The sequence below is a fragment of the Macaca nemestrina genome, chromosome 4 (assembly GCF_043159975.1).
Source record: "Macaca nemestrina isolate mMacNem1 chromosome 4, mMacNem.hap1, whole genome shotgun sequence".
NCBI lineage: Eukaryota > Metazoa > Chordata > Mammalia > Primates > Cercopithecidae > Macaca > Macaca nemestrina.
Window position 1 is genome coordinate 63,248,600 of NC_092128.1, and position 72,089 is coordinate 63,320,688.

At 36.0% G+C, this 72,089-nt stretch overlaps 1 pseudogene; it reads left to right on the top strand.

Moving 5' to 3' along the window:
* Positions 1 to 19,484: 19,484 nt before the first annotated feature.
* On the top strand, positions 19,485 to 20,597 carry LOC139362619 (uncharacterized; annotated as a pseudogene).
* The last annotated feature ends 51,492 nt before the right edge of the window (positions 20,598 to 72,089 follow it).

Consider the following 72,089-nt stretch of genomic DNA (forward strand, 5'->3'; position numbering starts at 1 on the left):
TTCATACACTATTACACAACCATGTGCAGTGTACTGAATACTCCCCCTGACATCCTTCCTTATTACAAATTCACATCAATACTTTAAAAGGCAAGTCTAAGTTTTAATCCATCTTAGCATCTATTGCAATTCATCTCATGCCTGCATTTCCCTAGCAATTATTTCCTGTACCAATTATTTGGTTCAAGAGAGGGACTTGCAGTGATGCCTACTATAGGCTCTTCGGAGACAAATTGCTTGGGACAAAAGCTGAGTCTTATTTTGCTAAGTGTTACCTTAAGCAAATGACATAGATCTTGGTTTCTTGGGAAGAGTAGGTAAGATAAATATTCAGCTCAATGCCTAGAACGTTAAAAAGTGTTTAGTAAGCAGCATTTTCTCCTACATTTTATTGCCTATTTTTCTTTCCCTTTTAAATTATGTTGTTTCTATATTTATCCAAGAATTCCAAGAAAATTATTTTTAAAAGCCAATAGTGTTAAAAGATTTATGATAACAACCAGAATAAAATTAGTTATTTCCTGCCCTCTTTCCAACTCACCTACTTCATTCCTCTCCCAAGATGCATTGTGATCTATGGCACGTATTTGAAAAATGTGGCCAATACAACAGTGAAATATTTGTCCATAAAACAATGCAGGAATCTCTCATTAATACAAACTGAATCACAAAATATAGTCAATATATAACAATGTATAATATTTGTAGTGAAATAAAACCAAAATAGAATACAATAAAATCAATAGGTGAAGTTAAACATTTTAAATAACTCTTACCATAGTATCAAAGATACTGTGTAAAGTTCCTACTAACAAAAACAGTTTCTTTCTCACTTTCCTAAAAAAAAAAAAAAAATCGCGTTAGAGTTTAAAAATTTGATTGGAATTTTTATTAAGGCGCTCCGGAGCTAACAAAGCCCATCAGAGTTGTCCCAAGTTGGGCTACGTTTATGAGTTTTTCCTACCCCCATATATGGGCTGATTAATACACCCTATATCAATCAGTCATTGGATATAGGCAGCTGTGGAAGGAACATAACCTTGGGTAAAGTGGTCTGCTGCTGCTGAGGCAATGCTGAAGGACCTGGTAGCTGTACTCACTTCCCTGACAGCACTCTGCAGTTCTGATAGGTCCCTCTTTGAAAAGAGGTATAAGCAATACTTCTCTTTGTCTATTGGAGTAACTTATGTAAACTTTAAAAAACATTATATCGGTTCAAGAAACACTTTCAGACAATGAGAAATACCTTGGCAAGACCAATTGAACATTTAAGAAGAAATTATTGACAGATAAGTTAATGGATTTTATTTTATGAAAATATACTTGTTATTTTTGAGGTCATTATTTGGGATGAAGATCTTAAAACGAATGACTGTGTTCCACATTATGGCTAGAAATAAATACACCATGGAAGCCTAGTGATTTGGATTTTTTAACAAATATAAGAAATTTGTACGATTAAAAAATGAGATTGAGTGTCTTGACTTCAATGAATTTTAATTCTAATTTTTGTTAAATGGTCACTCAAGATTTATAGTTCAACAGTTCTTTCACAAGGGCACCAAAGGTTATTGTGGAGTTCTGTTTCTGCTATTTTCCAAAGGATATTGGAAGGCTTATAGCTATAATCAACTGTATTTTTTTTTTTTTGGTTCAATGAATTGGAGACCCATTAATCATATGACTTTAGAATCAGAATTGAGAATTAAGGAACATGAAATGAAGTTTCCAAAATGGTGGTTCACAAGCAAAAGCTCTCTGCTGACAAATTTTGTTTTTCCCACTTGTATTCATACACATTATAAATTACTTGCTATTAGGTTGAATTAGTTGCTCTTCTCTTCTCCACTCTGGAGAAAAATTATATTTTTTCCAACCAAGACATTAGTATTGGCCATATGACTATTTTGTCATGTGAAATGTTATTGACATATTTTAACTTTAACAACCACTGGATACTTTGCCACATTCTCTTTTCTCTCTGCTGCAACTCAATTAGCCTGGAGTGACTATGACGTGGAGCACACAAGCAGCAGAGCTGCAGGTAACCTGTGATGGCCATGTAGGATGGACAAGAAATACAGTTTGTTGCTGTAAGCCATTACAATTTTCAAATTGTTTGTTACTACAGCATTAACTCATCTATTCATATAGATTTGCCAACATTTAAAACATGATAACTATAGCTTCTGGTCTAATTAGAACATATGATTATCTCACTACTGGATAGTGGTTACTTCTTCAAGTAAGCAGTGTATTCTCCAGTTTGCCAAGGTGCCCACACAGCTTTTAGCTACATATCTGTACCCTATAGAAAAGCATATTTGCAGCTCTGACCTAAGACTTCCCTTGTCATTCAAACTATTCTATATAAATGTGAATTTAATATCTATGTGTGCATACAAACACACGTATACACATATACTTACCGTCATCACAATATTACTTGAAACTCTAGAAAATTTCTATTAACATTAGAAATAAAATAATCGTGTTTATTACCATTACTACTTAACATTTTATTGGAAATATTAGCCAATTCACAAGAGGAATAAAAGGATTTTGAGCCACAATTATTAAGGTTTACAGGAATGCAACTGTCTGCAAATAAATTCCAAAATATTTACTTATATAACTATTAAAACTGGTATGAGATAACTAATGTCTTACAGAAAGAAATATACCAAAACCCATAGTTTTCTAATCTATTCACATAAATAGTAATACAATATAATAAAAAATAAATTTACAAGAGGAACTATTATGGAGCTCCTTGAATAAAAATTAAAAGACATTCTCATCAACTAGTTTACATGTTTAATACAACTTTAACCTAAATTCAAATATTATTTTAGAAAATATGATAAAATTATTCTAAAATTCTGCTGACATACTACTGAGACAATAAAAATGCATAACAGCCAGGAAAATTGTAGAGAAATAAAAAATAATGCCATTATAATATATCAAGAAGTTAAAATAACCAAAGTAAGTGTAGTAATATCTTAAAAGACAGAGAAAGTGCAACAAAAAAGGCAGAATCCTGAAAGTGACAGAATTTAGTATGTGGTACAGATGGGAATTTTTAGAAAATAGGTGAAATTAGTAAATGTAGTATGATTTTATAAATCTGTAGTTACCTGAGGAAGAAACCATAAAGATTAGACTCAAATACATAAAGTAAGAAAAATATAAGATTATCAAAATTCTATGACAAAAACATCATAAACACAGTTAAAAGAAAAATAGTAATCTGAAAAAAATGTTTACATAAAAAGTGTTCATATTTTCAAAGTAAAGAAAGTTCTTATAAATCTATTTTAAAATGGACACTCCAAAAGAAAAAGAGACAACATGAATAATTGCAGTAGTCAAGAATCTTTCTGCGTTGACATCAAAAAAACCCAACACAAATTAGCTTGAATAGAAAGGGGGCACCTTTGTTCATTTAACTGGAAAATCTATGTATTGCTGGATTCAACTGTTTAAGCAATGATATTGGAACTTTTTCTCCATCCGTTAGTTCTGTTTTCCTATACATTGGCTTCATTTTCAGACAAGGTCATTTGCTATGGTGGCAAGGAGACTTCTGGCAGTATCAGGGGTACATCCCCCCACCTTTTTTAAAAGCTATTCCAAAAGTAAAAGGACTTTCCATCAGCAAAATATAAAATAAGCTCTAATTTGCTCGGATTGGGCCATGTACCAATCGTGGACTAATTACAGAAGTAAAAGATGAGTTCTCTGGACACAAGGAGGGGAGAAACACACATTGGGGCCTATCAGGGGACAGAGGGCAAGGAGGGGCGAGAGCATTAGGACAAATACTAATGCATGCAGGGCTTAAAAACTAGATGACAGGTTGATAGGTACAGCAAACCACCATGGCACATGTATACCTATGTGACAAACCTGCACATTCTGAACATGTATTCTGGAACTTAAAAAAAAAAAAAAAAAAAAAGATGAGTTCTCTGATTGATCAGGCATTGGTATCATGAATCCTTGTATGTGACATCAGTTCACCCAAGCTATGTGGCCTGAATGAACCAGGAAGTCTGACTTACCAAAGAAAATAGCCAAAGGATTATAAAATATGCTTACTGTAAAGACACATGCACATGTATGTTTATTGAGGCACTATTCACAATAGCAAAGACATGGAACCAACCCAAATGTTCATCAATGATAGACTGGGTTAAGAAAATGTGGCACATATACACCATGGAATACTATACAGCCATAAAAAAGGATGAGTTCATGTCCTTTGTAGGGACATGGATGAAGCTGGAAACCATCATTCTAAGCAAACTATCACAAGGACAGAAAACTAAACACCGCATGTTCTCACTCATAGGTGGGAATTGAGCAATGAGAACACTAGGACACACGGCAAGGAACATCACACACTGGGGCCTGCTGGGGATTGGGGGCTGGGGAAAGGATAGCATTAGGAGAAATACCTAATGTAAATGACAAGTTGATGGGTGCAGCAAACCACCATGGCACATGTATATCTACGTAACAAACCTGCATGTTGTGCACATTTTGCAAATGTACCCTAGAATTTAAATTATTTTGAAAAAATATTATCTAGTTCATTCTCCTAGCCAATGGAGAGCAATGGAATATTTCTTATTCTGTGCATCTGTCTACAGTGCCTCTTTCTAATTATTACAGAGTTCTACATTATTTTTAGTAAATTTACTTTCTATTAATGTTTTCTCTCTTGTCAAAGCTTTGCTGTCTGCAACATCATAGCTTAAGTATCCTTCACTCTGCAGAACCTTAAAATATTGAATAAAACAGTTATTTCTCAAAAGAAAAATAAAAGTTCTGTTCCCAGAAAAGTGAAGGCTAGGTCAGATGACAAAGGACCAGTCCAAGTATGAAAATAGACCAAAATGATAATTTAGTTGAATTTTTTTTCATTTTGATCTGTAATAGAAACAGAGAAAAACTCTATTGAAACATCTGTATTAAAAATAATGAAGAAAGCTCCTTAATGCCCCCGTAGTTCCTTGCTGAGGCATACTTGAAGTTTTGTACACAGATGCTCCTAGGCTTGTGATGAGATTATGACACAACAAACCCACACTACGTGAAAGATACAGTAAGTCAAAAATGCATGTACTACACCTATCTACTGAACATCATAGGTAGCCTAACCTACCTTAAACACTCATACTATGCTACAGTTGGGTAAAATCATCTGACAACACAGTACTCTCCAAAGTATACAGAGTACTCTCCAAATCACTTGGCTGACTGGCCCAGCATCACCAGAAAGCATCCTACTGCTTTCTGCTGACAGCTATTGCCTTCACATCATGGTAAAGTTTGAAAATCATTAAGTAGTACCATTGTAAGTCAGCAACCATTCGTACAATGCTTCATGTGTTGCGATCTGCCAGTCAGAAGGAGTGAATTTCAGGTCCATTGCCAAAAGTATACTATTAGCCTGGTGAAGGAAACACATGAGCATCTGAATTCTACCTGCTAGTGTATAAGGGAATTCTTGCTGCCTTACAATCGCATGCTCCGTGTTCTATTTCTTATTGTGTCCCTAGACTATTCTAAAGATGCACTGGAGCTGGGCATTAAATGCATGTTATTTAATGTATAGCAAGAGAGAGAAGTAACAAAAGAAGAAAAGAACTGTAAATAGATGAAAGATGGTAACATGAAACAGTTGGCCCGGCGCGGTGGCTCAAGCCTGTAATCCCAGCACTTTGGGAGGCCGAGACGGGCGGATCACGAGGTCAGGAGATCGAGACCATCCTGGCTAACACGGTGAAACCCCGTCTCTACTAAAAAAATACAAAAAACTAGCCGGGCGAGGTGGCGGGTGCCTGTAGTCCCAGCTACTCGGGAGGCTGAGGCAGGAGAATGGTCTAAATCCGGGAGGCGGAGCTTGCAGTGAGCTGAGATCCGGCCACTGCACCCCAGCCTGGGCGACAGAGCAAGACTCTGTCTCAAAAAAAAAAAAAAAAAAAAAAAAGAAACAGTAATAAAATAACCGTGAATTAATGAAATTCTGAAGTATTTTTCACTTATCAGGTTGCAATGGTTTTAAAATTTATGCTGTTCTAATTGGGTGAGAGTATAGAGAAATAGTCTCCCATGTACTGTTCAAGATATTTTAAACTGGTGATATTTTTACAAGGCAATTGGCAATGAATTTATCAAAGTTTTAAAAGTAGTTTTTCCTCAAAATATTAATATTTATTTCACTAAAATATTACTGTTTACTCTTGGAAAATGTATATTTATAGAAATATATGTATATGAATGTGTAAATGTTTTAAACGTTGAATGTTTCAGTGGTTATTAATTGATGGGAAAAATTAAAAATGTATATATTAAAAATATTTGGTTAATCTACTTTACATTTCCATGACAGAAATGCTACTGTTTTCTTAAGTTTGAATCTGAGTATTGTAAATTTTGATTGTAGATATTTAGAGTTCATTTAGGAGAAAGAGTGCTAACCTCTAATTTTACTTAGAGTTTTCCAAAAATATTTTCTAAAAGGGATTAGATTTATTTTACTCATAAAATGCATATGTCATTAGTCAATTACCCTCAACATACTTTGAGAATGGCTACATTGTCAAAATTTTAAAGATGTACACTAAAAGGAGTGCATTGTTAGTAGACGTCATATTTTGAAAAAAAAGAGCATCTGGGTAATATAAGATGTCCTCGTTTATAAATTTATGAGGTGATATTGGAAATATAATTCATGTTCTGAACCCTAAAATGCTAGAATCACATAGATTTTAATGAAACACATGTATTATGTAGTATAGTCCATGTATATTATTTGGTACCCACATAGTAAACTTCATATCACTGCTTTTTTCTCACTATATTGAAAAAGACAAATGTAAATTACATTAATAGCTATTATGGAAATACTAACTCACAAACCCATAACATTATATAAACACTATACTAACAGTTCATTTTGCATAAAAATTTGACAATTAAATGCACACGATAGCTTAACTTCAGGATAATCAATGAACTGAGACAAATCAGAAACTGAAAAATTAACAGATGCACATAAAATATTCTTTTAGCAGATATTTAAAACTAAAAGTTGCAAATTTGAGATGAACTTTTCAGTAAAATTAAAGTAAAATCTGTATTGGTTTCTATCAAGTGAAGTTTTCCCATTAATTTTTCCAAAACAGAGTGAGCCTGAGAATCTTATGACTCCACATTACATTTGTTTTTTCTTTTTTTTTTTCCTGAAACCTAAAAAAAAAAAAAAAAAAAAAAAAAAAAAAAATTCCCTTTTGTTTCTAGGAGGCTGGGCATCTCCATATCAATTTTAGTCTAAATTACTTAAGAAATAATCATTTTTTTCCAGTCCAGGTTTTGGAGACCAGATTTTCATTAATCTGGAATAAATGGAGTTTCGGGAATTTTCCTCACTGCACAATTACTGAAATTTTGATCTTCAGATTTAGTTATGATTGTAGGATATGCTGTTATTCCCTGAACAGTCAGGAGGAAATTGTTGGACTGGGTTATTTTTCTAGATGCTGCTTGTAAGTATTAGTCTGTTTCACCTGGTTAATGATCCCGGCATTAACATAACATGTTTCCAAATACCACTGCCCATGCAGAGCAAACGTGCTTTCCCACCTATTGCTCTTTTGATCAAAAGCCTACATTGCATTCATTGTTCATCATTCTCTCACATAGTTATGTCTTATTTTGCAGGGTCAGTTGAAGTTCTTTCATTATGGGCCAAATTGTTTCTTTAAAAAAATTTTTGAAGCCATTGGAATTATCATGTAATCCAGTTTTGAATGAAAAACTGAAATAACGTCTAAGTTCCAATTTCTAATTCAGGTCCACATGAGATGTATACTTTAAAAATTATCCTCATTTTTAAAGGTATTATACAAAGTAGGTACAGTGAAATCCTTGATTGACAAGGCTGTCATGTAGAACAGTGATTTTTAACCACTATTATTGCTTCTATGCTCCTTCCAGGTATAATAGATAATCCTCCTTCTCAGTGTTTCCATTTCTTCTAGGGAAGGGCATCTTGGAAACTCCAGGATTCCTAGGAAACTGGAGTAGGGTGTATCTGGTCATCTAATAATGGTGATATTTATGAAATACTTCTTATTCCCTGGCACTTTGTTAAGCACTTTATATAAACACTGTCTTTTAATAAATACAATGCACAAAACAATCTCCTAATGTGAGCATTAATATGAAATCAATTTTTCTAGGAAACTCAGTCTTAGCAAAATTAATTCACCCATGTTGAAAATTAGTGCCTGGTTGGGTCATAATTCATACTCACAACTGTCTGTCTCCAGAGCCACTGCTCTTATCCACTATATTTCTTCTGTTTGACAGTAACAATATTCTGTGTTCTTGTTGATACATACAGTGCTATGGAAGAATAGAACAGGGAGCCATCTTTTTTTCTAAAACAGTGCAGAATAAATTGTATATTTAAAAAAGAAGATAATCTTATTTGTGTCATTCACCGTGCATCAATTATTTCCTAATAGCAATGGGATTTGAACAGAATCTTAGGATACTTAGAAATTTAACATATGGAAAAAAAGCCATGGTATTTCAAGATAAAGTTATGCCATGAGGAAAGATGCAGTCATGATTGATGAAGCATAATAGCCACTGAAGGTAGAAAAATAAATTTTGTTTGTAGAGGTAGTTGTGATTATTGATTTTTTGCTTGCTCTGTCTTTATGAACTTTAGTACTTCACATAGGGTGTCGGAGGATGACATATTCACAAATAAAAATTACAATGCAGTTTAACAAGTCTAGAATAAGTGTACCTAAAATACAAACATGATTAGCAAGGTAAGAGGCATTAAGTTTTCTTGATAGAGCAATGTATTGATTTTTTTTAATGTGAGGATATTTGAATGTTTTTATGTAGAATACAAGGAAAAGGTCTTTCCAAACAATGGTAACGTGAGCAAAGACATAATAATTTGAAGTAGGACTTTGGATGGAGAGAATACTTAAAATTATCTTATATATTCAGCCCGTGTGTGGGATTATGGGATGGTGACAGATGAGGACCGTCAGATAGGTAGAGTTCTGTTCTGAGAAACCTGGTATTTGAGGAAATAGCATCAGATTTGTTTTAGAAAGTGTGGCAGTGTGGAGTTTGTGAAGTGAGAGAGATGTAGAGCAGAGAAACCAATTAGTGGAAGATTAATACAGTAGCACAGATTTGAGATAGTGAATCTACCATTAGGAATGGGATTGGAAATACGTGATGCAAAAGTGAATAACAGGTACACGGATGTTTGATGGGTCATAGGAAGAGAGGTTGGTAGGTTATTGGGTGACATAAAGGATCAGATGTACAGGAACAGGGTAAGCACCCAGGGTCCTCTTGAAGGGATGTGCCCATGGACAGTTCCAGGGAATCTTGTGGGAGTGTGATAGCCAACTAGTGAGCACTATGCCTCCCTTATGCTGAGGTCCATACTATTGCTCTTCCCACTGGTGTTGAGAGTGCACCTCCCATCACCTGCGGCTAGCACGTTGCTTGCTGACTCTGCAGCATAAGTGAACCCTCTTGAGCATAAGTACATTTTCCAAGACTTTGCTTTGTCCTCACTAGAGTTACCTCGGGTAGTCAATCCTTATATTGTTTCAAGACAGTCACAATCCCCAGAAAAATCAGAAGGTGAATCCTGGACCCCCCAAATGTATGAAAAGGACAACCTGTCTTCAACATTCCACCCAAGTATTATTAAATAAAATCAGTTTGAGTATTTGTCCCTGAACCAAGGCAGTGGAAAAGTACTCCTCTATTGAATTCAAATAGGAATTAATCTTTTTTTTTTTTTTTTTTTTTTTTTTTACAAAAAGGAAAGGAAAATAGCTCTATATAGTTTTAATGAAGAACCATTGATACAACATATATGAAAGCAAAGATACTTTGAAGAATTACACAAACATAAATTTTTGTTATTATAATTCATTTGACAATTATAATCCATGTATTTCTTATGTTACATTATCTCCAATTAAACTGAAAAGATTCCAGAATGATAGTTAATTTGTGATTTATACTGAATTATACTTCTTTGTTTCCTATGAGCCTCTTTCATACTGCTTTATATTGTGGGGTTGTCAGTTTGTACTTGTTGACTCGTCATAGGAAACCTTTAAATGTGTTTGGTGGCAAAATATCTTGGAATCTAATGTTAAGGAAAACGTGAAGGAGAAATTTGACTTTAATTGTCATTACTATAAATACTAAGTCATATTATAAAATGTTCAAAGAAAGTCTCTTTGACATTACCAAGGAAATAAATACAGTGTTAGCATAAAATAATTTCTGGTTTCTGAAGAATGACACCTAATTTTAAAATCAAGTTCTAAGTTAAAAGTTAACTTGTTTTAAATATCTTTCTTTATATAGTCTAAGAGACACCACTTACTGGCAAAGCAGGAGTTCATAAATGGTTTGATCTCATCTCATTGCATTAATCAGAAGGAGGTAGAAGATAATTTTTACAGTTTACTTCAAAACATTTAAAAAGCTCATCAGAAGTCAATTTTCAATTTTTATGAAGAATAACACAAAAAGAGACATGGATTCATAATTCCAAGGCCAATGTCTTTTATATAACTAATGATGTGATTTGACTTTGAATGCAATTTAGACTACAAATTTAGTTCTCTACTAATCATTAGTCTTCATTTAAAATATTCTAATTGTGCCAGGGAGAGAAACGTGATATAACTGCTTTTTTTCTTTTTCACATACACACACATGTGTACACACACAAATGTATACACACACACACACACACACACAAAATGCCTACAAGTCTCCAACCTTGAGCATGGTATGTATATTAAACTGTCTTAAGATCTATTTCATTTCCCATAGTAAGCCCTAATTCATTTTCCTGTATTAAGCTGTAACTCATTTCCGTTGAAGGAATTATTTCATCCATTTTTCTTCATGGCTCCTCGATCCACCACCCATTTGTAAACTCATTCTAGTCCTTTTTTCTCTTTGGTCACGTCTTAAATAAGTGCTAGAAAGAATACCTTCCTCTGAGCTGTGGATTATTCACGTTGTGCCTCATGCTGAGGGAAAATTGGATTCTCAAGGTTATTACTATTTATTTATTTATTTATTTATTTTAATTCTGAAGCAGTCAAATTTCTGACTTTTTGACAATAAAATTTTCTTAAATCAGGAGAGCTGCTGATTTGTTTTATTCTAATTTTACATGTACCAGTAATCACATACTCAGAGTTCTTTTCCAGATGTGGTTCTCAAATTTCTCTATTTCATTGCTTTTCACCAACTTGCTTACCTGTTACTTTAATAGTAAACACCTTTTTAAGAAAATGAGTGGGAAACCATGCCTAAGCTTATTAGTTTCAGCTTTGATTTATTATATTTATTTGAGACATTTCACTGGATCTTGTTCAATCCTTTTAAAATTCCATCACCAACTGGTAGGAGTCTATAAGCAGCTAGCTTTCCTAACTCTGGAAGGCACAGAATTTCAGGACTCTGTTACCTTTTATTTCAGCTTGCAAAATGGTCAATTTATTCTTAATTTATTCTTACCTCCTCCTTTTGATGGTAATATTTTGTTAAAGTAGTCCATAATCTTCAAAATATATTAATTCAGTATAAATATACTAATATACTAATTATACTACTATATTTTTCCAACTATATCCTCTAAAGTTTCCAGATGAATAGGAAATAGGAATAGGAATTTTCTGCTTTCAAGTTACTATATGCAAAAGTTTTATCAAATGTTTGCTTTTGCAAAATATGGTTCATCATCTTTCTAAATTTCAGTATAAGGTTTCAAACTGTCCTTTTCCTGTTCAGTAAACATGTAATACATGTTTTAGGTCTTTGTTACAGCTATATCTCTCATATAATATTGATTTATGAATTAGGATAAGTTATGCGATGGTTAAAAATAAAGCATGAAATCCTAGTGGCTTAGTAATAACAATGTTTATCTCTTGCTCTTGTCAATATTGTATTGGTCTAGCGCGTATTGGAATTGACACTCTTTGGCAATTGTCATGGACTGCATGTTCGTGCCCACTTGCCAAACCCAAAGGTTGAAATCCTAAACCCCAATGTGATGGCAAGGCCTTTGGGAAGCGATTGGGTCATGAGAATGGAGCCCTCATGAATGGGATTCCTGTCTTTATAAGAAGAGGCCAGAAAGCGAGCTCATTCCTTTTCTACCATGTGAGGATACAATGAGATGTTGGTAGTTTACAACCTGGAGGCAGGTCCTTTCTATAATCCAGTGATGTTGGCACCCTGATCTCAGATTTCCAGCATCCCGAACTCGATAAATTAATTTTTGTTGATTATAAGTAACTCAGTCTGTGATATTTTGTTATAGTAGCCTAAACTGACTAAGACAGCAGTTTACCTTCAAGCAAGTACTCAGAAATTCAGTCTCTTTTCAGGTTACAATCCTGGTAATTTAAACTCACGGCTCCTAAAAAGGATCAAAAAGGGACTCTGGAGACAGACCAGAAAGTACATATATTATTGTCATCAACCTCCATTGATCAGAAGCAAGAAATCTACTCAATCCAGCTGCAAGAGTTTGTAGTCATTCTGTGTTTCCCAAAAGAAGAATTTGATGCACATCTAGGCAGTATGTGGAATATTATCTCCTGTGGTTACTTTTTTCAAAAATATGAAAAGGATCTCAATATACAGTGTGACAAATGCTTGTTAAATATTATCTGATTAATCAAAAAGACCATCCGTCTTCACCTCTTACAAACTGTCATTGAAATAATATCACTCCTCAAATTTCCTAAAAATAAAACAACTTTTCCATTATTCCTAGTGGCATCAATTTTCATTTTGTTTACTCCTCTCTTTCAGCATATGATTATGAACACTTACTTTACCTCATTGCTTAATAAATTATCTTGCATTTGGGGAAAGAAGATTTCACCTTACTTTCTTCTGTAAAATTTCAGAGTTTGCAAGAGGGAAAATTCCTAGGAAAAATGCATGCCTGTTTAAGAATAGATTCCTTAACCCCTTGCTCCTTTTTCTTCACTACAGGGAATAAATAACTTTATAGTAACAGTAATCGTTAATTGTTTTGATTTGCCATGACCAAAGCAAGTGCTGGACAGCATTCAGTCCCCAAGGTTTTGAGTAATATGGGAGTATCCTTTGGAAATGATTGCTAGATTTAGTTTATCTTACTCCCACCAGAGTCTGAGGTCTGGGAAATGCCAGGGATTGAGTCACCAATCAGTCATCATTATAATTTTGAGATCTGAATCTTTGTTACTCCCATAAGACAGTAAAGGTCACCCGTAGAGTGTGAATCCTCATAACTGCAAGTCTGTAAATTACCTTTACAGGTCCTTAGAGATATTGATGGAAATGGGAAATGATCAGTCTGGTTCTAAATCTGTTCAAACTTTCTGTTTTCTGTTGCATATCCTAATTATGATTCAAAGTTCTAGATTTTGGCTTCTGGAATGGAACTCCTAAGAATTTCTCAGTTTTCTAGTAGCAATTACTCAATACCAGCAATCCCAAAGTAAGTCTGCTTACTTGCAAGATCCCAGGTAGACACCTAGGGAATCGGGTCTCTATTGGTGGCACAGGGCAGATCTAGCCTAATCTTGGTTGCACTGAACTCTTCTCTTTCCAAAGGACTCTTATTTCATTGCATAATCCTGAGATTGGTATACATACATAAATGTGTTTGTGCATATGTATGTGTATGTGCGTATGTATGTGCATGTGTGTGTGTACACCATTTTTTTCAACAGATTGAAAATCATAGTAAAAGGGTACACTCAACTTTGGTCTCAAATGATTATTTAATCTTAGGCCCTAAATTCCAGAAGATTACTCCCAAAATGTAATAATTATAAAACAAAGAACTCTGTGATTGAGTTTCTCAATATGATTTTTAAAAAACTCTAAAAAATAAATAATTACCAAAAAGTACAAATTTTACTGACATTTATTTTAAAAAATAATGAAGGGAAGGGCCATTCCAATCTGGATGGGGCCTAAGAGAACAATTGCAGGCACATTAAGTTTTTGGATACATGATTAGATGCTTATCAAAAAATAAGAAATGATAGGGTTTTTATTTTTATATTTTTAAGTGGAAGGTTTCATTATTATCGTTTTTACTATTTTCACTTCTGGCTTTTTAATTTTTAACTCATGTTATGTACTTTAATATATTATTTTACAGTGCAGGCATATGAGACCTGTATTCTGAAACAATGAAAGCTTTTAAACTAGTTTTACTAGATATCATAATATACTTAGTGATCTAGAATGTTTCATAAAAAATAAAACTCCATATACTTTTATGCTTGCAAAATGCATAAAATTTTTGCAAATTCAATTATATGCATCAAATTATCTGCTAAGAATTCCCTATCTTCTTAATACAGCAGTCCCTTGGCATCTGTGGGAGATTGAGTCCAGTACCCTTATGGATACCAAAATTTGCAGATACTCAAGTCCCTTATATAAAAAAGGCTTAGTATTTGCATATAACTTATGCACTTCCTCTGTGTACTTTTTGTCGTCTCTAGATTACTTATAATACCTAATACAAGCCAGGTGTGGTGGCTCATGCTTGTAATCCCAACACTTTGGGAGGCCAAGGCAGGCAGATCATGAGGTCAGGAGTTCAAGAGCAGCCTGATCAACATGGTGAAACCCCATCTCCACTAAAAATACAAAAATTAGCCAGGCATGGTGGTGCGTGCCTGTAATCCCAGCTGCTCAGGAGGCTGAGGCAGGAGAATCGGTTGAACCTGGGAGGCAGAGGTTGCAGTGAGCCGAGATCACGCCATTGCACTCCAGCCTGGGGGATAGAGTGGCACTCTGTTTCAAATAATAATAATAATAATACCTAATACAATGCCTACACATCACTTCATTCAAATGGATTCAGTGAAGTACTCGGTGACAACAAATTAAAGTATTGTTTTCTGGAACTTAATATAATTTTTTTCTTGAATATTTTCTATCCGCAGTTGGGTTGAATACATGAACATGAAACCCATAGATATGGAGGGCCAACTGTATATACCTTACCAGATTAAAAAAAAAAAATAGTGCTGGAGTATCACTGTACTTACGGACTATGAAGGCTTTCTGCATCTATGAATGGAATAGCCAATATCAATAGTATGCCATAAAATAAGACCTACTTCCATAGCAATGAACCTAACACTGGCTTCTCTTTAATGCTAGTAAGTCAAAACATAATGAAAGTGATTGTCAACGTTTATATCTGTTGCACATTTTTAAGAACACTAATGTCAAAAGCAACACATTTCCTAGAGAAATACCTTTTACTGGGCAAGTGTGGGCATGGCCTAAGAGTCTATGTTAATATTATTCTTTCAAGTGTTTTTAACGTATATAAACATGATCTTTTATTGACTCATTTAAGACTCCTAGTGGAAATCTTATAGAACATGTTACCATAACTGATCTTTAGGGATTCAAGTGGGTAATTACTCAACTAAATAGAGTGATTGCTTTTCTAATCTCCTCTTGTAATGTTTAGTTAATATGTTCAAAACAAAGCACATAGTGACACTATTTCTTGTTTCCTTTTACTTGTGAGACTCATGGAACTATTAATGAATTCCAGCAGAGCTATTATTAACTGGATCGTATACATGCATTATGTTTGAAGTTCTGTGCAAATATCACAAACGTGAAGCAGAGAAAACATTTTAAAATGTTATTCTAATGTTTCAATAGGCAGAGAAATTTTTAAATACTCTGAGAAAGAGCGTGTTTCTTCCATGATTTTAAATGTATAATGGAAAGCTGTGCTTTCCCATTAGGCCAAGAAAGCATAAAATACTCCGTTTGGAAACAAAACCATCACAGATACTCTTCTTGCCTATCTGACAGAGACACATTCTGGAGACTTCAAGTATCAGTACTGAGTGCATATTTCTTTTTATGAATATTCTGGAAATATATCCTCCCTGTCACTGAAGATCCAATATCAAAGTAAAGATACAAGTTGGGTAAAGCTGAAGAGTTTTGGCTCACATAGCTAGAGGTGAAGAACCCCATAGGGAGGCTGTGAACGTATTCTGACACTTGTTCCGAGGCACATAAAATAAAATAAAAAGTTTGCTTTGGTAAACTCCAGACATATGGTGACAGAGATAAAACATAATATTAGCTTGGTGCAAAATTAATTACTTTTTTTGCCATTACTTTTAATTAAAAAGTAATGAAAAGTAATGGCAGAAACCACATTTACTTTTGTAGCAACCTAATAGCAAGCACAGGTAAGTATCCATAGTTCGACTCCCTAGATGGGGATATCCACTCAGGATTACTCTGGAAAATCTGGAAAGTTACTTTCAGTGTATTTTCTTTCAGTACTACTGGCTCAGGAAGTCTAACTGTCATGTTTTCAGGGCTTTGGGCTCTCTTCTCGTATGTGTTTCAATAAGAAATCTCATTTACTCTTGTGATTCTTATTACTACATATAAACTCATGACTTGCAACCTTTCCCTCTCTCTGAACTCCAGACTAGACCTTTTTGTTGGTGTCCCACAGTAACTCAAAATGAATATGCCTAAAACTGAATTCATTGTCTTCGTGTCTTCATCTTATTAAACACCCCACCACTTGTTCAGCATTCAGCTTTTGGTGTCTTTTATACTATGTAACTCTGAGGATAACAGAGCCATGTATACAGTCACTTAAGTACAAATCCTGGAAATAAATTAATGAAGAAAAAAGTCCAAGACTGTAGAATTTTTAAAAAGTGGTTGCTGGGCAACCCCCTTTGGGTCCCCTCCCTTTGTATGGGAGCTGTTTTCATTCTATTTCACTCTGTCAAATGTTGCAACTGCACTATTCTGGTCCCTGTTTGTTACAGCTCGAGCTGAGCTTTCGCTCCCGGTCCACCACCGTTGTTTGCCGCGGTTGCAGACCCGCCACTGACTTCCATCCCTCTGGATCCGGCAGGGTGTCCACTGTGCTCCCGATCCAGCGAGATGCCCATTGCCACTCCTGATTGGGCTAAAGGCTTGCCCTATTGCTCCTGCACAGCTAAGTGCCTGGGTTCGTCCTAATTGAGCTGAACACTAGTCACTGGGTTCCTGGGTTCCACGGTTCTCTTCCATGACCCACAGCTTCTAATGGAGCTATAACACTCACCACATAGCCCAAGATTCCATTCCTTGCAATCTGTGAGGCCAGGAACCCCAGGTAAGAGAACATGAGGCTCACCACCATCTTAGAAGTGGCCTGCCGCCATTTTGGAAGCAGCCTCCACCATCTTGGGGGCTCTGGGAGCAAAGCATCCCTGGTAGCATTTTGGTGACCACAAAGGGATCTCCAAAGTGGTGAGTAATATTAGACCACTTTCATATGCTATTCTGTCCTATCCTTCCTTAGAATTGGAGGAAAATACCGGGCACCTGTTGGCCAGTTAAAAACGATTAGCGCGGTCGCCGGACTTGAGACTCAGGTGTGAGGCTATCTGGAGAAGGGCTTTCTAACAACCCCAAACTGCCTGGAGCCAGCTTCCACTTTCAATTTTCTTGGGGAAGCCGAGGACCGACCTAGAGGCAGAAAGCTGTCGTCCCGAACTCCCAGCAGTAGCTGGTTGAGATCATGGTGCAGTCAGAAGTCTCTACTCAACAGTCGCCCATGCGTGTGCCCCTACCTTTCCTTCTGACCCACACCTCCTGGGTCCTGACCACGATTTTCTTCAAAGTGTAGCCCCAACATCCTCCTTACCTCTGAATCTACTTCTTCTGATCCCTGCCTCCTAGGTACTAATGGTTCAGGCTTTCATATCATCTAGCAAGTTGTATCTCCAAAGCGATCTAAAGAAGCTCAAGTTATCTAAAGAAGCTGTGTCATTCGGCACCTAGGCTATAACCCAGGGAGTGTTATCCCTGGCGTCCCTCCCGATTTAGGTATACAGCTCTCTACATGGGCAGTTATGTGGGACCCATTCCCCATCACCCTTGCCAGGGCCCCAAGTTTGTAATGGCTAAGAGAGAGAGACAGAGAGAGAGAGACATAGAGAGAGAGAGATATGGAGAGAGAGAGAGAGATGGAGAGAGAGAAGGAGAGAGAGACAAAGAGGGAATCAAAGAGAAAAAGAAAGAAAAAGATAGAAATAGGAAAAAAAAAAAGTGTGCCCTATTCCTTTAAAAGCTAGGGTAAATTTAAAACCTCTAATTGATAATTGAAGGTCTTGTCCGGGACCCTAAAACACTCCAATACCACTTTGTTGTCAGTGTAAATAAGGGCGTAGCCCTGAGTAGTCCTCAGTAGCACTGAGGCCACTGACAACCCATAGCTTTCCTAACAAAAATCCTTAACCCAGGACCCGTGGATGGGCCAAATGCATTCAAGTCGGTAGCGGCAACTGCTTTGCTAAAAGTAGAAAAGCAACTTTTAGAGGAAACCTTGTTATGAGCACATCTCACCAGTTCAGAATTATTCTAAGTCCAAAAAGCAAAAAGGTAGCTTACTAACTCAAAAATCTTAAAGTATGGGGCTATTCTGTTAGAAAAGGCTAATGTAACTCCAACCACTGATAATTCCCTTAACCCTGCAGATTTCCTAACAGGGGATTTAAATCTTAATTACCATACAAAGGTCTGAGCAGACCTAGGAGGAACTCCCCTCAGGACAGGACGATAGATGGTTCCTCCCTGGTGATTGAGGTAAAAACCACAATGGGTATTCAGTAATTGATACGGAGACTTTTGTGGAAGCAGAGTTAGAAAAATTCCCTAATAATTGATCTCCTCAAACGTGAGCTATTTGCACTCAGCTGAGCCTTAAAGTACTTACAGAATCAAAAGACTATCTCAAACCTGACTCAAAAGGTTAGCTACACCCTCTCTGAAACGAATTTGCATAAGAACTGTTGTTTATGGGAATGCATCTTGATGGGCAGCTGGGTTGTTATGAAATACTCAGGAACCCAGCCCAACTCTAAGACTCACCCCTGAGCACAAAGGCAATGTTGGGCATGCTGGTAAAGGACCACTAGAATTCAGCAGCCTGGACCCCTTTCTTTGTGGTCAAGAAAGGCAGGAAAACATGTGCAGGGCTGCTACATCAGTGAGCGTAACTAATCCGATAAGTAGAGGTCCCTGGGTGGTTACGCACCCTGGAAAGGAACTCACCTCCAAGCGCAAAGGCAATGTTGGGCACGCTGGTAAAGGACCACTAGAATCCAGCAGCCTGGACCCCTTTCTTTGTGGTCAAGAGAGGTGGGAAAACAGGTGCAGGACTGCTACATTAGTGAGCGTAACTAATCCGATAAGCAGAGGTCCATGGGTGGTTACGCACCCTGGAAAGGAACAAACATTGGGACCATAGAGGACGCTCTATGACTAATGCTCGTCGGAAAATGACTAGGGGTGCTGGCATCCGTGTGTTCTTTTTTCAGATGGGAAACATTCTGCCCAAGGCAAAAATGCCCCTAAGATGTATTCTGGAGAATTGGGAACAATTTGACCCTCAGATGCTAAGAAAGAAGACTTATATTCTCCTGCAGTACTGCCTGGCCACGCTATCCTCTTCAAGGGGGAGAAACCTAGCCTCCTGAAGGAAGTATAAATTATAACGCCATCTTACAGCTAGACCTCTTTTGTAGAAAAGAAGGCAAATGGGGTGAAGTGCCATATGTACAAACTTTCTTTTCATTAAGAGATAAATAGCAGGAAGCCCTCAGAGTCTACCTCCCTACCCCAGCATCCCCCTGACTCCTTTTCCAACTAATAAGGAACACCCTTCAATCCAAACAGTCCGAAAGGAGATAGACAAAAGGGTATACAATGAACCAAGGAGTGCCAGTATTCCCCAGTTATGGCCCCTCCAAGCAATGGGAGGAGGAGAATTCGGTCCAGCCAGAGTGCATATTTTTTCTCTGTCAGACTTAAAGCAAATTAAAATAGACCTAGGTAAATTCTCAGATAACCGTGATGCCTATATTGATGTTGTACAAGAGTTAGGACAATCCTTTGATCTGACATGGAGAGATATAATGTTACTGCTAAATCAGACTCTAACCTCAAATGAGAGAAGTGCTGCCATAACTGCAGCACAAGAGTTTGGCGATCTCTGGTATCTCAGTCAGGTCAATGATAGGATGACAACAGAGGAAAGAGAAGGATTCCCCATAGGCCAGCAGGCAGTTCCCAGTATAGACCCTCACTGGGGTGCAGAATCGGAACATAGAGATTGGCGCTGCAGATATTTGCTAACTTGCGTGCTAGAAGGACTAAGGAAAACTAGGAAGAAACCTATAAATTATTCAGTGATGTCCACTGTAACTCAGGGAAGGGAAGAAAATCCTACTGCCTTTCTAGAGAGACTAAGGGAGGCATTGAGGAAGCACACCTCCCTGTCACCTGACTCTATTGAAAGTCAACTAATCTTAAAGGATACGTTTATCACTCAGTCAGCTACAGGCATTAGAAAAAAAATTTCAAAAGTACTCCATAGGCCCAGAGCAAAACTTAGAAACCCTATTAAACTTGGTAACCTCGGTTTTTTGTAATAGAAATCAGGAGTAGCAGACGGAACAGGACAAATGGGATTTAAAAAAAGGTCACCGCTTTAGTCATGGCCCTCAGGCAAGCGGACTTTGGAGCTCTGGAACACGGAAAGGCTGGGCAAATCGAATGCCTCATCAGGCTTGTTTCCACTGCAGTCTACAAGGACACTTTGAAAAAGATTGTCCAAGTGGAAATAAGCCGCCCCCTCGTCCATGCCCCTTATGTCAAGGGAATCACTGGAAGGCCCACTGCCCCAGGGGATGGAGTTCCTCTGAATCAGAAGCCACTAACCAGAGGATCCAGCAGCAGGACTGACGGTGCCCAGGGAAAGCACCAGCCCATGCCATCACCCTCACAGAGGCCCGGGTATGCTTGACCATTGTGGACCAGGAGGTTAACTGTCTTCTGGACACTGGTGCAGCCTTCTCAGTCTTACTCTCCTGTCCCGGACAACTGTCCTCCAGATCTGTCACTATCCGAGGGCTCCTAGGACGGCCAGTCACTAGACACTTCTCCCAGCCACTAAGTTGTGACTGGAGAACTTTACGCTTTTCGCGTGCTTTTCTAATTATGCTGGAAAGTCCTACTCCCTTGTTAGGAAGAGACATTCCAGCAAAAGCAGGGGCCATTATACATCTGAACATAGGAGAAGGAACACCCATTTGTTGTCCCCTGCTTGAGGAAGGAATTAATCCTGAAGTCCAGGAAACAGAAGGACAATATGGATGAGCAAAGAATGTCTGTCCTGTTCAAGTTAAAACTAAAGGATTCTGCCTCCTTTCCCTACCAAAGGCAGTACCCCCTCAGACCCGAGGCTCAACAAGGACTCCAGAAGATTGTTAAGGACCTAAAAGCCCAAGATATAGTAAAACCATGCAATAGCCCCTGCAATACTCCAATTTTAGGAGTACAGAAACCCAACGGACAGTGGAGGTTAGTGCAAGATCTCCGGATTATCAATGAGGCCATTGTCCCTCTATACCCAACTGTACCTAACCCTTATACTCTCCTTTCCCAAGTACCGGAGGAAGTAGAGTGGTTTACAGTCCTGGACCTTAAGGATGCCTTTTTTCTGCATCCCTGTACATCCTGACTCTCAATTCTTGTTTGCCTTTGAAGATCCTTCGAACCCAACCTCTCAACTCACCTGGACTGTTTTACCCCAGGGGTTCAGAGATAGCCCCCATCTATTTAACCAGGCATTAGCCCAAGACTTGAGCCAATTCTCACACCTGGACCCTTTTGTCCTTTGGTACATGGATGATTTACTTTTAGCTGCCCATTCAGAAACCTTGTGCCATCAAGTCACCCAAGCACTCTTAAATTTCCTCACCACCTGTGGCTACAAGGTTTCCAAACCAGAGGCTCAGCTCTGCTCACAGCAGGTTAAATACTTAGGGCTAAAATTATCCAAAGGCATCAGGGCCCTCAGTGAGGAATGTATACGACTCTACTGGCTTATCCTCAACCCAAAACCCTAAAGCAACTAAGAGGGTTCCTTGTCATAACAGGTTTCTGCCGAATATGGATTCCCAGGTACGGCAAAATAGCCAGACCATTATATACACTAATTAAGGAAACTCAGAGAGCCAATATCCTTTTAGTAAGATGGACACCTGAAGCAGAAGTGGCTCTCCAGGCCCTAAAGAAGGCCTTAACCCAAGCCCCCTTGTTAAGTTTGCCAACGGGGCAAGACTTTTCTTTATATGTCACAGAAAAAACAGGAATAGCTCTAGGAGTCCTTACACAGGTCCGAGGGATGAACTTGCAACCCGTGGCATACCTGAGTAAGGAAATGGATGTAGTGGCAAAGGGTCAGCCTCATTGTTTACGGGTAGTGGTGGCAGTAGCAGTCTTACTATCTGAAGCATTTAAAATGATACAGGGAAGAGATCTTACTGTGTGGACATCTCATGATGTGAATGGCATACTCACTGCTAAAGGAGACTTGTGGCTGTTAGACAACTGTTTACTTAAATATCAGGTTCTATTACTTGAAGGGCCAGTGCTGCGACTGCGCACTTGTACAATTCTGAACCCAGCCACATTTCCTCCAGACAATGAAGGAAAGATAGAACATAACTGCCAACAAGTAATTGCTCAAACCTATGCTGCTCGAGGGGACCTTCTAGAGGTTCTCTTGACTGATCCCAACCTCAACTTCTATACCGATGGAATTTCTTTTGTAGAAAAAGGACTTCAAAAAGCAGGGTATGCAGTGGTCAGTTATAATGGAATACTTGAAAGTAATCCCCTTACTCCAGGAACTAGTGCTCAGCTGGCAGAACTAATAGCCCTTGCTCAGGCACTAGAATCCGAAGGAAAAAGGGTAAATATATATACAGACTCTAAGTATGCTTACCGAGTCCTCCATGCCCATGCAGCAATATGGAGAGAAAGGGAATTCCTAACTTCCGAGGGAACATCTATCAAACATCAGGAAGCCATTAGGAAATTATTATTGACTGTACAGAAACCTAAAGAGGTGTCAGTCTTACACTGCCAGCGTCATCAGAAAGGAAAGGAAAGGGAAATAGAAGGGAGCCACCAAGTGGATATTGAAGCCAAAAGGCAGGACCCTCCATTAGAAATGCTTATAGAAGACCCCTAGTATGACATAATCCCCTCCAGGAAACCAAGCCCGGAGAAATAGAATAGGGAAATTTACAAGGACCTACTTTCCTCCCCTCAGGATGGCTAGCCACCGAAGAAGAAAAAATACTTTTGCCTCCAGCTAACCAATAGAAATTACTTAAAACCTTTCACTAAACCTTCCACTTAGGCATTGATAGCACCCATCAGATGACCAAATTATTATTTACTGAACCAGGCCTTTTCAAAACTGTCAAACAGATAGTCAGGGCCTGTAAAGTGTGCCCAAGAAATAATCCCCTGCACTGCAGGCCATACATTTCAATCCCTGTATCTTTAACCTCCTTGTTAAGTTTGTCTCTTCCAGAATCAAAGTTGTAAAACTACAAATCGTTCTTCAAATGGAGCCCCAGATGCAGTCCATGACTAAGATCTACCACGGACCCCTGGACCAGCCTGCTAGCCCATATTCTGATGTTAATGATATTGAAGGCACTCCTCCCGAGGAAATTCCAACTGCATAACTGCTACTATGCCCCAAATCAGCAGGAAGCAGTTAGAGTGGTTGTCGGCTAACCTCCCCAACAGCACTTGGGTTTTCCTGTTGAGAGGGGAACTGAGAGACAGGACTAGCTGGATTTCTAGGCTGACTAAGAATCCCTAAGCCTAGCTGGGAAGGTGACCTCTTCCACCTTTAAACACGGGGCTTGCAACTTAGCTCACACCCGACCAATCAGGTGGGAAAGAGAGCTCCCTAAAACGCTAATTAGGCTAAAACAGGAAGTAAAGAAATAGCCAATGATCTATCACCTGAGAACACAGCAGGAGAGACGATGATTGGGATATGATCCCAGGCATTCAAGCCAACAACAGCAACCCCCTTTGGGTCCCCTCCCTTAGCATGGGAGCTCTGTTTTCACTCTATTTCAGTCTATTAAATCTTGCAACTGCAAAAAAAAAAAAAAAAAAAAAAAAAAAAAAAAGATGATTATTTTGGTGTATGATAAATATATATTGTATTTATATAAAAGATGTTCAAAATTTATGGACAGAGCAGAGATTCTAAGATATATGAGACAATCTGTTAACAAATATTAAACTAATGCATTTTAATCCCCACCAAAAACCTGTTCTTGAAAGTTCTCACCCTAATATAAATTCCAGCGTTTGCCTCTCCAAAGCAAGAGCTGACGGGCAGTTGACCTCCTTGTTGAGACAAGAAGTCTTAAGCCAGGCTTCTATCTTCAGAGAGGATTTTCTAAAGTCTTTCTCTTTTCTTTTAGTATGTGAAGAATCAAGCCTGGAGGGTTCAACTCAAAACTTTCTCCCTTAGTATGGAAAATATACAATTGAGTTTAAGGCTTTCTGTTCTATATTGGCAGGTAGTTATAAAGTGCTTGAAGAAGCCCATTCTGATGACAGAGATTGGTGCAGAAAATAGGAGTGAGACAGAGATGAAGAGGAATATTTAGTATTCACATGCATGCAGCCAAAGTTTGTTCTCTGGGTGTTTATGGGAGTATAGCATAAGGTCTAAGATTAAGAGCCAGTATTTGGGGAAAACTGAGAGGGACTTGAATGACCTAACCTCAAGTTGCCCTGCCCACTCTGCTCCTGTGGATAAGGTACTGTAGCCAAACAACCTTCCTTATCACAAGGTCCAGGCATAGTTCCTGCTTATTTCTGAGTGTCTGACTTCAGTCTTCCTGCAAGATCACCAAATTATTCAAATAAAGCAATCACATTCTCCCACTGGAGTCTGGTGGCACCTCACCCACTTGACACTACAAAGCCTGCCTCCCATGACCTCTCACAACACCCCCAATGGCCCTGTGTGGTGTGTAGGATCCTTTTCCCCCAGGCTATGAATATATGGAACTAATAACCTGCTGTCAATCTCACCTAGTCAGTGTTGTATATTGTGTATTCAGCCAGTGCCATAATCTTAGGAGGATCTCTGCTGTACCAAAAGGATGAAGAGGATGGTGGTGGCTGGGCGTGGTGGCTCACGTCTGGTGGATCACCAGGTCAGGAATTCAAAACCAGCCTGGCCAATACGGTGAAACCCTGTTTCTTCTAAAAACTACGAAAATTAGCTGGGTGTGGTGGTGCATTCCTGTAGTCCCAGCTGCTCAGAAGGCTGAGGCAGGAGAATCTCTTGAACTCAGGAGGCGGAGGTTGCAGTGAGCCAAGACTGGACCAGTGCACTCCAGCCTGGGCAGCAGAGCAGACTCTCATCTCAAAAAAAAAATACAATGGTATATTATATATGACTGGGAATTCCACAGGAATACAGAGTCCTGCCTGTTTTATTTAGGGCGTTGGAAAGAAACAAAACGTATTGGAGTGAATTTGGTGGTAGAGTGTGGTGAAACACGAAATCCCTAGGTGACACACAAGGAAACAAAAGTTCTTCGGCTACCAATGCCTTGCCCATAGTACAGTTTCAGTAGTTAGTACTTATTGATTTAATAATTGAAATACTATATGACATGCTCTAAATAGAAAGGAAAGGAAATGACCAATGTTGCTTATTTAGGAGTTGAATTAGGAGAAAAGACCATAATGGAACAGCTAACAACAAAATCAAAGAATCACATTGAGGTTGGTGTTGTGGGATTCACAAGTAAAACCACATTGGAATGCATTTCTCTACCCTTTTCAGTAAATCACAATGCGGTTACTTCCTTCTTTTTCTTCAATCTAAAATTCTTTTATCTTTCTGATATTATCATTGGGAATATAAAAAACTTTGCAAGAGGAAAGGAGGCAACATACTTCTTTGAAATTGTCTCTCTGATTTTCTTTACCTTTAAGGTCTTCCTTTCCCCTCTCCTCGTCTCTTTACCAACAGCCATGGAAAGCCATTTAGTTGGATTGGTCTTTATCCTCATTTTACCTGATGGTATTTGTTGGAAACATTTTGGTAGGGGTGGGGAGTGTTAATTTTATATTATTATGTGTAAGTTATTATTTACTATCCACTTTAAATATAATTGGATAACACTCTTTTAAAAGCCTGTTCCACCTTTGCTAACTTTTTTTTTTTCTTTTCTTTGAAACAGAGTCTTACTATGTTGTCCTGGCTGGACTCGAACTGCTGGGCTCAAAGAATCTCCTCAACTCAGCCTCCTGAGTAACTGGGACTACAGGTTTGTGCCACCAGGCCTGGCCCGTTTTGCTAAGTTTTTAAGGTACTATGAATTCTAGAGCAGTATTACTATATAACAAAATTTAATAATAAATATAGCTTTAAATCTTATTCATCAGAATTTTGAGCATGGTAAGTGTATAGTTATTTTCACATGAATTTAAATATTAGATCTTGGAGGAAGGATAAGATCAGGAGAAATAACTAATGGGTACCAGTATTAATACCTGGGTTACAAAATAATCTGTACAACAAACCCTCATGACATGAGTTTACTTATATAACAAACCTGTACATGTACCTCTGAACTTAAAATAAAAGTGAAACATGTTAAATCTTTATAAAAATTGGGTGGGGTCAATAGAACAAGAACTTCATAACTATTTTAATATTTTTATAATCTTTTTTTATAATATTTTTATAATCTAGGCTATATAATTTCCTAGACTATCTATGGAAGTAAAGGGAATGCCTCCTTTTTATTTTATTTTTTTTTTGAGATAGAGTTTTGCTATTGTTGCCCAGGCCGGAGTGATCACACAGTAGCCTGACCTCGGCTCACTGCAACCTCCGCAGCTGGGGTTGAAACGATTCTCCTGCCTCAGCCCCACGAGTAGCTGGGATTGCAGGCACCTGCCACCATGCCTAGTTATATTATTTATTTTTTTCTTTTTTTGTATTTTTAGTAGAGACTGGGCTGGTCTCTGGCCAGGCTGGTCTCAAACTCCTGGTCTCAAGTGATCCACCTGCCTCGGCCTCCCAAAGTGCTGGGATTACAGGTGTGAGCCACTGAGCCCGACCCCTATATTTCTTTACTTAGGTATAGAGAAAAAAATCCTTCAAGCATGACACAAACTCACACATACACAAATGTGCACACTCCTGCTTATAAAGTAGATATTTAATTCTCTATCATTTGCCAAATTTTTAAATCAAAGTCAGCATTATTTATCCACATCTTATTAAATAATTTAGTGTTTGATGGAAATTTGGGGCAATAATTATATTTCTACATATATTATGAAATAAATTCAATGAATATCATTTGTTTTCTCATCAAAACTGTCAAAATTAGCTTTTTTCTTTGAATAAACAGAAAACAAATGGTTACGGATCCTATCATAACCACACGAGATGGTTTTTTGTTTATATAGTGTTATCCTTTGAGATCCCTAAGTTTCTATAAACCATGTCATATGTATATCAGTGTGTTCTGAAAGAAAATGAAATTAGAAAAAAAGTCCATGGAGTATCTAACTACACTCAGTTTGATCGATGAAGCCTTTTTCTCTCAACTCGTCAAAGTCATTCTCCATCCAGCTTTGTTCCGTTGCTGGCGATGAGCTGCATTCCTTTGGAGGGGGAGATGCGCTTTGATTTTTTGAATTCCCAGCTTTTCTGCAGTGCTTTTTCCCTATCTTTGTGGTTTTATCTGCCTTTGGTCTTTGATGAGGGTGACGTACTGATGGGGTTTTGGTGTGGGTGTCCTTTGTGTTTGTTAGTTTTCCTTCTAACAGTCAGGACCCTCAGCTGTAGGTCTGTTGGAGTTTGCTTGAGGTCCACTCCAGACCCTGTTTGCCTGGTTATCAGCAGCGGAGGCTGCAGAAGATAGAATATTGCTGAACAGTGAGTGTTGCTGTCAGATTCTTGCTCTGGAAGCTTCGTCTCAGGGGTGTACCCCGCCGTGTGAGGTGTGAGGTGTCGGTCTGTACCTAGTGGGGGATGTCTCCCAGTTAGGCTACTCAGGGGTCAGGGACCCACTTGAGCAGGCAGTCTGTCCGTTCTCAGATCTCAACCTCTGTGCTGGGAGATCCACTGCTCTCTTCAAAGCTATCAGACAGGGGCATTTACCTCTGCTGAGGTTTCTGCTGCTTTTTGTTTAGCTATGCCCTGTCCCCAGAGGAGGAGTCTACAGAGGCAGGCCGGCCTCCTTGAGCTGCGGTAGGCTCCACCCAATTCGAGCTTCCAGGTGGCTTTGTTTACCAACTGAAGCCTCAGCAATGGTGGCGCCCCTGCCCCAGCCTCGCTGCTGCCTTGCAGTTAGATCTCAGACTGCTGTGCTAGCAATGAGGGAGGCTCCGTGGGCATGGGACCCTCCAGGCCAGGTGTGGGATGTAATCTCCTGGTGTGCTGTTTGCTAAGACCCTTGGTAAAGTGTAGTATTAGGGTGGGAGTTACCCGATTTTCTAGGTGTTGTTTGTCTCAGTTTCCTTTGGCTAGGAAAAGGGATTCCCTTCCCCCTTGCGCTTCCCAGGTGAGGCAATACCTCCCCCTGCTTCAGCTCTTGCTGGTCGGGCTGCACCAGCTGACCAGCACCGATTGTCTGGTACTGCCCAGTGAGATGAACCCGGTACCTCAGTTGAAAATGCAGAAATCACCCGTCTTCTGTGTCACTCACGCTGGGAGCTGGAGGCTGGGGCTGTTCTTATTCAGCCATCTTGGGCATGCCCAAAATATAATTGTTCTTGCTACTCCTTTTTAAAATTCTGATTTTACAGAATACAATATATTTAAATTATATTCAGATCAGGTAAAGAGGTACCTCAAAGTATGGATGAAAGAAACTGAAAAATTTTAGAATACTAAATTAATTGCATATTTAATTGTGACAACAACTGTTTATAATATCATTGGTAGGCATAAAAAATGTCATTAGGGCCTCCCCGCAATGCAGGCCAGAATGACTAATGACTCCCATAAGAAAATGTTTCTGAAAATAGTAATTCACTTCTGCAAGGAGCAAATAAGGAAAACTAAGACTGAATATTCTTGTCTATTTTATTGCCTTTTTTCCCTTTTTAAGAAGTAGCTGTAAAATAGCTGTAAAAAGCGAGTGAGTTTAAGAGAACAAGCTAATTTAAGAAGGAAAAAAAAGCACTTGGATTGAAATACCTTGAATCCCCATCAAAAATTTTATTATTTACATGCTTTTTCCTTATTTGGTGACCTTCAGGTTTAACTATTATAGTAAAATCCTACAAAATGGGAAAGTAGCAACAGGAAATTACTACTAAAATCCTTTAACAGGTAATAGAACCTCTCTCACTTTTTAAAAAACCTTGCAGTATTGTTTGATTTTTCTCATAGCTTTTCTGTTGGTTCTGGGAGGAGTGTTTTTTTTTTTCTTTCTTCCTTCCCCTCCTTTTTCTTTCATTCTCAAAAGCAGTGTAGCATATGCCAGTTTCCACTCCACTTGCCTTCCTACCTGTGGTAATATCAGCCTCCAAGGCTACTGTTGCTCCCATGAACTGTGCTTAGACTGCAGAGACATTGTCTCAGAAGTGCTGATGCCATAGTCCATCACTCCAGAAAATACCGGAGAGTTATACTACCACCTTGTGCCCTGAGTTTCACCCAGCAAGTTAAGTGAAAGGAACTTTTTGAGATGTTTTTATTTTTCTTTGATCTCATCTATGCTTAGTCACCAATCAAGAACATGCCATGAAGACTGGACAAGAGGAAATTCTGAGCAGCAGATAAAATTCTTCCACTCACACTAGCCCATGTCCATGGCTCTTTGTTGGGGGTAGTCTTCCTTCCCGTAGGATAAATAGACGTTCATAGGAAGCCCAACATTTCTTCTTGCAAACTGAACCCTGGTGGACTCCATGATCATCCTTCTGAGGGTGCTGCGGAGTCTGACTCCTGCAATGTTTAATTTTGTCTGCCAAGTTGGTACACCTGCTATAAGTAAAATCGTTTAACTTCTGCAGCTAGTAGAATAGAGTGTTTGAAAATGATGTAAATTGTCATAAATTAAATGAGAGTCTTTCTTAATTTTGACTCAATTTGCCTACTGCTTTCTCCCATCAAGATATTCTTTTCTTTTCTCTTGCTCATAACACTTCAGCAAATATACAAGGAGTACAAGACAGTGCCATACAGCTCCACACAGAGATCTGCTAATCCTAGAAAGTGGTAACTAGCACAGGCATTCTTTCATACTGTTTCGGAAGCAGAAAACCTCAGATCTGTGCAAGGAAATGCAAAGATTACTGGACCAATAGAAATCTAGGTGATGGAAACTCCCGACTTTAACATCTGAAATGAGAAAAATCATGGGTTAAGATGGAGGTGGGATGAGGAGTGACCATTTTCTACAGTCAGTTTTATATTCTAATGAAGATTAATACAAAAAATATTCATAACGTGTAGAATACTGGGAACAATGAGAAAAGGTCATCTATACTGTCTTTCATGAAGATAATTTTTTTACAGTCAGTTAATTATTTCAAGTTGACACTATTTTCTGAATTGGGAAGCATTGAAAATTTATGTGAAAAGGACTGTATTTTTTCTAGTTCATATTATCTATCTGCCTGAAAAAACTACCAAACACTATTGTCTGAAATGATTTATGCAAAGAGATGTATACACGGTCTTCTTTTAGTGTTTATAAAGTCCTGATTAAAGAACACCTTTTGTTACCTCTAGGTACCTGGACATAGAACTTAACTAAAAATTATAATCATAAATTTTTATGTACTAAATAGCCTAAACAAGTTAAGAAGTTTACTTCCATTGTCCCATGCTAAATTACTACAGTAAACTAACACTTGTTAATGAATTCATATGTTCAATTTTTCTTTGAATGTTGTCAAGTTACTGGGGGTGATGGATATTTATGACTATAAATAATTTATCACATTAATGATATTAAATGTTGTTTATGTTACCAAAAATGTAATTTATAATTTCTTACAGAAATTTGTTTATAATTACCTACTCACTTTCTTAGAATACTGAATACTGGTTATAGAAGATCTTTTGTCTACTGAAAGGAAACAAATTTAGTATTTACAATAGTATACATTCATGTATATGAAGACAACACTAAGTGAAGGTGAGAGGAGCCAGGTTTGGAGAAACTGAGACAAAGCTGAGTTGTTGTGTATAAGAAATGGAGCAATGTATAGAGAAGATTGGTGTGGGATGGTTACTAGACAGAGAACACTAGAGTCAGTGACCCTGGTGTGGACAGAGGGAAAAAGGGTGGTGGGGTGCTCAAACAAAGGCTGCAAGAGAGGATCCCAGAAAGAAAGGTAAAAGGAGACATTTGGGGGAGGTCAAATGATGTCCATGTGTGGTGTTATATACTCATTTTATAATAAATGCTTATATAGCACTTACTGTATGCCAGGCCCTATCTAAATATTTCACATATATTTAGTCATTTTAGTCAGTAGTTATCAGTCACAATAAACTTATGAGGTAGGTAAATTATTTCCATTTTATGGATGAGAAAACTGAGGAGGAAGAGGCCAAGGTCACTCAGCAAATAAGTTGAAGAGGCCAGAGTCCAACCTGAGTTCTAGAATTGGCTGGTAGTACTGACCTTGATGCTATTTTGGGTTTGCTTTTGGGAAAAGAAGAAAACTGTGATGTCCTGTTCCAGTGCTGGCACATGATGGAAACAGAGGCTGTTTTCTCAGCCCAACCATATCTTGATGTCGAGTACATAATAATACAAAAGAAAGATTCATAGATGAGCTCTTTGTATTATACTTATTTAAGAAGTTGAATTCTGTGCCAAATGGTTTGCTGTAACCTAAAACCAAACAAAACAAAAAGCATTATTTCTTCTAAACCACTTCTAAATTTGCTTTTGGTTTTATTATGCTATGCCTTGAAAAACTCATGGTGTCTCTCAAACATGCACAGATCTTAGCAGACACGACTTTTAGAGACAGTCAACTTCAATGTAGAATTGAGATTCGATTCTTTTTGTTGTGTTCCTCTTTATTATCCAATAAGCTTACAGTGGGTCATACAGGTATTGGAAACTAATTGGTTTTAGTATCAATTAATTGCTGCAATATTTATTTATAATCTAGTGTTTTATTAAGTTTGATCTTTATGATAGAAATCTGAGATTTTTTTTTCTTTTATTAAATATTAAACCATAATTAGCTGAGTTTAGTCCACAAACATGTGCTTACTATACTTCAGACCTGGAGGTAATAAAAACAAATTATAGTCAATTACCTACAATCATCTCTTTCACAAATAAATATCATAACTTCGAGCTATGCCCACAGAGGCTTATTCTGAAAAATTGCTCTCTTAAAAAAATAAAAGTACACTACAGGATTTGACAGGTTCTAGGGGCTAAGATTCCTGCAATTATTTTTATGTTTTTTTTCTTTTATCGTTCTTTCTTCATCTTCTTTTCTTTTAACTCTCTGGCTAAATATGATATGATTTAGAAAAGTCAATTTATTCTCTTAGGAGACAAACTCTTTCAATACCGATCTGAAGTTCAGTGTCACTCAATACTGACTAGCACAGGGGAAGGAACTCACTGGGAACACCATTTTACAAGAAGCTGACTGCTGAATGGAGCCTATGTAATCGAATGGCAGATGTTGTAAGTAAATCATTGGGATGTCTACTATCAGCCACCTGAGTATTTTTCAGTTGCCACTGAATAGCCATAAATTAGTGAAGTGCTGAAAAGTCTGTCGACAATGTCACATGCCTGGAGTGACCAGGCTTTCATCTTTTCTTACGTAAACAAAATAAAGATCAATCACAATATGATTAACAGTTTAAAGGGACTGCTTTAGTTTTTAACTTGAAAAATAAATGGAGTCTATCTATATCAAACTTTGTAATGAAAATATCCTATATCCCATAAAAATTTGTTAGCTGTCAGTCTCTTTGTTCAAGATAACAGTTAAATAACAAAGATCTATAAAATGAATTATTTCTTAAAGTCAGATTAGTTGCTCAAACTAAACGCATGTGGTGTGTAAGAAAGCAATATATATCTGTAAAATTTAAGCTCTGCTTATACAAAATTAAGTGTAAAATACAAGCTCTGTTTATAAATTAAAATGACACAGTCCATTTTGTTGATGTTTTTACTTATTCAACACTCTAAGAGCTTTAGGTGTATTTCCATTATACAACAGAAAACACTCCAGGCCTTAGGTGTATTTCCATTATACAACAGAAAGAAATGACATTCCTCCACCTTCTTATGACTATTCGGAGTTTGTTTTCAGTTTTTATAGCTCAAGACACACCTGTGCTGCTACTCATATAAGTTTAATATATTACAGTCATAAAATGCCTCTGATGGTTGGAATTTAGTTCCCAAGAGATTATCTAAATACTAAGTTTCAGAATTTGTTTAGCAGAGGTTGCTGCTGCTCATTCAGCACTACTCTCCTTGTCCTCTGCTGTTAGCCCCTAGACTTGTTCTAGTGGGATTAGCCTCAAAGGCCCAATAATGACATTAAATTATAGGTCCAGGAGCAGAAAACTGTTTCAGCCATCAAATTTGCTTAATATTGGCCTTGCCTCTGTTTAGTGTTATGCTACTCTTGAAGGCTACCCTACCAATGAGCAATTCCCCCAGAGCCAGAAAGAAATGTCTACTCTTTGGTTAACAAAATTCTTTCTATGCTATTTTGTAGTTCTAGTTTCTGCACTGTTATTTGCCCTGGCACAGACCTTCCTTTCAACTCCCCAAAGCACTTCACTTATACATTTCCTACAGCATTTCTCTTACCTTTCCTTGCATTATAGTTACATTTTTACTTATGTTACTGAATTATTAAGTGCTAAGATCATAGAAAGAAAACAGTATCTCTCACTCTTCTCTCTAACTTTTTGTATACTCATCCCAGAGCATGAACTAAATGTCTGTGACTTTCATTTGACTCTTGCTTTGGTAGGAGAGTATAATTTTGAGAATTTCAGTTTTTAGGTATTCATTCTTTTTGTTGTTCTAACTAGATAATTTTTCTTTTCTTTTCTTTCTTTAGTTTCCCTTTTGCAAAATGATTACCTAATTTCAAGCCTAGAATTTTGTAAAACAGCCTGTTCAAAAAGCTTGTTCTAATGTCCTTCCCAACAGTTTTGTAATAACCATGGCTATGTGTCATTGGACAAAGTAAGGAAAATACTGCAGGTTTAATTGAACAGCAGAATTCTGATACCTCACAAAAGATGAGCAATGAGGGACTCCTCAGTTATGAGGAAGCAAACAGGAGTAGAATTAGCTCCAGAAAGAAGAATCTTGCTGTAGCAGAAAGTTAAGAATGTTCTGGACATTAATTTGTCTTCCACTTACTAAATAAAGCATAGCAAGTTTAAATATGCCCTCTTTCTCATCTATAAAATGTATGTAGTAACATGTACCTTAAAAAGTTGCTGTAACGATTAAATCTGGTAATATTCATTCAACCCATTTACTGGTGACTTTATCAATGGTTCATTGTCTGAAGTATAATGGCAGCCTTTGGTCAATGGTTCATTGTCTGAAGCGTCGTGATCAGTTATGGGCCAAATATGGTTTCAACTGATATAAGGTCACAGGTGATAGTGCAGAAGGGTTACTATCATAGAGGACCCATAGATCAGAGAACTGAAAATGCTTATCTTGTTTAAAAAATTGCTCAAAGAGCAGGTGCTATCTCTGGTCAATATGTATTCATTCTGAGAATGACCTTTATACTAATTGGGGATTTCCAAAATAGAGCTACGAGAGTGGGACTTGATGTGGTATATGTGTATTGTGGACGTTGCAGAAAGAGAATGTCAGAAAAATGAATACAAAAATGCCTTTCCAACACAATTTTCTATGATTATACATATACAAACATATAATTTACTCTGCATTTTTTTTTCAACAGCAGCTATCTTCCAACTCTTCATACACTAACTGGATGTCCAGCAATTCAATGCAATTCTGACACAAACTATCCAGAATTAGCATAAACTTCACAGGTTGAGGACTCAGTCCCACAAGACCACTCCCACTTCAGATGACAAAGGCAAGTCACAGTCTCCTGTACTTCTGACAAACTGCTTATAAACCAGGGATTCCCATGATCCCATTCTCAAGTTCAGTGATTTGTTAGAATAGCTCTCAGCACTTAGGAAGGCACTTTACTATTATTGATTTATTGTAAAGGATACAACTCAAGACCAACCAAATAAAAGAGGTCCATAGGGCAAAACATGCTGGGAGAGGTGTGAAGCTTCCATGTCCTCTTTGGGCACGCCACCTACCAGCACCTTGTGTTCATCAATCCAGAAGCTCTCTAAGCCCCACTGGGTAGGAGTTTATTTTTTTATTTTTTTATTTTTATTTTTTATTTTATTTTATTTTTTGAGATGGAGTCTCACTCAGTCGCCCAGGCTGGAGTGCAGTGGTGCGATTTCGGCTCCCTGCAAGCTCTGCCTCCCGGGATCATGCCATTCTCCTGCCTCAACCTCCCGAGTAGCTGGGACTACAGGCACCTGCCACCTCGCCCGGCTAAGTTTTTGCATGTTTTTTTTTTTTTAGTAGAGACGGGGTTTCACCGTGTTAACCAGGATGGTCTCGATCTCCTGACCTCGTGATCCACCCACCTCGGCCTCCCAAAGTGCTGGGATTACAGGCATGAGCCACCACGCCCGGCCTGTTTAGGACTTTTTATAGAAGTTTCATCATTGTAGGCATGATTGACTGTTAACTCAATTGCCAGCCCCTCTTTCCTCCTTGGAGGTTGCAGGGAATGGGGCTGAAAGTTCCAAGTCTCTAATGGAGGTTCAGTCTTTCCAGTGACCATTCAACCCATTTACTGGTGGCTCTGTCACATGGAAGGCTTTGGTCCACAGTTCATTATCTGAACCCTTGTGATCAGTTATGGGTCAAATATGGGTCCACCTCATACAGGGTCAGGCCATGCTGGAGTTATTGAGGGATATGACAAGAGCTGGTTCATTAGAACAAAATACTCTTCTATCACCCAGGAAATTCCACAGGACTTAGGAGCACTATTTCAGGAATCTGACACGTAAACAAAATGTGTATTTCTTATTATGTCACACCTGCACACATGCACACACGCACACACACGCATGCATATGTTGTTGTTAGAACAGGTCTAACAGTACAGCTGTGATTGGTTCTCGTCTTGAATTACAAAGAATAAAAATGTCTAGTCAGATTCATCAGTGGAGAGGTAGAACAAGAAAATTCTTCAGAATTCTATACAGGCACATGTGAAGATCTGAGCTGAAGATAAAATTTGGGAGTAATCAATATATAAATGTAATTTTAAATAATGAGACTTACTGAGATAATTAAGGGAATTAATACATGTGAAAAATTGAATATACAGGTAGTGAGGCCTAGGACATTTCAGCTTTAAAGAGGATCACGAACCAGCAAAGGTAAAGACTGGCCAATAGAAACCAAAAAATGTGAATGATTGTATTTTCCTAAATGACTGCAACATTTTTCATTACACCTGTTCTTCTTACGGTGTAACTTTGACACTCATTCCATGAAGAGGTGAGTCTCCGTTTTCTCCTCTTATACTTGACAGGGGCTTTGTGACTGCTCTAAGCAATAGTGTCAGTGGAAGCGATGTTGTGACTTCTGAGGTTAGATTATAAAAAGGATACAGCTTCTACCTGGCTTGCTTATTTGGGCTTTCTCTGGTGAAGCCAGCAATGATATGGAGCTTGAGAAAGCTCAAACTAGCCCACGTGGAAAAACCACATGGAGAAACCCACACACAGAGGAACTGAGTTTCCCTGTCAACAGCCAGCATAAACCTTGCAAGTGATTTTTACTCACAGTACTTTCATTTGTGGTTTCAGACATTTCAGAGTACAACAAAGCCAACTCTGCTGTGCTCGCTCTCCCTGACCCATAGCATCCGTAGATGTAATAAATGATTGTTTTACAGCTCTAAGTTTTGGAGTAATTTGTTACCTAGTCATAGGAACTGGTACCACAAGTTGGCCATAAGGATATGCTACCCAGACATCTTAAATAATAATAATAAAAAAATTATATAAATTAAAAACTTTACTTACACAGAAAACAGGTTGTATAGCAATTCCAAATAGTTATTAGTTAATCACTATTGGAATATTTCTTGAGATCCAAGGAAGGGAAGGAGGCTAATATTAATAGTTTTCTATTCATTCATTTATTCAATCAACATTTATTAATTCATTCAGTATACAAACATACATGCACATAACAGAGATATATATGTATATATAGTAAATACATAAATACACACACACATCATTGCATGGCTATAGGCACTTGGGATATTAATAGAGAACAAAACAGACAGAACTATCTGTTTTCATACATGGTGCCCTGTACTAGAAACAGGGAGTAGAAAACAAACAAGCAATATGCAATTTGTCAGATGGATAAAAGTCCTAAGGAGAAAAGTAAAACAAGAAAGAGAAATGGGGATTGCAATGAGAGGAGACAGCAGTAAAGGGTCATGACTTTCAATAAGGTAGTTACGGGAAGCCTCTATGATAGGGCAAACTTTGCAGGGAAAGAGGAAGGAAGTTTTGTGTATATCTGTAGGTGGAGGAGATGTGTTCTAGGCACAGAGCATTACAATTGAAAAGGTTGAGGTCTGGAACAGAGTGAGCAAAAGGCAGAATAGCAGTGTATGAAATCAGAGAGGCAAGGCAGGGCACAGGCAGAAGACAGATGGTTACTAATGATTAGGCTTTTCTGGTTCTTTTGTATATCCTTTGTATATCCTTTCTCTCTCACTGTTTATCATTTTGTACTCTGAGAAACCTGGGAGGTCTTTGTAGGGTTTTGAGGAGAGTAGCATTGTCCGACTCACATTTTAACGTGCCAATATGGCTGCTGTGTTGAGAATAGATTTGGGTGGAGGGGAGGCAGGAGGAATATGGAAGAAAGAAGGGTCAGTTTGGAGGCCGTTGTGATAATCCAAGATGTAGATGATTTTAGCTCAGACGATACAGGCAGCGGTGAAGGTAATGAGAAATGGTTTATGTTTTGGGTGTATTCCAAAGTGTCTGTACTGGATTAAGTGGAGAATGTGACTAAAAGAGAAGAATCAAATATGATTTCCAACTGTCCTGAACAATTGGTAATATAGAAGCCTACTTATAAGATGAGGAAGACTGTAGGAAAAATAGATTGTGGAGAAAAATATCAGGAATTCATTCCTGGACAAGTTTAACATCCCAATTAGACATTCAAATGGAAAACTGAACAGTCAGAAGTAAGAGTTTAGAAATCAATGGAAAGATCTGAGCTGAAGATAAAATTTGGGAGTAATAAATATATATATATATATGTAATTTTAAACCATGGGACTTACTGAGATAATTAAGAGAATTAATACATGTAAAAAAAATTGAAGATCCAGGGAGCAAGGTCTAGGGCATCCAGCTTTAAAGAGGATCAGGAACCAGCACAGGTAAAGACTGGCCAATAGAAACCAAAAAAGTGAAATACATCAGGGAATTGAAGAAATTGTTGCAAACAAGAGGAGTAATCAACTGTGACAAATGTTTCTGACAGGTGAAGTAAGTTGAGGACTGAGATGGACCATTGGATTTAGTAATGTAGAATCATAAATGACTTTGGCAGATGCAGTTTTGGTGAGGTTGTGGGATTTATAGACTAATGGACCTGGGTTAGAGAGAACCTAATAAGTGGTATTAGAAAAAGTGAATGTATTAATAGGAGAATTGTTCTAAAAGGGGGATATAAAAGTAGTCTAGCTGGCAGGAAAAATTGGTTAGAAAGTTTTGTTTGTTTTTAAAGATGGGAGAAATAATAGCATAATTGTATACTGAAGATTTTATAATGATGACCTAGTAGATCCAGTAGAAAGGGAGATACAGAAAACATAGGCAGTAGAGAAGAGAATTCTAGAGCTGTGTCCCTGCAGATGGAAAGGCAAAAGGTCCATCATATACGTAAACGGGATTTGTCCTTAGAGAGAGATACAGACTGTTGGTCTATGGAGATGGTAGAAAGACAGAGTAGATGGATGCTAACAGAAAAGGGGTAGATTAGGGATTAAGAGCCTATAGACCTTCCTTTCCTCTGGTTCAACTTTCTCAGTGAGGAAGCAAGATCTTCATCTGAGAATGAGAATGGGGAGCTGGCACAAGAAGTTGCAACATAAGTGGATGATTTAATGAACTAAAAAATGTAGTAGAATTACCAGGCAGGAAAAGGGCCCTCTCTAGGTTGGCAGTCACACATTTAAAGTGAGATAATTCACCATTGTGTAAATTTATTTACCATAATTCTTGGTTGTGTGTTTTTCTACAGCCATGTTCAGCTGTGCAGGAATAACCATGGAGAAAGAAAAGGGTTATATTTAACCAGGCATGAGACTTTTTCCAAATAAGGATGGTAGAACATAAGAAGTGAGAGAGTTACAGATTTTCAATAGGAAAGGATTACAGTGATTGCCACAGGATTCAAATTGGATTAAATGTCCAGAGAAGCCAAAAAGGGGGGCTGAGGAAAATTAAAATAGTAGTAGTATCAGTGAGTTGAAGACATCAGTACTTTTGCAGTCAGGAAATCAGAAGAGAACTGGAAAGAGGTAGTGATCAGCGCTGAGGAATGTTTATTATTAAAACTATGGAAAGTGTACATCTACTGGCAATAAAAGGACTAAGTCACTACCATGGAAATAAGTGACTAAGGTAGAATGGAGGAAGAGGTCATTGGAGGAGAAGAGTTGAAGGAACTCCAAAGCCAAAGAACTAAAAGCTTAACCTGCCTGGGTATTCAAATCATCCAGAAATGTAACAGGAGTCATTTTGGCCTGAGTGATGGTAAGCCAGGAGTAAAAATCTCCAAGTAATGAGTTACGGTATCCAAGAAGTCAGTAATTTCTAAGGTTCTAGAAAAGAGATTTGAGTGTTTTTGTGTGAAAAGAGAAATTTTGTGTGTGTCTGTGGACAGGGCTTGGGGTAGGGTTCAACAAGTGTGAGAGATAGAAGGAAAGAAAAGGAAAGAGGATACAGGTCAAGTGCTGTGTGATGGAAGGGCCAAGAGAACACCCCCAGATGAGGGTTGGCCAACAAGGGTTTCGAAAAACATAAGTGTCTGATTTGCCTGTGGCTTGCTGTCCACTGAATTCTGTGACTCTGTCTCTTACACTCACCTTTGGATTAATATCAATCAGACTCGTAAATGTTTTGTGCATATTTTTTCAAAATGTTAATATTATTTTGTGAAATTTTATGAAGTTACTCTCTTCCACATTTTTATCGTCAGAAGAGTGAGTAGAGACTAACAGAAAGATGGAAGTGGCCAGGCGCAGTGGCTCACGCCTGTAATCCCAGCACTTTGGGATGCCAAGGTGGACCGATCACGAGGTCAGGTGTTTGAGACCAGCCAGGCCAACATCATAAAATCCCATCTCTATTAAAAATATAAAAATTAGCCAGGTGCAGTGGTGGGCACCTGTAATCCCAGCTACTCAGGAGTCTGAGGTAGGAGAATCGTTTTAACCCAAGAGGTGGAGGTTGCAGTGAGCCAAGATCGTACCACTGTACTCCAGCCTGGGTGACAGAGCAAGACTCCGTCTCGGAAAAAGTAAAAAATAAGATGGAAGAAAGAGGTAGAGGAGGCTAAGAGAATGTAAACCTCCTATAAATTCAGATAAAGTTTGAGGAGTGCTTTGGAGATCCCTACGTTGCAAATTTGGTGGACTGTAAGTGGAGAGTTTTAGTCAAGTTTCCTTTACTGTATTAGGAAGTTAGGAGCAGATGTGCCCACCTGTCTTTGCTCTATATCTCTATATGTGGTATCCATGTTATAATTTACCTACAGCACTGTTTCTCAGCTTTCTAAAAAACATTGTCTCCCTGTGAAACCTTTGTGCACAATTTTTTCCTAATTACCCCCACCCCATGAAATTGTAACACCACTGATATAAGGCACAACTGTTTATGTACTGGGATCTTTTGGAAGGCCAAAGACCATTGTAGGGCCTAAGATTTTTCGCTCTACCCAAGAACCAATTTTGCCCCTTTGAAGGTGATATTGGTTAAACAAGCAGTAGAATCTAGAGATATAAATATATATATGCTGAATTTTTCAGCCTAGTGTTCTTTTTACTATAATTGTATTCTCTTGTTCAAGGTAAACTTACTGCTTCCTAGAAATACTTCTTTAGGGAAAAATGGTCTGTCACCTTTCACAAATCCTATGCTACAATGTTATTTATTTTGCTTCATACCTATGTCCAGTGAGGATTTCCCAGTAGATTTTCTGAACCAATTTAATTCCTTATTAGTGTGGCTGATTCATGAACACTTAAGCAGGTTTCTACTTTTCTTGGGGGTCCAGGCACATGTTAAATGGTTTTGTATCATCATGGACTAATCCTTAGTAATAAAACAGGATCCCAGAACAGCTGCTTAAATGACTTGGCCTCCTGGTACACATTTCAATTTTTTTAGAACCATAAATCTACAATCATTTGTAGCTAACATTCCACTTACTCCAGATGTGGGTGGAGGAATAGGATGGAGATGAAGAAAGTGAAGGTAAATAAAATAATTGTATATTTTTGGTCTTTTGTCCAACTTGGACTTCCAAATTCCATGTTCGATGTATCTTACCATCCCCCATTGATATCATGAGTTAAGGTAGAAATTTCTATCTGAATGTCATAGCTTACCTTTTATTTTACCTAATACAGTGATATTGTGTTATATAACCTTACACATTTCTCAGTGTGTGTGTGTATAACAGATACAAATGCGTTGAGTATATATATGTGTATATACATATATATATATACATTGCAGCTACAAATACACATTTGGAGCTGGAATGTCTATTAAATACATAAATGTTTAAAATGTTTATATATGTGTGTATCTATCTATCTATCTATCTATCTATCTATCTATCTATCTATCTATCTATCTATCATCTATCATCTGTCTATCTATCTATGATGTATTAGTCGGCTTAGTTAGGTAGGGCTGCCATAACCAAATACCACACACTAAGTGGCTTAAACAACAGTAATTTATTTTCTCGCAGTTTTGAAGATTGGAAGTCTGAGATTAAGGTGTTGCCAGGTTTGGTGTCTCTGGAGGCCTCTCTCCTTGACTCAGAGAGGTGCCTTCTCATTATGTCCTCTCATGATCTTTTCTCTGCATGTGAGTGTCCCTGGTGTCTCTGTCTCTTTTTTGCAAGGACACAGTCATATTAGAATAGGGACCCACACTAATGACCTCATTTAACCTAGTTTCCCTCTTAGGGGTTTCTCGAAACACAGTCACATTGGGGCTCAGTGGTTTAGCATATCGGTGTTGGGAGAGCACAATGCAGTCAATAACATTTATTTATTTATTTGTTAATTTGTTTGTTTATTTAAGACAATAGCACTTTTAGTTACTATGAGTTTGGTTACAGATGTATCCAATATAGTGACCCTAAAAATGGCGATACAGTAACTTCATACACAGGAACCATGATATCAATTTGTATCTAGAATATGCATCTAATTTATATTATAATATGACTTATATTACTAGAGCCATTAGAAAGATGATGCAGTGATATGTACTTAGCAGTTTTCATGTAATTATTATAATTATTTCCAAGACTAGTGATCTCTAAGACCAGGGATAGTTTTTTCCTGAGGTGGGCATGGATGTTAGGAATAAAAGAGGAGGGTAAGAATTGACCAGCTATGCACTTTCTTCCTTAATCTATTACTTAGCTTCTGATTAATGAATATTGATGACAACTACACATTTTTCTTGATGTGAGCAGGATAATTGAAGTTTAGGAAGCACTATAACTATTTTAGCACTTGAATTTATTTTTCTTTTGAAAAATCAGTATAACCAAAGTAAATAATCTACCCTTCTTCCTGTCTAAAACATTAAATACTTAAAGAAAACATCTGCATGACAGCAATATAAAGTGTTAAGCCAATCCAGATGTTTAGATCTCTTTATATTGGATTTGACTTAAACTAAAACTTCAGTAGCATGAATTTGGCCTTAAACCATAGCTATACATACCATTATATATTGTCCCTCAATTTTGTTTTTACAAAATGGCATCACATTACAAGACATTAAAGGGCAATTTGCCTGTTTTCCCCTCTAAACAACATATTGTAACCATTTGCTTTTCAGGTCAATTTTTATAGATCTAACTAGTTTTATAAATGTAATAGCTACATAACGTGGATATTGTATAATTTATTCAATTTCCCTAATAGTGGTCATTATTGTTTCTAGTTTTTGTCACTCCAAATAATGCTGCAATAAGTACTATTATAATATAGTCTAATTTACTGTTATATTTATTCCTGAAGGTCAGAGTCTTAGAAGTAGGACTGCTTTTTCAAAGTGTATGTGTACTTGACAGTTTACTGGAACTGCCAAGTATTTTTAGAAAAATCTTCCTGCAAACTTTATATACATACACTTACATCAGCATATTTTTAGGATCATCAGTTTCTTACACCTAATCAACACTTGGTAATATTAATTGTTTTAAATGTGTCCGTCTAATGTATAAAAAGTGGTATCAGGTCATGCTGGCATTTTTATTTCCCTGGATTGGATATTATTTCATAGATTTATTATTCATTTTTACTTTTCTGATCAACTCATTTATTATTGAACCGATTATCCCACTAAACTTAAATGCAGCTTTTATTACACAGTAAATGCATACACATATACATATTTGGAATTGTTTATATGCTCTATTCTGTCCCACCAATTCATTTGTGGTGTTGTGGATATGTATGTACATGTGTCTGTCCAATTCTTTTGATCATAGTAACCCAATAGCATAATTTAATGCTTATGATTTAGTACCCTATAATAAAATAGGTTTCCACTGCCAAAATGTAAGAAAAATGTAATCATCTCATCTCGAGGATTTATTAAAAGTATGGTCATATTGTAGCCTTAATTCCTTAGGTACTTACTTTGATGCTCGAGGTCTTCATTGGTGGTGATATGCTCAGGATAAATGGGAAACTCCTTTCCTTCAATACTTAATATGGTGGCATTGTGAAAACTGCTGCACTTAATTTTACAAATACAGTGTTATAAAATGCAATATAAAATAGGTCCATTTAAGCTAAAACATCTTTCAGTTATGACATAATACATTTCTGCTTAAAAATTTAAATACATTTGTTTAAAACAAACGTGTATGGCAAAATAAACTTTGAAAATCAAAGATCCATTTCCACCTGACAGAAAAAGAAACATTCTTCCTTTCCTATAGAGAGCAGCTGTCATGTTACAGGCACGTCGTTCTGTTGGGGAATTTGATGATGGCTTTAAAAACCTTGAAGTTTCCAGAGCAATTTAAATATGATCTTTAATGACTTTGGAGTGGATTAGCCCTTGACCTTTCTGTTCCCATGGTATTTTTCTCATCTAGCTTTGACATATGTAAAAGAAAATTGTGCTCTTCAGATCACTTTGAAACTTCCAATTATGTCAAGAGGCTTAACTTGATTTTTGATTGACTTATAATGGCAAGAACTGATCTCTGGAGGGGGTACAGATGCAAATCAGCGTTCTTTAGGACTCTATTTTATCAGATGTAATTTTCCTAATACTAAAAGGAAACATTTAAAAATAATAAATTTGTGATGTGATTTATGTTTATGTAATTTTTGAAAAAAATATAATTGATTTCCAAAAGAATGCAAATTATATTCTTTGGTATGATTGTTGTTCCTATATTATTTCTCATAATTTCCCATTTGTTTTTAAAATCCATATAGAAGGTAATATTTTCATATGAACTTAATTTGGAATAATGTCATAATAAGGTTAAAACCGACTTTCCAAATTGAGTAACTGACGAAATGAAGCTCTTCTAAAGCAGAGCTTCAGGTACAACTAGAGGAGGGGGGAAGCAGATACCTGTATAGAAAGCAAGACGAGATATAGAAGACGACACGTAGAAAATCTTAAGATGGTTACAAGATACAACGAAATGACCACTAAAGTAGTCTGTGCTTTAAATACAATAATGTCTGTGTTATATAAACATTGCTGTACAGCAAAAAGAGCATTTTACAGAACAGATGTACTTTAAAAATTAACTTTATAACTTTAATTATTTATGTAAATCTATATAGAACGAGAGTCCAGACTAGGAAAAAATAGATAATTCACATTAAGAATGTGGAATTTGAAGGTATTGATGAATAGAATATTTCTGTTCATATTTATAACTCTTGAATATGATTCTAAATGAATTATTCTAAATGAAGTGCAAACGAAAAGAGAGACATTGTCATTCCTGTGCATTAGAAAATTAGATGAAAAAATAAAACTTTTTTTTTTTAGCCAAGTAGTAGTCTACCAGCCACGATGTAGTTTTGGTTTTAATTATTGTGCCCTAGTAATATAGACCCTTATCTCATTTACAAGATTTACAGTGAAGGTGTTAGACAAGTGCATGGCAATTTGTTTTAGTTAAATTTGTGCAATCATTTAATTTCTCTACAAATTCTTGTTTTCAAAGATAATAAGTGTTATGGATTGAATTGTGTCTGCAAAAATTCATATGGTGAAGTGCAAACCACAAATATTAATAGAATGTGACCTTATTTGTAAATGAGGTCATTGCAGATGTAATTAAGTTAAGATGAGGTCACACTAGAGTAGAGTGGGCCTCTAATTCAGTATGACTGGTGTCCTGATAAAAGAATGCCATGTGAGGAGAAAGACATACACAGGGAGAATTCTGTGTAAAGATGAAGGCAGAGACTGCAGTGATGTTTCTACAAACCAAGGAACACCAAAAATTGCTAGCAAGCCCCCATAAGCTAGGGGAGAGGTATGGTATTTGTTCTCCCTCACAGCTCTATGAAAAAAAACAAGGGTGATGCCTTAATCTTGGACTTCTAGCTGTCAGAACTGCAAGACAACACATTTCTAGTGTTAAAGTAGCTCAGTTTGCAATACTTCGTAACAGCAGCTCTAACAAACTAATATAATAAACATCAATTAATCCTTCTAATTTTTTGTGAAGTTAAAACCAATAGAATGGAAATAAATAATGACAAATAAACAATAAACATGTAATAGAGAAAGCATGGGTTATAGTGCCAGCATGAGGGGCAAAGTCTGGTAAAATCAACAATTCAAGTGAAAACTTACCAATATATTTGCAAAAACAGAAAATTAACCAAGTACATGTACCAAATAAGGAGCAATGTTATGATCTCAATATCTTTTGTTCCTGGGCCGGTAATTAAAATTGCATTGATTCTACAAATGGAAAAGTACCATTTCTTACTCTGCTAGTATAATATATAGTTCTCCAGTTCATCCATAAACTGTCTACGTATCTTCAGCTACTCTATTTATTTACTGGTAACAGTAAATTCTACTAAAAATTAGCTGTATTGAATATGTTGGATATTGAATATTGATATATTACTTCAGCCTAAGACTTTAGGCTCACAAATAATTAAAGTGTTGTGAATAGAGTTCTTTCACCCTGCTGATTTTTCCGTTGGAAGGAAAGAAGGAAGACAGGAAGGAAGGAAGGAACTTACAATCTTTTGAAAAATAACTAAAATATGATTGAGACCTTTTGGGAAAGGAATAAAATTTAAAAATTATATCCCCAAAGGCATCCCTAAAGCATTTTTAAATAAAGCTAAATTTTGAAATTTTTATTGGATTTAGCTAGCTGTGTTCAAATATCAAGGTATAGGTTTAAACAGTTGCTTCAAATTTCCCAGAGTTGGGGAGGAAAAAAAAAATCTGGAGAACTAAAAGTTAAACAATTAAACAGTTTATTTAGATTACATCATTATATTATTAATAATGCCCCCCAAATAGGACCTCCCTCTGTATGTCATGCAATGCTTGGAAAGGTCTTTCACAGACCAGCTTATACACTGAAATATTAAACATCTCTTTTTGCTACTCAAGTTTCTTAGATATATAGCAAGATACAGTACTACACAAGACACATACTTTCACTCGGAAAAGCATGTCTTATTGAACATTACTATATTATTTATAAATATATTTTCAATTTTACAAAAATGAAGGACAAAAGTATGCAAAACAGCAAAAATATTGAAGTAGCATTTTACCTAAATTAAAATATACTATGTTATGTTTACCTTGAAACTCTTAAGACTTCACCAAAGAAAGTCAAATAAAATCACGCATGTGAATTGAAGTCAAAGCTCTATTTTTGTGTGATTTTGAGCAAATAAAATAATTCTTAGCTTTTTTGGAGGGAAATATTGGGTGAAATGAACATTCTGCTGTGCTTTTCGATTTTACGGAATTATTTTTTATTACTACTTGAACTGTTTTCTGAGGAAGTAATGCTGAATTTATGAGAAGTTTGTTGATTTCAAGGAATATCTTTTCTTTCTATAAAACAGGGGTAACCCCTACCTAACTTACTGGATGAGGTTGCTATGATGAACTCTTAAAATAATGCATATGGTGTTTTTGTGTATGTGTCAAGTCCTATACCAAAACAAGGGATTATTATTTTACATGAAGATGTCTCCAACTGACTCAGTACATTTGTTTTTTCCTTTTCTCTGAATTATGCTTGTACTCTCAGTTAATGACACACATGTCTGTTCATGTTTGAATCCTTTCATTTATTTAATACAGTCAAATTTCAATCTTTAAAAGACTTTTATTTACATTTTTAGAAGAAGGTTTATTTGAGCAACATAGAAAAGCATGACAGAACACTTCACAGGTCACTTTACACAATAAAATAGGCAATAATAACATACTTATTTTGTAAGCATAAACATACACTCTACTAATGACAGACACGTGAGTATAACATTTATGAGCAGATGAACAGTACTCATTAAAAAGTTCCAAAAGCAAGGTGTATAAACATATATCACTATGGTTGGTAATTGTGTGCAACCAACTTTATAATTGTAGTCATCTGAAGTATTGTGACGGACAACCTAAATTTTCTTTTTTTCAACTTTAATTTTAGATTCAGGGAGTACATGTGTAGGTTTTTTTTTTACCTGGGTATATTGCGTGATGGTGAAGTTTGGGGTACAAATGATCTCATCACCCAAGTACTAAGCATAGTACCCAATAGTTAGTTTTTCAATCCTTGACCCCTTCTTTGCCTTCTCCCTCTAGCAATCCCCTATGTATTTTGTTATCTGTGTGTCCTTGAGTACCCCTTGTTTAGCTCCCACTTATAAGTGAGGACATATTGTATTTGCTTTTTCTATTCCTGCCTTAATTCATTAATGGCCTCCAGCTGCGTCCATGTTACTACAAAGGACATCAATTCATTCTCTTCTACGGGTGTGTAGTATTCCATGGTGCATATGTACCATTTTTTAAATTCAATCCACCACTGATGGGCACCGAGGATGATTCCATGCTTTTGGTATTGTGAATAGTGCTGTGATGGACATACGAGTGTATGTGTGTTTTTGGTACTGTACGTTTTTCAACATGGTTTTTCCTTTTAAATGTTTTGTGCCTATTATATGTTCTCTGTGTGTCCTTATAAGTACAGAAAATAAATTTCTATTTTATGTCTGTACATGTAAAATATTATTGCATATGTAATTTAATGTAGATTAAATATATGTAGAAATATATGTAGAAAAATATTTATATTGACCAATTTCTTGTTCTTTGCCTATTCTTTTGGCTCAGTATATACAATTTTTTCTTTTCTTATCCACTTAAAGCTTCTACTTATGTTTTAACCTTGCTTCAAATGTCATTTTTTAGAATTTGCCACATTTATTTAAATACTTCTCTTTTCTCCTAAATTATAATTTCCTTAAAGGCAGGAAGTTATAAGGTTTTGTTTTATTCCTTTTTGTATTCATAGCATCTACCTCTTTGCCTGCACCTAACAGATCCTTAATAAATGTTGAATGAATGAGTTATTAATTTGAAGAAAGTTCAAAGTAAATATGTGACTAAAATATGAAATATATACACAATGTTAATGAGACATTTGACATTTAAATATTCAAACTGGTGTTAATTGATTTGATGGCATCTTTAAGTGGTCAAGATAAGCACTTTTAAATAAATAATAGTGCTTACCAATAATGTAGATTTATTTTTCTATGAACTTACTTAGAAATATATAAAGCTAATAATGTTTAAGCTGAATAAATGTTAGATACTTTTTATTATTATTATGAAATACATCACACAGATATTTGGAGGTACACACACACACATATATATGTGAGTATATATATGAAATAATGAAATATATGAAAAAACATGAACAAACATGTGTGTCATATATGTGTGTGTGTGTAAAGGCTGAAAAATTAAGTTGTAAACACAAATCTATATAATGAGATGTTACTATTTTCTAATAAATATTAGATGAAGTTCCCAGGAAAAGATAAGCTAATGGACTATCTGTGTAACAGACTGGCTTCAGTTTTCCTGAGATTGTCTAAGAGTCCCTTAGGGAAGTCAATGGACAGGGTCATGAGTGAGGCCTGGAGTACACACGGGGCAGCACTGTGGTATGGACCTGGTAGAATACATCCAACAGAACTACAGAAAGAAAGAGTGGGTGGCTCTAGTTATTGTCTTATTATGAGTATTCTTATTATAGCCCTCCTCTACATTGCAGGAATATGTCAGATTAAAATATATTTGCAGTGAAATGAATGACCCAACTGATCTAGACAGCAGACATGCATGATACAGCAGTAACTTTACCACATAAGAAAAACCAAGAATAGATAAAAACCTAGGCTAGGCTTATCCATAAATTCTGTCCAGAGGCAAAAAATCAGTTCAATGGGAGCAGGTATCTTGCTGATAACCACTATACTTCACCTTTTTTAAGTTATGTGACTCTGGTTTATGTTCATTGCTGTCGAAATCTGGGGGCATAGCTGTCATATACGATCTTGCATTTTCACTTTACTTCCTTCTTGTGTTGAATCTCCTGGTTCCTATATTCCATACCTTCTTCTTCTGAGGTTAATTATTTTGTCTTGCTAAAATTCAACCTCCAGAAGTTTCCTGAGACTATTCACAGAGACTTGCGTTATTCTAACCTCATATTCAATTGACATTTTAAGTGGGTACAGAATTCTAGGTTGGAAATATTTTTCTCCTCAGAAATTTTATTTTAAGTTCTGGGATACATTTTGCAGGATGTGCAGGTTTGTAACATAGGTAAACATGTGCCATGGTGGTTTGCTGTGCTTATTAACCCATCATGGTGGTATTAAGCCCAGCTTGCATTAGCTATTTATCCTGATGCTCTCACTCCTCTCAACCCCATTCCCTGATGGGTCCCAGTGTGTGTCATTCCTTCCCTGTGTCCATGTGTTCTCATTGTTCAGCTCCCACTTATGAGAAAGAACATGCAGTGTTTGGCTCTCTGTTCCTGCATTAGCTTGCTGAGGATAATGGTTTCCAGCTTCATCATGTCCCTGCAAAAGACATGAACTTGTTCTTTTTTATGGCTGCATAGTATTCCATGGTGTATATGTACCATATTTTCTTTATCCAGTCTATCCTTGATGGGCATTTGGGGTTGATTCCATGTCTTTGCTATTGTAAATAGTGCTGTAATAAACATATACATGCATGTATCTTTGTAATTGAAGGATTTATATTCCTTTGGGTATATACCCAATAATGGGATTGCTGGGTTAAATGGCATTTCTGGTTCTAGACCTTTGAGAAATCGCCACACTGTCTTCTACAATGGTTGAACTAATTTACATTCCCACCAACAGTGTAAAAGCATTCCTATTTCTCTTCAGCCTCACCAGCATCTGTTGTTTCTTGGCTTTTTAATATTTGTCATTCTGATTAGTGTGAGATGATATCTCATTGTGGTTTTGATTTACATTTCTCTAATGATCAGTGACATTGAGCTTTTTCTCATATGTTTGTTAGCCACATAAATGTATTCTTTTGAGAAGTACCTGTTCATGTCCTTTGCCCACTTTTTACTGAGGTTGTTTGTTTTTTTCTTGTAAATTTGTTTAAGTTCTTTGTAGATTCTGGATATTCTACATTTGTCAGATAGATAGATTGCAAATATTTTCTCCCATTTTGTAGGATGTCTGTTCACTTCTTTTGCTTTCCAGAAGCTCTTTAGTTTAACTAGATACCATGTGTCAATTTTTTGTTACAATTGCTTTTGACATTCTCCTAATTTTGAAACCATTAGTTCATTATCTTATTTTTAGAAGTGTATTTTATTTTTAGAATTCTTTTTAGAAGTGTAAAGCACCCTAACCTCTTCTTTCTTGAAATTTATAGAATCCCTATGCTCTGAAATGTGTTGATATGCTTTTATGTGTTTTTATATTGCTATATTATTTTTGAGAGCACTATGGACATTAAAATCTAATATCACATGTTCTCAGAGTTATTTCCTTGAATTATTTCCTTGAATTATTTCCTTGACAATTTTCACTTTCTATATTCCCTAATTTCTCTTGTTATAACTCATATAATTTGGATATGGGCCCTACTGGAATAATCCTCTAATTGTTTTTATTTGCTTTACCTTTTTTTTCTATTTTACCGAGTCCTTTTGTTTTAATTTCTGTGAATTTTCCTCAAGTTTACCCACGTGTGTTTTCATTAATATTTTTAAAGCAAGTGCGTGCCACCACGCTCAACTAATTTTTGTGTTTTTTGTAGAGACAGGCTTTTACCATGATTTCTAGGCTGGTCATAAACTTCTGGGCTTAAGGGATCCACCCGCCTGAGTCTCCCAAATTGCTGGGATTACATACCTTCTAATCCCTTTTTTTGGTATCTGTCATTATCTTCTTTTCCATTCTCTTTTTTCTTGTCAATTTATAATTTTCTATAATTTTCTTTACATTCACAGAAAGAGATTAAAAAATTTTAAAGAGCATTTATGTCAATGGATCTTTTTATTTGCTATTTTGGACTGCTATAAGATTGTTTATATTTTAAATAATAGACTGTGAATTGTTCTTTTTTTTTAGTGTTTGTGATGTTTTAGATAGAACATGGATAAATATTTTAATTTTAATATTTCTGACCTTATTTTAATGGATACTAATTTTTATCTATTACTTACGGCAAATGACTCTGGTTTATATTTACAACTGTGATATACATTTTATTTTCCATATGGATTATAGTTAAACAGTAAGTTGGCTTAAAATTTAAAAACTAAATAATAGAACATGCAGTTTGCTGATATGGCAAAATTCATTAAGGTGAATTGTAAATGATGATAATTTAGAAATATATGAAAGCTTAGTTTTATAAAGAGATTCCTTTCCCTGAAAACAATTCCTCTTTTGTGAACATCTATCTGTTCCCTGGACACTAATAATTTGTATACAAAGAATCAAAGAAAGAAATATCTGCTTCTCATATTGTATAGCGTGGTCATCTCAGTGTTACAACTTATGGTGGTTAACACTAATATTAGCTGTCAAGCAAGAAATAAGTGTCAAATTACTAACACTTTGATGTAAATAAAATTACCCATCCTTTTTCAGTCTGATCAGCTATGAACAAAGACATGTTAATAACTGACCAGACTTGGGAGGCCGAGACGGGTGGATCACTTGAGGCCAGGAGTTCGAGACCAGCCCAGCCAATATGGCAAAACCCTGTCTTTACCAAAAAATACAAAAATTAGCTGAGTTTAACAACTCATGCTTATAAGCCCTGCTATTCAGGAGGCTGAGACTTGAGAATCACGTGAACCGCCGAGGCAGAGGTTGCAATGAGCCAAGATCGCACTACAGCACTCTGGCCTGGGGAACAGAGCGAGACTCTGATTCAAAACAAAACAAAACAAAACAATTAAAACTACTGGACATTTTCCACAGAAAGAGGTACAACAGATCCAGATGAATATTCAGAGCAGATGAGCTGAAAGGAGAACAGAAGCCAGAGATGCTTTGAGGTAATGATAAGAGTAGGAAAAGAGTTAATGAATTGTCAGTGAAGATGATAAGAGGAACAATTAAAGAAACATGAATAACCTTGGTTTATTACAAAATTTTTGTGAGCATAAGTACTGTAAATAAATGTTAATACTAATTCATACATCTTTCAAATATGTATCTTATGTGTTATAGTCTTTAATTCTCTTGTATAGGTGAGTGAAAATGGCAGTTATTGGAAATTATAAGTGCTTGTTTATCAAATTTATATAGCTCTCAAAAGTGCTTTTTTAGATACATGTTTCTTCCCTGAAAATCTTTCAATTTGAAATAAATATAAGATTCTTTCCAATCTTTTACATGACTTTTTGTAAACTCTCCTGTGATATTTCACCACTTAGTAATAAATGAATTGCCCAACTTTATTTAAGACCAAGTTGATAACATAATTTAACCAATATATGTTGTGACAATTTTAAGGCATAAATTATTTAAGTAAAAGTAACAAAAGCAAAGAGCTAGAGAAAATTCTAATTAGGGGAAATGAGTGCCTGCAATTAAAGGTGAGCTCTCCATTCTCCATCATCTAAATTAATTACATCACCTGAAATGTATGGGATATATTTCTTTGGCTTCAAGAAACACCTTATTTAGTTAGTATGTGTTCTTTGGACTATATATTATACCCAAATTTCTTTTATAGATTTTAATATTTATAATAACCCATGCAATGAAAATACTGGTTTTTTCAATTCAAATCTGTTAGTTTTGAAATATTGCCATTGGGAATTTAATTAAATATTCATACTTAGTATTAAATATTTATGGCACACAATTTACAGCAATATTATTCAAACAGTATGATACAATTTTTTAATTAAAGCATTTGATCAAACTGTGATGTTTTAACAAATTAAAATACTCAAAATCTAAGTGTCATAACATCAGGGTTTTGAAGTCATGCATTTTTGCCCCTAAATGGCTTACTCATTACTGTTATTTTCTAACTAGTTCCTAAATGAAAAAAAAAAAAAATGAACTTATTTAAAAACTGTAAATTCAATAGCAAAAGCTACATTTTAAAATTACAAAAATTACAATTAAAACTAAAATTAAAATTACAAAATTAATACAAACTAAGATAAGACAAAACATAAAATATGCTTTAGTTGGACTAGGAAAAGGATGGTTTTTGCTTTTCCATTTTTACTCTCTAATGTCTGGTTTGAGCTAGGTTCTACTAAGAACGTGAACACATATAAAAACAAAGTATTTGCTTAACTTATGAAAAAAGTTAATATTCCATTATTATAAGACAGTTCCAACATTACTACATTAATGATGTAGCTAAAAGGGAATGAAAGATGATAAAAACTTAAAGAGGCTTTATTTGGGTTTTAAGATAAATGTTTATTACTCTAAAATACTTTTTGGCATTAGAAATGTATTTGCAATGATTTAAGTTGCAATGGTATTTTCAGATGTGCTCAGTCTTATCATCGGGTGAAGAGAGAACCCATCTATTGTGTTTTGCTTTCTTATTCTATTTTAAATCCATTCCAATCAAGCTTTCATCATCATCATGCCACTGAAACTTATTTTACAAAGAAACCAATGATCTTCATGTTATGAAATTCAATTGTCAATTCTCAATCCTCATATTATTTGGCTGTCACCCAAAACTCACATTTACTCACTCTACAATAGATTAAAAGTAATCATAAATTCTTTTACACTCCTTTCAGTGAGAGTCAAGGTCTATAGACCCTCTCCTGTATGGTAGAGGACACACTGCCAGTTTCTGGACCCAAATCTTAAGGCAGAGGCAGTGTTTATGTCTTGTCATAAAGAACACATTCATTGTCAAAGCCCTAAGCCAGTATGTAATAAGACTGATTATGCCGAGATTTGGAGATGTCATTTATAGGTGCTTTGGTAGACAGTCCTAGTTGAGCTCAGCCTTCTAGACATCACTGCTGAGAAACCAGAAATGTGAAGGAAACTGTATTGGACCCTCCAAAGTAGCCACCCACTAGCTGAATACCACTAAGGACCCCAGTCAATGTAATGAGGAGAAAAAAAAATCCTCTTGGTGCTTCCTACCTTATTTTCTGACTCACAAAAATAATGACATATTAATAAAATAATTGTTGTCTTAACTATCTAAGTTTCAAGGTGGTTTTAGTCACACCAACCTATACCTAGAACACATAGTCTCCTTCTTATTCTAATTTTTTCACATTGTTTCCCAGACTGTGACATTTTCTTGGTTTTCTTCCCACCTCATTGCAACTGAGTCTTTGTTTCTTTGATGGTCGTTTCTTTGCTGATTCGCTCACTCTTTAATGCTCGTATCACTAGACTCAGTCTTTGGCCCTCTTTTCTTTCTATCTGTCTTCCAATTTTTTGAAGATCTGATGTAGTTTCACAGCTTTAAATGTCATCCATGTGCTAATGAGTACCAAATGAGATGGTATGAGATATGAGATATTAAAACTCTCATATGTAACTGCCTAGTCAACCTTCCATTAGCATTTCCTGTAGACAAATCAAACTAATTATTTCTCAAACTTAACTGCAGATCTTCCCTCAAAATTCTGTTTCCTCCAGTATCCCTCATTTCAGTGACCATAGGACAACCATATAATTTGTCATTTAAACTAGTTGCTTTCAAAGTAAAAGGCATACTATATTAGAAGGCACAAGTTGGGATGGAGGAAACCAGGATGTAGGGTTAACCTGGAAATCCATGCTTCAATGTTCAGATAAAAAACAACTTGGAGTCACTTCTGATTTTTTTCTTTCTCTTACAAATGCCACTTAATCCTTCCCCAACTATTATAGTCATGCTTTTGTGCAAAAGCCTGTCTCCCAATTTTACTCACAGTCAGAGCCAATGTCTTAATACAAGCTACAATACAATTCATGTGCTGGCTCCCTCACATCTCTTCTATATTTCTAACTTTTCTTCCCCTCACTCAGGCTGTTCTAGCTATATTGGCCTCTTTGCCTTAGGGCCTTTGCAGTGGCTGTTCTTTTTGCCTAAATTATCTTCTAGTTATTATATAGACTTGCTCTCTCAATTTATTTTTGTTGCTTCAGTGTCATCATCTCAACGGGGGCTACCCTGAGCATGCTTTTAAAATTGCATTATTGCCCTAACACCCCACCTGACATTCCTGGTCACCTTGCAACATTATCAAAAGACAAAATTACAACAAATTTAGTTATAGATCTAATGGGGTTTTTATTCATGAATCACAAATGGGAGCAGCCTCTATTTTACAAAATAGAATAAGAGCAACCAAAGGGCCAGGCAGAACGGTGAGTTTTGTAGGGTGGAAACAAGAAAAGAGAATGAAAAAAGAGACTGATCAGTTAACATCACGTTAGGTCAAGTTAATTTTTTTAAAAGGTGAAAGTAGAGGGGTCTTCCTTATTACACTAATTCAGGTAGACCGGAATCTTGTTTTTAGGAAAAACTGGTCTGTTTTAGGATCTATCTGCTTCCTTAAAGTTTGATCATGTGGCATTTAATAAGAATGACACCATTTTGGTTTCATCTGTTCTGTTGAGTCCTAGTGCAGGAACTCAGTCGAAAACAATGGACCTACAACATGCTACATAATTTATTTATTGGTTTTGTTTTATTTTATCAGTTATTATTAATAAATGTAAGTTCTGAATTTTTCACTGGTACATTGCAAGTGCCTAATGTGGTGCCTCACATACAGTTGATGCTAAATTTATTTATACATAAATTAATGAGCATATGTTATAAATTTCATACATGGCCATAGGAATTGCATTGATCAACTCTAAGTATAACAACAAAGAGAGTCATGCAATTATAATAGGATTCTTTAATTTTTGAGCCAACATTGTTAGTGTGTTTTTCTCATGTAATGTTTTGATATGTCTAAATGTTATGTACATTTGAGGCAACATTTGTATTTTCTTTCAGATAGCTATTTTATGGTTTTTAATCATCTTATTCTCTACGCTTGAAATTATTATTAATGCTTAGAGAGAAGTGAGAGATAATATGCAATCTGTTACATTATGCTTCCAGCTTGACAGTTTTGTCAGCTCTGAGATTTGCAGTCTTGTACACATTTTGATTTCTTTAAATGACACATTCAATCATTTTTGTCTTTACTCTTTCATATAAAAACTTAAAAATGATTGCTTAAATGTAAATCATTTTTAAAATATAAAATTGCTATATCTTTGAAACAAAACCCTAGGTCTTATTTTGATGTGAGTGTGAATAAATATTGTATTGATCTCTCCCAGACTGATGAATCTCTGATATGCTCTTATCCCAGCAACTGTTATCACTTTATAACAGATTGGCTATCATATAAATTGGGTAATTTCTTAGTCATGATTTTAAATATAATATTTTCTGAAAATCCTGGGTAATCTTAGGTATAAACTGGGTAATTTCTTAGTCATCATTTAAAATGTAATCTTTTCTTGGATCTGATTAAAATGTACTTCAGTCAGATATTTATTGTGTGAAATGAAAACTAATTATAAAAAGGACATTTACAGACAACTTATAAAAGGGGCATTTTATAAACCATTTATAAAAGGGGCAAGTAAGGCAGATGATTTGATTTGGCTCTGTGTCCCCACTCAAATGCCATGTCGAATTGTAATCCCCATGTGTCAGGGGAGGGGCCTAGTGGGAGGTGATTGAGTCATGGGGCAGACTGCCCCGTTGCAGTTCTCGTGATAGAGTTCTCTGAGATCTGGTTGTTAAGTGTGTGGCACTTCCTCCTTTTCTCTCGTTCTCTTGCTGCCTTATGAAGACGTGCCTTGCTTCCCCTGTATCTTCTGCCATGATTGTATATTTTCTGAGGTCTTCTCAGCCATGTGGTACTGTGAGTCAATTAAACCTCTTTTCTTCATGAATTACCCAGTCTCAGGTAGTTCTTTATAGCAATGTGAGAACAAACTAATACAGAGGATTTCATGATTGCTTTCTAGTAATCCACTTTCCACTTATTTAAAATTAACTGAATTCATAAAATTTATTTTTGGTGTAGTATGATTTTAGAAAACTCCTGAATAGTTGTTAAAATAATGAATAATAATGTGTCTATCTTTTTCTTATGATGTTGTCATTGGTCATTTCAGGTATGTATATTAAGAAATAAAACAATTCATTATTTTTATTTTAGAACAGACAAGTAGACAACTCTGATCCCTTAAATTAGGTGAATTGTATATATTTTTCCTCTAATAGTAATCCATGCTAACTTTTTCAAATGGAATTGATATAGCTGGCTTTCTGATGTCTCTCTTACTAAACTATAAACACTCAAATATATAGTCACTGAATACACTTAAAGAGTAAATACATTGATTCATCTACTGCAGGTGCTCACAATTATTATGTGAGTTAATACATGGTGTTTTATAATTCATACGTGGTAAACCATAAGAAATACACTTGACACAATGCCAAAAACCTGACAGAAGACACCACACACATAAATAGATGTGCAGTCCAAATTTTCCCAAGATATGCTAAATATGATATGAAATACCAAAATAGATGCCCCTTTACCAACTAAGACAGATCCTATGGTTAAGAAAACTCAAGTTACCTACAGGTTGAGGGTTCAGGTCTCAGCTTGCATGATAACTTCCTAAATTCCTATAACTACAAGAAAAAAAAGCCTTTCTTACCAAACTCCCTAAAAACAGAAGCTATCAGATACCCCCAACTCTGACTTAGAACCCAGACTACTAAAACTCTGATTGGACAGAGGACCTGCCTTGTGCTCTTTTCTAATAAGCAACTGCAGACGTTAAGCCTGTTCAGTCAGCTTATAGAGACTGTGCACAAACTGTCTTTGTGTCCTGTAGTTCACCTTTTGATGTAAAGAGCCAAATTCCACCCCACTGTAATGTTAAAACCCCACCCCTAGGTGAACAAGGGATGTTTATGTTACATATATGTTTGCACATTTGCAGGACCCCATCATAAATATGTGTAACTTTCCCCCCAAACATGCTGAATATGTATGACTTTATTATCTGATATAGGCCCTGTGAGGCATAAAACCCAATCTGCCCTTTCCCTCTTAAAAGAGGAAACACCTTCAGCCCATGGTAGAGACTTTCTTTTCCCAGATTGCAAATTATTATCACCAACAAAGCTCTCCTTTCTACTATTTAGCCATCCTGGTGGTCTTTTGGACAACATGAGTGATGGAAGCCTTGTACAAAAGAGCACAAACTGAATGATTCTAATTACAGGTAGTTTTATAACAGGCAAAATTAATCTATGGTGGGGGGAAATCAGAATAGTGTTTGTGTACTACGAAGTACAGGCAAAGACGGAGTGGCAAGGGGCATGAGGGAACTTATCCAATGAACGGCTATGTTTAAAAGCTATTTATATTACATAGTTGTATGCATTTGACAAAAGTTGTAGAAGGATGTAATTAACATTTGTGCATTTAATTGTATATAAATTTTACCTAAAAAAGAACTATAAACAAACATTGAAAATTTTAGTTAATAATATACATGTTAAAATGTTTATGCTGTTGTGATAGTTCATTTTATGTGTCAGCTTGACTGGATTAAGTAATACCTAGAGAGCTGATAAAGCAGTATTTTTGGATGTGTCTGTGAGGGTGTTTCCAGAGGAGATTGGCATGCTAGTCATGGGTGGGGAAGATTGCTCTCAATATGGCCATTCAGTCAGCTGGGGGCCTGGATAGATCAAGAAGGCAAAGAAAAGGCAAAAATTCTTGTCTCTCTCTTCTGGAGCTGGACATACTTCTTTTGTCCATGGACATTAGAACTCCAGCCTCTCTGGCCTTGGGACTCTGGGACTTGGACCAGTGGGCCCCTGGGCTCTCATGTCTTTATCCTCAGACTGGGAGTTATACCATCGACTTTCCAGGTTCTGAGGCTTGTGGCTTGAACTGAGCCACAACTGACATCTGGGTCTCCAGCTTGCAGATGGCCTAGAGTGGGAACTTCTCAGCCTCCATAATCACATGAACTAATTCTCCTAATAAATTCCCTCTCTCTCTCTCTTTCTGTATCCCATTTTTTCGGTCCCTCTGGAGAAGCTTGACTAATGCAGGTGTTTACTGTAACCTTTTTAAAACTGATATAAAAGTTTGTAAATTTTCATAATAAAAAAGAAAAATATTCCCGAGAAAGTGTGGATATTATTATTTCAAATTGTTTTCTCAAAGATGTTTTAGTGAAATTATGCTTTCCTTATTTTAAATATTTGCAAAATCATATTATTAAAGATTGTAGAAAATTCTACACAAGAGTAGAATCTGATTATATAATTTCAGTTTAGTTATAATTTTATATTGAGCTTCTTTAATCTCAATTTGTTAAGCAAATTGATTTGAGAACTTGACTAACATAAAAGAAAATTTGTTGTTGTTGTTTTTTTTTTTTTTGGCCATAAATTGCTACAGAGAAAAAAATAATTATATTTCTAAAAAAATTATATTTGTGGCTTCTTTATGCCAGAATACTACCGTTAACATACACATTCCTAAAATTATGGTATCTTCAACAAACTATTTTATAGAATCCATGATTTTCACATAAGTAGTTGGCTTACAAGTAGAATTCTATTGAATCTCAGGTAAATATTGGTGTACCAATTATGTAAATAGAAAACACTAAATATGCACTTGTTCTGACAGGTCTGACTTGATGCCTTGGCCCCAGTCAAAAAGAATGCACTAGACCGGGGCCAGGTGGCTCATGCCTGTAATCCTAGCACTTTGGGAGGCCGACGCGGGTGGATCACGAGGTCAGGAGATCGAGACCATCCTGACTAACACGGTGAAACCCAGTCTCTACTAAAAAAAAAATACAAAAAAATTAGCCGGGCGTGGTGACAGGCGGGCGCTTGTAGTCCCAGCTACTGGGGAGGCTGAGACAGGAGAATGGGGTGAACCCGGGAGGCGGAACTTGCAGTGAGCGGAGATCGCGCCACTGCACTCCAGCCTGGGCGAGAGAGCGAGACTCTGTCTCAAAAAAGAAAAGAAAAAATAATAATAAAAAAGAAAATAATAATAATAATGCACTCTATTAAGTTATTGCTTTTTTTCTGGCTTGTTAAAAAGCCAAGGGAAGCATAACTGGACTTATAATTAATCATTTGCCTTTAGAGTGAAAGCAACATGAACATCAGTAAACTAATGAGTGGGACTAGAAGGATGATGAGATGGTCAATTTTATGTGTCAACTTGGTTAGGCTATGATGCCCAGTCGTTTGGTCAAATATCAGTCTACATGTTGTTATGAAAGTATTTTTTAAGACTTGATTAACATTTAAATCAGTAGACGTTCTGAGTAAAGCAGATTACACTCCATAATGTCTGTGGGCCTCATCCAATCAGTTGAAGGCTTTAAGAGAAAAGACTGAGGCCACTAGGAGGAAGGAATTCTGCCTCTAGACTATCTTTGTTTTCAAGACGGCAATATAAATTCTTGTTGCAATGTTGGACTTGCAAAATTGGTTGGAATTTTTAAATTTTTTTTTTTATTTTTTGTAAAAAACAAAAACAAAAACAAACAAACAAAAAAAAACGGGATATATGTACAGAACGTGCAGGTTTGTTCCATAGGTATATGTGTGCCATGGTGGTTTCTTGCACCTGTTGACCCGTCCTCTAAGTTCCCTCCCTTCAACCCTACTCCCTGCAATAGGCCCTGGTGTGTGTTGTTCCCATCTCTGCATCCATGTTTTCTCAATATTCAACCCCCATTTATGAGTGAGAACATGTGGTATTTGGTTTTCTGTTCCTATGTTAGTTTGCTGAGAATGATGGCTTCCCGCTTCATCCTTGTCCCTGCAAAGGACATGATCTCATTCCTTTTTATGGCTGCATAGTAGTATTCCATAGTATATATGTACCACAATTTTTTTATCCAGTCTATCACTGATGGACATTTGGGTTGATTCTTTGCTATTGTAAATAGTGCTGCAATAAATATACGTGTGCATATGTCTTTTTCTCTCATCCCTTTTTCTATGATCACAACTCTGCTTTTGACTTCCATCAGCTTCCACCTAGGTTATTTTAGTAGTCATTCTTCCTCTGCCTTTATTCTACGCTTTAGTCTATCCTCACAGAGCAATGTTGTTTCTCTTATTACTCAGACCTTAGTCACTTTTCTTTTACTACTTATCAGCAGTATTCTATTTCTGTATCCTATGAAGTAGAAATCTTTACTATGTAATTTTCAATTGAACTAGAAGATAATTTTACCAATTTGTGTTCTAAGTGGCAGCATAGTGTAGAATTAAAGGATGTGGGCTTTGGAATAAGGTAAGAATTTCAATGCTGGCTTTCACTTTTTTGCCTCATCTAACTTGGCAGAATTCATAATTTCTCTCATTTTCAATTTTCTCATCTCTAAAATACAGATAACAAAAGTCTCTGTACCTCATGCTGTTGAAAGATCTACATTAGGTAATGAGATAGTGAATATAAGGTGCTTATTTCCTATAGTTCTTGAAACAAGTAAGCATTCAAGAAAGGCCAATAGTGATTAAGTTAAATGTATTATTTAATTGAAAATATAGAAAAGGATTTAACCTTATAGAGTATTTCAACTTTGACCAATTTAAATGTATACTTTTATAAGAAGCAACTTCCTTAAGTATGGACATTTATTTTTCTTTGTAATATCTTTAGATGAACAAATATCTAAAATGTTTTCCCTATAAACTGATTTTTAAATGATTTGTAACTCAATTCTAATATTCTTACTAGTAACAATAGACATTCGAAGGTAAAAATATGTAGTGAATAATTATACTTACTTCTGGTTGAGTCAGGTAATTTTATTTATTGTGATGACTTAATAATCAGAAAATATGTCTTTGACTTCTGGTTATCATTATATTTATTGAGCATGGACTTTTAAGTAATTGTTTGAGGACATTATTTGCATTTATGAAAGGTGTTTTTGGTCCTTTTCATGTAAAGTTCATTTAGGTACACAATATGCATATAGTTATATGGTTACAAAAATGATCTAAAAAACTATTTTGAAAAAAATCATGGCAATATTCCCTTCATTCTGTTTCTGAATTTTATTCATTTAGAAACATCAGAATTAAATAACATTGGGTATTAATTTTAGTTAAGAATAATATTCAAAAATAGGGACAAAATTTATGAAATTAAGTCTGGAACACTTTATGTAACATAGAAAATGCATTTACATTTTGAATTTTGTTACTTGATGTGAAAAATTATTTTAATTTGGCAATGCTGTAAAAAACTAGGTGATCCCAAAAAGTAAAACACAGTTGTCCCTCTGTATTAGTAAGGTATCAGTTCCATAACCCAGCCTAGATACCAAAATCCATAGATGCTCAAATTCCTTGCATAAAATGGAGCAGTATTTTCATAAAACCTATGCATATCCTCCCATATACTTTAAATCATCCTTAGATTATTTATGATACCTAATGAAATATGAATGGTGTGTAAATAGTTGTTATGCTGTAGTGTTTAGGGAATAATGACAAGGAAAAAAATCTGTGCATGTCCAGTACAGATGCAACCATCCTTTTTTTTTTTTTCCCTCACATATTTTTGATCTGCCATTGGTTGAGTACATGGATGTAGAACCGAGGGATACAGAAAGGCAACTGAATTCAGTATTCTATAATTAAATATTAGTTTGTTATGGGTTCATATTTTAAGAAAATTACACTTAGTTTTCTAAAGTGTGTTAGCAGCAAGTCACTAATGTGTTACAGTTTTTTAATTGCACGGTATTATTAAAATAAACCCTGTTTATTCATGAACAAACTTCCTCTCAATATTTAATTATTTATAGGAAATGAAAATGCATTTTAAAATATGTTTATAGTATTGTTATAAATAAGAGTACACTAAGAGTTGTTAATAAATGTTAATTTAAATCTTATCTGTGACATCTCAGATTATTTCATCTAGTTAGCAATTCTGACCTTGTAAAAGCTTTCCAACCACATTGGCCACTTTATTCTATTACTTGTCTTTACAGTCTTTCGTAAGTGGTGGTTTTGTGTTCTACACAGTATCTAAATTTCATGTTAATTATATACATCTTAAGAAAATAGATTATGTACAATTTGATAAAGAATTATCTTTCACTTGGGAACAATATCCATAAGCTTTATGTACATTAAGTTAATTCAGAATCATATGGTGAGTGGAATTTTTGTTAAATTTTATACTTACCTCTTTGTGTCTCAGAGTGATTTATCAGAGATCACAGCAGCCAAGCTACTTAAAATGTTTATTGTACTTATACAAGACATTTTACTAGAAGAAAGATCATTTGATTGGCAATTTTTTATTCTCTTGAAAAATGAGAATAGTGCCCCTTTTCATAAATAGTAGGTTGATGCAAAAGTAATTGTAGTTTTTGCCATTACTTTCAATATTTTATTTATTTATTTTTAAATATTTTTAGTGTGAAAAATCACCAAACTTATAGGTGAAGAATTTCTAAGCAGTGGAAAACATCAATAAGTTACATTCTATATTTTAATATAGGGATAAAATTATGATAAGTAACTGTTATTTATTTATTTTTTATTGAGACAGAGTCTCGCTCTGTCATCCAGGTTGGAGAGCAGTCCTAGAATCTTAGCTCACTGCAACCTCTGCCTCCCAGGTTCAAGAGATCCTCCTACCTCAGCCTCCAGAGTAGCTGGGACTAAAGGCATGCACCACCATGCCTGGCTAATTTTTGTAGTTTGCATTTTTTTTTTTAAGAGATGGGGGTTTCGCCATGTTGACCAGGCTTATCTTGAACTCCTGACCTCAAGTGACCTGCCTTGGCCTCCCAAAGTGCTAGGATTTCTGGCATGAACCACTGCATCTGGCCCAATTATTGTTATTTTTAAGAAATCTAATTATGTTGCAACATTTAAATGAATATATTAAAAATGATAGGTTTTAAATTTTTTTTTTTTAATGCTAAGTAATCGCCGAGTTTGCTTCAGACAAAATACATTCTGACAATCACCAACAAATCTTCAAATAACTAGGAAGGTAGAAGCCTAAATGGATTAAAATCATGGGATTTATCAGTATCACTCAATGTTCCCATGTACCAAGTCTGCACATGTACCACCTGTATCTAAAATAAAAGTTGAAATTTGAGAAATAAAAACATGGGGTTTAGAGTCAGACTAACTGACTTTCTTCAGTTATTGTGTGACCTCTGGCAAGTCTCTTATATTTCCAGAGCCCAATTTTCCTCATTTGTAATGTAGCCATAGAAAAGCGTATCTCCTCATAAGGTGTTCTCAATTAAATAAGGTATTGCATTAAATGTCCAAGAGAGTAATCAGTCAGTAATTATGAGTTTCTTCTCCCTATTATTTGACTAAAAAGAAAAAGCAAAAAAATAAAAATGTAAAAAGCAACAGGAAGACAAATCACTGAATATAAGCTATTTTGGATTATTTTATATTCAGCAGTACTCAAAATGGAAACTATATTTCCTATACAACCAAACTTTAATAGTGTTCTCTTCCTGGAGCAAGCAAATTGAACTCACTTTGAACAATTAACTTGCTCACAAACAATTAAAATAAGTGCTTAAACTAATTATTTTGCATCCAGGCTGAGACTTCCGGGGTATAGCTGGCATATCTCATTATGTAGTTTGTTTCTACAGTTTTACCTTTCTAGAAACCACACATCCCAAAACCTATATGTGGTATTCTTATTCAGGCATGAATTATATTGGTTGATCTTTTCTGTGCAATTTCTATGACATTTATCATACAAAATGTGAAAGGAGAGCTCAGTTCTATCATTATCAATTAGTATTTATATCCTTGGTGTTTTGAAGGTATTAAGTAGTGGGTTTTTATTATATACAAAATACATTTATCCACACTGTTCTGATTTTTGTACTGTTGAAAAGTTTTAACAATGCATTTTTAAGCTAAGATATGCCTTCCTCAAAATCCAACTGCAGGCTCTCTAGTCCATCTTGAAGTTAAACTGCAAAATATATTGACACTCATAACACAATAGGCAACGAGGACTCCCACTTCTGCAGTGAGTAGGGAATCAGACCAGTCCAGGTGCTCTCAACAACTAATTGTATGTGGCTGCCATAGTGGCCCCAGGTTACCATTTGCTGAATGAACTGAAGCTTTCCCATTATGTCAGCAAGCACCATGTCTGCCTAGACGATATGAATGAGCTTGCTATCTTGCTGTCCTGGTTTGCATGTTGGTTTCTTCTCTGAGACTGAGGTCCAGACCATTATCTAGTGTGTTCAGACTCTTGAAAACCTACCAGGTTCACCTAAAATCTGATATAGCTTGAATGTTTGTTAATATCCAAATTTCATGTTGAATTGTAATCAGCAATGCTGGAGATGGGGCCTGGTGAAAAGTGTTTCGGTCATGGGGTTGGATCTCTTATGGCCTGGTGCTGTCTTCAGGATAGTGTGAGTTCTTATGAGATCTGGTCATTTAGAAGTGTGTCGCACCTCCCCCTCCACTCTCTCTTGCTCCTGCTTTCATCATGTGACATGCCTGCTCCTCCTTTTTCTTCCACCATGATTGTAAGCTTTCTGAGACCCTCATCAGAAGCCAAGCAGATGCTGGTGCCATACGTGTACATCCTGCAGAATTGTGAGCCAGTTAAACCTCTTCTCTTTATTAGTTTCTCAGTCTCAGATATTTATAGCAATGTAATCATGGCCTAATGTCATACAAAGTCCTAATCCCCAAAGTTGGATTTCCTTCATTGTTTTACTTCTACCATGCCTGGTGTTCCTTTCAAAGACTATCTGCTGTACTATTATCCTGCCTCTGAGCATCTTGCTACTTATAAATGCCAGCCATTGAACTATATCCAACAGAGAAATCATTTATCAGGGTCAAGTCTGTTTCTCTATGACTTAGAGCACTGGTTCTTGAATTTGGGTCTACGTTGGAATCACCCAGGAAGGTTTATAAACTCTTTATGTCTGCTCTCAGACTCAGACATTCTCATTAATTTGATATGCACTGTAGCATGCAAAGTGGAATTTTTTTTTTTTTATTATTATACTTTAAGTTCTGGGGTACATGTGCAGAAAGTGCAGGTTTGTTATATAGGTATATACGTGCCATGGTGGTTTGCTGCACCCATCAACCCGTCACCTACATTAGGTATTTCTCCTAATGCTATCCTTCCTCTAGCTCCCCAGCCAGGCCAGGGTGTGTGATGTTCCCCTCCCTGTGTCCATGGATTCTCATTGTTCAACTCCCGCACAGTGGAATTTTTAAAAGCTCAGCGAATGATTCTCATAGGCAGTCAAGATTGAGAACCACGGATTTAGAGTGCTGACTCCAGGCCTCCCCTGATGCCTGCCCTAACCGAGGTTATTTCACTATGCCTTAACTACACCTTTTCCTCTTCTACCTACATTTTCTTCTGCCTTTTTTGCAGATCCCGATTGTCTTTGTAGCTGAGTTTATTTGAGTAGTGACAACAGAATTCTGAGGTTTGTGGTGTTGTTGCTATTATTTTTGTTTTTGGTAGGTTCATTTGTTTTGGAAAGGTTAGATAAATGGCAGAAGTAATTGAATTATTTCAAAGAAGTTTTTACTGACATTTTACTGCTGCTTTTGAGCCAGAAATGAAAAAAAAAAAAAAAAATTCTACCAATTGACAAGTCAAGGACATATAGAGATAAATTTTGGGTTCATTACATTAGCAGTCACCAAAATAATATGGAGGGAAGTGTGCAAGATGGTCTGTTAGCATATCAAAAAATATTTGAAATTCTATTTATGTGATTGTTTTGGTAAAAAAGTAGAAAAAAATGAAGCTTTAACAATGCATACAGCACATGAATTAATATTGGTACTCTCACTTAGTCCTTCATTTACTTGATCACTTGCCTTGCAAGTTATGTGAGAGGAAAGCCCTGCAATTTATTATAGCTTTTGTGTGTAACATCATGGAAAATGCTCCATCACAAGATAGAAATAGCTTAAAACCAATCTCTTAGTTAACTGTAGATTGAAAACTATAGGTTGAAAATGTCAAAAGATAAAAGAATAAAATTATTTCTAATTTTGGCTTGTTTAAAAACTTATGGCAATAACTCCGTATTTCAATTTTTATCATTATTTTCATTTAATAGTAGCAAAATAGTGAGCAAACTAGGAAATTTTTTAATAGCTGAATTTCTTACTTAATATGATGTCACTCAAAAATTATTGTGAATTATTTATTGGATACCAATAAATGAATAAATGGCTTACTTTTGTAAGCATTTTATACACTATCTCAGCATACACATTTGATCCCCAAATATAAAAATAATATTTTTAGTTGAGCACTCTCAAAATTTTTGTGAGGTATCCACCTTTCAAGATAAATCCAGAAATTCCTGCCTCCTGGAATTCATGTCCTTTTGTAGTCCCATTTCGCTTGTACCAGAGTCAGTCAGGTAACCAGTAGCTCATTGTGGAAATGATGGTATGTCGCTTACATGTTTAGGTTATATAAGATTGTGGTAGCCAGGTGTGGTGGCACATGCTTGTAGTCCCAGCTACTAGGGAGACTGAGGCAGGAGGATTAATTGAGCCCAGGAGTTCCAGGCTACAGTGAGCTGTGGTATCACCATCACACTCCCAGCGTGAGCACTCTCTCTCTCCCATTTCTTGTTCTTTCTCAGATCACTTACATGGGAGGAAGCCAGTTTCTATGTTGTGAGCTGCCCTGTGGACTTATGGAAAGGTCCATATGGCCAGAAACTGAGGAAGGCCTTTTGCCAACAGTCGGAGAGGAACTGAGCCTCTCAGTTCAACAGATGGTAAGAAACTGAGGCCTGCCAACAACCGCAAGAATGGGCTTGGAAGCTGATCCTTTGGACCCAGGTGAACCTTGAGATGACTGCAGCTCAAGAAGACAGGTAGCTGGATTGCAACCTCATGAGAGACGCTGAAGTCTTTCTTAACATAATTACTGTTTTTTTTTTTTAAGAAAAATAAAGTGAAAATATATATTAATAATTTTAAGGAAGTATTAACTTTTTATTTCTTACTCTATATGTCCTTTTTTTTTACACAGTTGTATTGGATGTCAGATGATTTGAGATCTACTTGATTTGGAAAAGTCACCTAATTTAATGTTGCTTCTTCCTCATTTATGAGATGAGACTTGCCATGATTATTCTTTACTGAATACTGACTATTTACTAAGCACCTATCTTATACTTCACAAAAGCCTTTTTGGATTTTGATTGTTATCCCAGCTTTTTATGTTAAGAAACTGAGGTTTAGGGATTGTTTATCGTTATGTGGCTAGCAGGTTGAGATTAATCTCACCTGAATCTAGCTCCAAATTTCTGTTACAACATACGACTTTCCTTGTTAAGCATTTTCTTACTGAGATTTCAAGTGTTTTATTAAGAAAATTCGGATTTTGAATCAAATTTTGCATTTTCCAAGAACAGAGCACATACTCTCCAGAAGAGGAGAGTGGATGCCTCACTGAAAAAAAAAAAAAAAAAAAAAAAGAAAAGAAACAAAGAAGGAAAGAAACATTTTGTACTTTTATCACAGTTACAATATTTTCTACAAACATGGTGACTTTTTTTTCCTAGTAATATATAAATGTGGGGAGAGGTGTGGGGATTTTCTTCTTTCAGCATAAAAAGGCCCATTAATGTCTCTCACATATACATTATCCCTTAATGCTCATTTTTCACAGCAGCAGGTCTTTGTAGAAGGATCACATGGTTGGAATCAGTCAAATGTGGCTTTGAATCAACAAGTTGGTTATTCTGTCTGAAACTCAATTTCCTCATTTACGAAGTGGAGCTAGTAATGCCAGCATTCAAGATCGTTTTGTAGATTAAACGGGCATTAAAAAAATAGCAGTGTGTAGAAATGGTAAATATTGTGGGTTCACAATTCTGAAATCCAAATACTTTGAAAATAATAGGTGTGAGTGATATGGGGTAAATAATATATTTTTTCTCTGCAGGCATTTTGATGAGTTTCGTTATGAATTATAGTCCCAGACTCCTGAGGAAATATGACATGAGGTATGGCATATGCACCATTTAACTGTTTCAAATATTAAAAATCCTTCATTCCAAAATAAATCTGGCCTAAAAGTTTTGGGAAAAGCATATGGATATATTATTGTTATTATTAATATTATTAATTATAATTAAATATGGATTAAAACTTCTATGTAAAATAAGAACTTTTATACTCAGTGATAGTATTCATTAAGTTTTACAGTGAATGTTCAAGATTTATATCGAAACGCTTTGACTTGAAATGACAAAATTATCTTCACAAGTGGCAATCAGTAAAATTAATATGACCTTTTGAAAGCTGAAGAAACTGAATTATGAAAGACATATGTAATTTATGTAAAATTAAGTTAAAAATTAAGATTGAAGTTGAGATTTGAAATCTTTAACTTACTTTCTTTGTGTTTAGCTCTCTGATTAGGCATCTTTTATTTTCAGCTCAAGTACTTTTGGAAATGATCAGCTTTGCAAAACAATCTTTATGGCAACAACAAAAAAATAGCAGCCTATATTTCTAAACTTTTTTTTTCAGATTAAAACAAACTAAAATTTTACAAGCAATTTTTGCATATAATCTTTATATTGGCCATTTGTTCATATGAATTTGCTCAAGCAGAAATTTTGAAAACCACATTATATGTGTGGTATGTAAGAAAACATGAACACATACATGCGAACCTATATATCTATGCTTGTTAGCCATCTAGTGGCTTTGAAATAAAATTAACAACAAAAGTAGAAATTACTGTGTTATCTTAATTGCTACTATGGAATATTTATTGTGTAAATTATATAATGTGTTCTTAGTTGTTAAACACAATCATTTTGATAAATTTTGAAGTCAAGTTTTATTTAGAAAATCTTGCTTTCGGGTTTTTATGAACTCTCCCTAGTCCACTTCTCACTTTCAATTGACATAAGTAAAGTTTGAAACACTTGTAATTTTAATTTATTTTCACTCGCTATGGACATCTATGCCAGTGCTACACAAAAGTATTGTCCTTTTGTTTGTTAGAAGATTAGCCTTTCTTGCCACAGGATTGCTATAGAATTAAAGAGCCTAAGGCCTCTGTTATTTTAGTATAAGAGGACTGTAAAATGTAGTCATCCTTTGGAGTTTATGTAGTCTCCAATCAGCAGACTTCTTCATATAAGAAATCACTTCTCATTTTATAGAGTATCCTATATACTATGCAATTTCATATATTTTATAACATCAAACAGTGAAAGATAAATTAAAATATCAAATATAAAGAATGTTTGGATTATTTTCCATTTTGGAACGCTTACTCTATTGTTGAGTTATTATTAGCCTTGCCTACTTAAGGCCTGTGTAAACGTTTTTATTACTTATTTTGTGTTTGGCTAGATTTTGTGAGAGTGTGTATGTGTGTTTTTTATAACTTGGTAGGCTTCTTTACATAGAGATGGAAGGAGCTGGAGATACCATGTGATTTATTTAATTTCCTTCAAAGTTTGCCATTCTTTACAATTGCTGAGTAGCTGTATTAACATTTATGAAAATGCTGTATTAACACTATGCCACGTGTGTTGAGATGATATAATCTCATGTATTGATTAAATTAATGTATCTTTATATTTAAATAAAGTAGAAAAATATTGTTCCAAAATCTTTATATTTACTACAGAAAGCCAATCTAACAAAAATTATTGTTTTATCATTTCTGACTAACTTTATAAACTATAGCTGAAGAGGTGTTTATTTCTAAGTATTTGTTAATTTTCAGCCATTATTTTGCAAATTCCTAAGGACTATTTACATGTCCAGTCAGGGCGTTGTGAACAATCTTCTCAATCCATTGAGGAGGGCTCTGGGTCATATTATTTTTTGGTAGAATTGGTGTGACCAGCTCTGTTTCAACCACATCTCTGCACTTCTACATCTTATCAAGGGAACACAGACTAGGTTCGATTGTAAAAATTTAGATTCTGGGAAAAGAAAACACGAAATCGTTTCCTATTTCGTT